The 71,381-nt window shown below is 42.7% G+C and overlaps 3 protein-coding genes and 1 non-coding gene across 6 annotated transcripts in view; 2 read left to right on the top strand and 2 right to left on the bottom strand.

The window, feature by feature from the left end:
• Osbpl1a (oxysterol binding protein like 1A) overlaps positions 1-1,047 on the bottom strand; it is a 165,303-nt gene extending 164,256 nt beyond the window's left edge. For 2 of the 3 annotated variants that reach the window (XM_055625377.1, XM_055625379.1), the window contains exons 1-2: positions 862-1,047; positions 453-722 (exon numbers count right to left, since the gene is read on the bottom strand). The gene's annotated coding sequence lies outside the window, so the exon portion shown is untranslated. The remainder of the gene's footprint in view (positions 1-452; positions 723-861) is intronic. The other variant, XM_055625378.1, reaches the window with a different exon arrangement.
• A 22,006-nt stretch (positions 1,048-23,053) lies between these two features.
• Positions 23,054-55,630, top strand: Impact (impact RWD domain protein). Its single transcript, XM_055625299.1, has 11 exons — positions 23,054-23,622; positions 24,686-24,814; positions 25,932-25,984; positions 26,985-27,047; positions 41,625-41,710; positions 45,475-45,678; positions 46,445-46,542; positions 47,594-47,667; positions 51,111-51,201; positions 52,567-52,701; positions 53,198-55,630. Exons 1-11 carry the CDS (start codon positions 23,410-23,412, stop codon positions 53,261-53,263), a joined length of 1,212 nt encoding a protein of 403 aa, XP_055481274.1. The 5' UTR covers positions 23,054-23,409; the 3' UTR covers positions 53,264-55,630.
• On the bottom strand, positions 40,900-41,001 carry LOC129690231 (U6 spliceosomal RNA). Its single transcript, XR_008722240.1, has one exon. It is a non-coding gene; the product is annotated as a U6 spliceosomal RNA (small nuclear RNA).
• Positions 55,631-68,619: 12,989 nt separating the features above from the next.
• Hrh4 (histamine receptor H4) overlaps positions 68,620-71,381 on the top strand; it is a 17,042-nt gene continuing 14,280 nt past the window's right edge. The window contains exon 1 of the mRNA XM_055625724.1: positions 68,620-68,815. Within this exon, the coding sequence (XP_055481699.1) occupies positions 68,620-68,815 (196 nt within the window). The remainder of the gene's footprint in view (positions 68,816-71,381) is intronic.

Genomic DNA, 71,381 nt, shown 5'->3' with positions numbered 1-71,381 from the left:
GAGAGTTACTATCCCGGAGCGAAATGAAAAGGATAAAGTTTAAAAGTGTCACTGACATCTTCCTCTCTATAGGCTGTACATGGGGCTCTCCTAGCAATTTAGAATTAAGAGTATCAAAAGAAAGTGGACTTTGTAGCTATTTCATAACTGCAGATGCTTACAATTTCATCCGAGGCACTTAAAATTTATATTTAAGGTGCAGGCGAGAAAAAATAAAAAAAAAATCTCAGGGTTAGCATGTAAACACTGACGGCCCTTAACGTAGTCGACAATTTCCGAAATCTAAGAGGTGAGGCTTTGCCAAACTGTATCCACCATGTATCCTTTCCGAGACTGAATGAATAGTTCTGGGAAGTCATCACTGAATGCAAAGCTAGTTCAGTTCCATTACCAAGCAGCCTCACACACCAAATAGCTACTGAGCGGCATTCAATCAGCTTTGTCTAACTTACTAGCAGACGCTGAGCAATTCAATTTCACAGTGCCGCCTGCTTTAGAACACCAGACAGCTGAGAACTCCAAGCAGGAAAACCCGGCTCAATGCCTCCTGCGGACCATGAGGGCCAGGGATTAAGCACATCTTCGCTGGTTCGGTGCAGCTGCAGTCATTCGATTGCTAAATCGCCTTTTCCGTCCTTGGGGTTAGTAGAGCCGGTCAGATAGAACGCCGCACAATGGTCTCACGCACGACCCGTGACTTCCATTGTCAATCAATCCTCTGGCTGGAAGGAAACTCCAAGTTAGGACTCGCGCTCCCAAGTCGCTCGCAGTGGCGCAGCATGTGGCGCCCGCAGCCCAGGCTCCACAGCCGAGACCCCGGGGACTCCGGGGCCCGCCGCGCCCCACCCGGAGCACACTGACCTGCGCGGGCGCGGCCCCGCTCCCGAGGAGGCCCACTGCACGCCCGCCGGGTAGCCGTCACCCACGCGGGCCGCTCTCACGAGGATATCCCGAGGGTCCCGAGAGGGAACCGGGCGGAACCCGAGGAACCGCGGTCCGGAGCCAGGGGGGGCCTGGGAACCAGCGCGCCAGAATTGTTGGCGCCGGGCCGGGCACGTGACCTGCTCTCGAGCCACGCCCCTCGAGGCCACGCCTTCCGCAGGCCAGGACTAACTGTCCGCCTCCGCCAGGGGGCGGAGCCTCGCCTCTGCTCCCTCCTTTCTCCTAAGGTCGCTGAGGACCAGACCTGGGGGATGAGGAGGGGTGTAACCATTGACTCCGAGCAAAAGGACAGTGGGTTAATACTGTGAGGGCTCCTTATTAAACAGATGCACTACCCGGAAGTCCAGGCTATTTTTTAAATCTTTATTTTGGTTGATACTAGACTCATGTAAACTTAATTGGCAATGTAAATTAGCCACACCTACCTCATTTGGTCTCATACTCCAGAGCCTGGCCTTCACACACCAAACTGATGTAACCTCTGTAAGCTAGGGATAAGTGAAGAATACGTAGAAATAAAGTTTTACAGATCTCCCTCCACTGCTTCTCCACGAAATAATCTCTGAAGAAGAACCTACCTTTTCATTCTAGTGTGTCTGACCCGCCTAGCCACAGAAGTTACCACAAAGTCTATAAGAGCAAGTTTCAAACTCATATAATTACATCTTTAGAAAAGATTTACACACAAACTCGAAAGACAGGAAATTACAAGCTTATAAACATTTCAACTTTGGAAAGTTTGCGAAGAGACTTAACAAACATATTTGTTTGTGGTGGAAAATTAACAAGCATAGCCTCTAATTTTTGAAGGGGCTGTGTAGTTCTTGAGGTCCATGGGTGTAGAAACTTGTCCTCAGCACCTATTACAGGCAAGTTGCTCATTAGACTGAGCGTGACACATCGCATAGATCTGCCACATATGACAGGTCTCTATGAATGATATCACTGGAGAACAGAGCAACCCGTTCTGCAGGCTCACATCTTTTCCTAATAAAACAGGCACTTAGCTAACACAACGTCTCACTTGCAAAATCTAGGATAACTACGGCAGTTATATTAGTCTAGAAGAAACCCTGGGGCTTTAAGGAAAAAAAAAAAAATGCTGAGCCATCTTATCATGTAAACATTTAACGGGGAGACTTAACCATACTCAGTGAAGCCAAGACATTAACATCAGACCGAAGCAGAAGCAATGATTCTACCAAAGTCCAGCTTGGTGAAGCAGTGAGTTAGACTTCCAGGGGCGTGGGTTCGTGGTTCCTTACAGGGATAAGAGCAAAGCAGCTATGTCACTAAAAAGCCTCGATCCAGCATAAATAATGTCCCCTATAGTGCAGATATCAGTGGTTCTCGACCCTTTTGGAAATTTTTCTATCTTCAAAAATATTTACATTATGATTCGTAACAGTAGCAAAATCACAGTTATGAAGTGACCAAAAATAATTTTATGGTTGGGGGTCACCACAGCATGAGGGACAGTATTAAAGGGCTGCAGTATCAGGAAGGTTGAGAACCACTGGCATAGACTATCCCACTTGGACAACCATCCACCTTCTACAGTCTCTAGCAAGGTCTGAGAACCCATGAAGCTGGAGCAGAATCATGTACAGCTGGGGGGGGGGGATGTAGGAGGGAGAGGCTGGAGCCTCAGGTGAGCATCCAATGACTGTCCCCAGCTCCTCCTGCTGGGGGTCAGCTTCTAGGTGGTCAAGGCTGCTCTGACTATGATGGCAAAGGCTGTTCTGAAGACACTGTTCCACAACACATCTTCACAGCCAAAATAAAACTGACTGCTGAAATAATTCCTCATGTGAGTATGAGTACTTCATTCTCACTGTGATGATTTGATGTCTTGAATCCACTGAGTGTTCGTTTATAAGTCTCTTGTTCAGTTTGCAAATGAAAAGCAATCTCTAGCCCATAGCAGGGTGAAGCATTCCATTCTTGTTAGGATTACTCATTGTACTGTATTTTACAAGGTTTTTTTTTTGGGGGGGGGGTATTTGTATAAAGAGTAAGAATAGGGGAACTTGCTACTTGTGTGTTATCTTCTGTTGTGGTGATAAGACACCATTGCCAAAGCAATGATTTAATTTGGGCTTCTGGTTCCAGGGGGTTAGAGTCTATGGTGGTAAGGAAGCATGGGAGCAAGCAGCGGGCATGGTGGCTAGAGTACAAGCTGAGAGCTCACTTCCTGAACCACAAGCATGAAGCAGGGAGAGCAGCTGGAAATGGTGGGAGTCTTTTCATTCCTAAAGCCTGCATTCAGTGACAATAATACCATACTTACTATATGTCCCCCAAACAGTGTCACCAATTGGGGGCCAAATATGTGAACCGATCAGGTGACATTCTTATTTAAACCACCACACTCCTCTTCCGGAGGACTCAAGTCATATTTGCACGCCAGTGGACTCACAACCACCTCTAACACCAGCTCCAGGGGGCCTAAGGCTCTCTTCTGACTTTATGGTCTCTTATGCTCACTTGTTCACACACCATACACACATTTAAACATAATCTTGAGAAAATGTTTTAAACCAGCGTGGTGTCACCCGCCTTTAACCTAGCACTCAGGAGGCAGAGGCAGACAGATCTCTGAGTTCAAGGATACCCTGGTCTACAAAACAAGTCCAAGACAGCCATGGATACACAGAGAAACGCTGCCTCAGGAAAAAAACAAAAAACAAAACAAAACAAAATAATTTTAAAAGGCTAGGAAAATATTTTGCCTCATCATTTTCTTATTGGACAGATAAAAGCCCCACAATGATAACAGAATAGAATCCATTATTCTAGAACATTGCTGTTCTCTGACACTTAGAATGGTTCTGTTTTGTCCAGTCAGGAGCCACCAGCCACAAACAACTACAAAACAATTGAAATGCATCTTGGGTAATTTTTACTTTGGCTTGAAACTTAAACAGCCTGTTTAGGGCTGTAAGTTGCCATTTCAGACTGAGAAATTCCATCAGTACATCACTATGTCATCCCCAATTGTAATAACTCAACTCTATTTTGAGGAACATCTGTCAGACATACACCCTCTAGACTCAATGGATAAGTGATTCCCTTAACGTGCCACTCTGAGTATATGAACAGACAGGCACTTGCCTTCCACACGAAGCATATTAAAGCATCATAATCAGAATATATAATGAATAAATTGTGAAAAAAATAAAATTTAAATTAAAAAGCAAGGCATCATAATTCCCACTCGACGATGGATGATAGAACGGGGATGCAGCAGACATGAGAACTGGAAGCTCTGGAGAGATGGGAAAGGGAGCCATGCCGTTGCCCTGCTTACCTGGCTCAGGCTGAAAAGTTAACCAGAGAACTGGAGAGCAGTGTGGATTTCAGCAAAACTGGCATTGCCTGTTTCAGATAGGCCTCCTCTTGGATTCTCTGGTTTGACTCGAGCCTCTTAGGAACCCATGCTTCTCTGCCACTGTCCTTCCTCCCACACCCCTGTGAGTCTTTCCAGATGAGGAGCCTCCTCAGAATCCAGTACCCGAGGTCTGGGTACTTCTGCTTTGCCTTAAACACTGCAGAATGGAACTGGTATGGTGCATGTTTTTAGAATGTGCCCCTGATGCCAAGGTGACTTTGAAGCTCTGCAGGAACATGCTAAAGGTTTCTTAAGTCTTATTAAAAGGAAGGTATTATGGACCGAGGCCTCCGAGTGGGTGTTAGGTAACCAATGCCTGGAATGCTGAAAAGTAGGCCAGAAGTCATCAGGTAAATCCAGATGAATTGTTGACTTGGGGGAAATTAACCATCTCAATGCCTCATATTAAAGACTTTTTAATTAATAGTAACTAAAAAGACCATCAAAACTATGAGGTCTTGGAAAACAGGGAAACTTTTTTTCCTTAAAAAGTGATGATTCATTTGGCTTTTTTTTTTTTTTTTTTTTTTTTTCATTTTTGGACCAGCTGTAATGGTACATGCCTTTAACTCCAGCACTCTGGAAACAGAGGCCAGCAGATCTCTGTAAATTTTAGGCCAGCCTGGTCCATATCATGAGTTCCAAGTCAGCCAGGGCTGCATAGTGAGAGTCTGTTTTTAAAAAGAAATATTAAACGGATACTGAATTATTTGGGCCTGGCTGGATTCTGTACCTGTCTCTTTCCCTGGGGTTCTGACACAGATGTCTCAGCCACTGCTTTCCACAAAGGATCCATGTTGCTGGCTCCCAACACAAAGGGTCTAGAAAGGACCCTAAATCTGTAGGCATTCTTGGTGGCAAGTAAGGAGTTTGGCAAATCAGGAACACAGTCAACACAAAGCTTATCTGAGGAGGCTGCACTATGTAGCTTCTCCAGATCCGAGAAAGAACTACTCCACAAGCTCCAGGGGGGGCCACTCCTGAGGAAGACACATTCCAACTTTTCTTTAACTTTCTTTTCTCCTGAGAGGAGGCAGAGGGTGGACAGGCATCATGCTGTTCACAGGAGACTGAGGCCCCTAGACAATATTTCCAGCCTTGTCTTTAGCCTTCACTCTTATTCATCACAAGCACAGCTGGCTCTTCTGGCCATAACTGTCTGAGGAGCAGTGCGGCTAACCCTCAGAAAGTCTGTTCTCATTCATTCTTTTGATTTCTGATGTAGGATCTCATCTAGTCTGCTCATGATGTATCTGAGAACGCCCTTAATCCTACTGCCAATGCTGGGCTTCCATGTGTACCACCATAGCTAGTTTATGCTGTGCTGGGAATTCAAGCTAGAGCTTCAGAAATGCTGGACATTCTCTACTGACTGGGCTGCGCCCCCAGCTGCACCCCTCCTTTTTGAGGCCTTCCTTAGAGGATCTCTTATTCTTAGTCTAGCAGAAACGGCAGAATCAGGCCCTATCAAAATGTTCCCTTCGTATTAGTGTCAACAAAAGGTGGTAGATGTGCTCTGCCCACCAGAAAGGTTCTCTGTTGAGGAGCGGTGTGTCACCTAGATACCCTGGATATATATGGCTGTAATCTTCAGAGTACCGAGTGTGATCATTAGCCAGGATAAACGGGCAGAGGCACAGAGAGAGAAGTAAGAGCAGAGAAAGCAGAAGCCCGGGGACAGCAGAAAGAAAAGGATCAGGGCAGCGAAAGCGAGAGCAGAGAGAATGAATGAACCCTCGTGGTGTGGAAACACTGGCCGGAGTGCAAAGGGCAATATCCGGTGCCCTTGGAGCTTGGTTGTCATGTGGCAGCTGCAGCTACGTCTCCGTAGCTTCTACAGCAGCTGGCTGGTGCCCATCTTATTTTTCTGTATTTTGGCAAGTAAAGTCTATATGTTATCAGGTATAATCTTGAGTGTTTTTCTACTGTGAGCCAAGAAATAGCTTAATACAACATTACCTTCTTCTTCTCATCCACCCTCTTCTTAATCACTAACAAGCAGACCTGTCAAAACCTCTCTTTTGGAGCAGGGAGCGGTGGCACACTCCTGTAATCCCAGCACTCAGGGAGGCAGAGGCAGGCAGATCTCTGTGAGTTCAAGACTAGTCTGGTCTACAAAGCAGGTCCGGGACAGTCAAGGCTACCCAGAGAAAGCCTGTCTTGAAAAAAAACCAAACCAAAACCAAGCCAACCCTCTCTCTCCAGGAGCCATCTTGTGATGGTTGATCTTGTTAACTTGCTGGGCTCAGAATAACCCAGAAGAAAACCCTCTGGGAGGACGACTGCAGCAGGTTTAGCTGAAGAGACAAGACCCACCCTTGGGTGAGCAGCACGTCCCTTGTGTTGAGGGTGTGGGATGAATAAAGCAGAGAAAGTCAGAGGAGGCCCAGATCCACCTCTCCTCTTCCTGGCTGTGGATGCAGTGTGGCCACCTGCCTCACGTGCCTCCCACTGAGCTTCTCCCACACCAGGACCTGCACCTCAGCATGTAAGCCAGAATAAACCCTTCTCAGGTGTGTTATCACAGAGCCAAGAAAAGTAACAAGGGGCTGAAGTATGACTCAGTGGTCGAAGGCACTGTGCACCTGACTTCCAGCCCCAGAATGCACCTGATGGATGGAGAGGACCAACTTCTGCAAGTTGTCCTCTGACCTCCACACATTAGCAGAGGTGTACGCCTATACATGCATGCGTGCATACGTGCACACTAAGTAAGTGACTTCTTAAAATGCTTTAAAGTTAAATAGTAAGTAGTGCTTTCTCCATCATCTCTGCTGTGCTTTGTTCTCCTGTGGCTTCTGAGATATGTGTGGCTTCTTTTCCATTTCTCAGCCAGTCCCCACTACCTATTCCTGAGTCACCTGTCAGCCCCTGAGATAGCCAGGTCAAAGGGGTCTCTCTGGGTGAGTTACTGTAACATATGCTCTTTCTTAACCTGCTGAAGTCACAAAGACCTAAGAAGGAGTGTTTCCCGGGCCAGTCTTTAAGCCTGAATTGAGAGGCTGAGTCAGCCACAGATTCATGGACCTTCCATCTGGAAGAGTCATTAGAACTCGTCCAGCCCAACCTCAAACCACACTGTCCTCAACCGTACCACAAAAGGTTGCATGCTGGGTGCACATTTCTAATCCGAGTGGCTGGGAAGGCTTAGGCAAGATGCCCTGGAGCTCGCTGGCCAGAAAGCATAGCCAAATCAGAGAATTACAGACACTATCTCAAAAGATAAGATGGGAAACGATTGAGGAAGACACCTGATAGCTGACCCCTGACCTCCACAGGCTTGTCCACACACACGCTCACACACAAAGAAAACATTAAAAAGAGCCGAGCGCTAGCACCACAGGCCTCTCTCCCCATGAGTTTTCGTTGTACAGATGAAAGCAAAATTCCCCATGCACAGGCAAGGCTAACAAAAATTAGCCTGAGCCTTTCTTACTGCGGTGGTGTCTCCTAAAACTTTCCCTCCAAATTTCCCTCAAGGAAGTTTTGGAACCTGGGAAGGTAAACAGATGATCCCGGTGTCTGGGAAAACAAAACCTTGAAAGCTCCCCAAGGGCTTCTCACCAACAGTACACAATGAAGTGAGCAGAGGCTGGGCCTGAGCCTCAGGCCAGCCGGCCTGCAGACAGAGTATTCTCAGCTACCTGTCAGCTGCCTGCTGGCTGTGCAGACAGCTCTAGGCATTCAGCTCTCCTGAGTCGTCACCATGTTGGAGTGGGCTTTCCCAGGACGCCGCTGCTTTTGAGTCGCCCGGGTTCCTTTTAAGCACCCTCCCACCCATATTCCTGTCAGTAACCCCAATAAAAACTCAGTGATTCGTCGAGTTGGATACCGCTGCAGCTGTGCTACTGTGGTCTGTCCTGGGCTCACTCGCTGGGGTGAGTAGGTGTGCAGACTGCATCTCCCCGGATGTGGATGTCGCACAACAGCTATCCGGGTTTTTCTTCTCCAGGCTCGCCGCTCCAAGATGCTCCCAGCCATCTTTGCGTCACAGCTGGTCATTCCATTGTAATATGCGCTTAGTACTTTTCTCTCGTCAGCCAAACTGCCGGCAGGAGAAGACTCGAGCCGTGTCTGTGAAGCTAGAGCGTGAAGAGAAGGCTTAGTAGGCCGGGTTTCATTGACTCGCTTAGCCAGCGGCAGCTCAATTCTTTTACGTGTATAGTCTTTCTGGTCTCTCTGCTGCCCTCTGATGGCAACTGGTTGTATCTCACTTAATAGGGAATGCAAGGATGATTGGGAGGGTGAATGGAGGGATTATCAATAAAAAGATGAGAATAATAGCAAGGGAAGACTTATCTGGGAAGAGAAATTGTCGTTCATCATTATTCATTCTTTTTTCAATTGATTATTTTGTAAGCGGACATATGTGCAAGGTATTCTCTTAAACTTGTTGAAAGATAAAAGATGAATCTGCTAAAAGCTTCAAGGCTTAATCTAATGCATGTAAGGCAAAGACCTTTAACTCAGAGAGGATATTGAAAGATGGTAAATAATTTTTAGGGCTAGAGAGGTGGCTCAGCTACTAAAGCACTTGATGAAGAAGCCTGGCAATGTATACTGTATCCCCAGAACCGATGTAAAGATGGAGAGAAATGACTCCACAAAGATGTCCTCTGACTTCCACACTCGCGTACACCATAGCAATAAATACAATAAAAAAATTAAAAAATAATTTTTAGGTCAGAAAAGATCGGCTTGTATGGAGCTGGAGAGATGACTCAGCAGTTAAGAATGCTTGATTTTCTTAAAAGTGAATCTGAATCTGAACCCCAGTACTCACACTGGGTAACTAGCTCTAGGGGATCTGATGGCCTCACACACACAGACACACACACACACACACACACACAAACACACACACAGTGTACACTGTCTGGAGGTTGTCTTTGTATATTCAAATGCTGATTTCTTTACCAGCAGAGATCTGATTACAGGCTGGAATTTGGTATTGTTTTGCGTCATATTTTGTAAACACTTCCTCCAATACCTTCTGATTGGCTTAATAAATAGCTAAATGGCCCATAGCAAAGGCAGGAAAGAAAGGCAGGACTTCCAGACAAAGACAGGAACTCTGAGAAAGAATCTGAGGCATGGGCTGTCACCCAGATATGAAGGAAGAAACAGGTGCCTGTAGGTGAGGAGTGGAAACAACATTGGCAGAACATAGATTAATATAAATGGGTTAAGTAAAATTAAGAACTAGTTGGGGAGCAAGCCTAAGCTAAGGCCAAGCATTCACAGTTAAAAAAATGTCTCCATTCATTATTTGTGAGCTGGTACTTAAAAGAAAGTCCCGTTATAATTGGCACCCAAACATTTATACACACACAAACACATATGTACATACACACACACACATCCAGACACACATGTCCACATAAATTAAAATATCCATATGTGTATACATATAAAAACTGCATATACATACATATATATGTATGTGTATGATAGTTGTTAGAGACAGGATCTCTCTATGTATCCTAGCTGCCCCTAGAGCTCACTATGTAGACCAGGCTGGCTTCAAACTCACAGAGAACTGTCTACTTCTGCCTCCCAAGTGTTGAGAGTAAAGACGTAAACCACCTTATCTGGCTTAAAATGTATTTTTAATAAAAATATTATTTTATATGTATGGGTGTTTTGCCTGTGTGTACATCTCTGCACCAGGTGCAGAGCCCACAGAGGCCAAACCCTCTTCTGTTCAGGACCACACCTATGAAAGCATTTGTTTATGCCTCTTGATTTATCTTTTATTAACTGAATGTAGACTGTTCACCAGTTTAACCCTTTGCCAAACACAGTACATGGCACATGCTAGGGATCAGCATTTGTTGAATGAAGGAATGAATGAATGAATGAAGTAAGACATTATACTGCAAAAGATGGAAAGGCCTTTGAACAGAGGGGTGCTTGCGGGGTGACCTGCTAGCCGGAAGTGGGACAGGTAAAAGTTAGGAAAACCAGCCAGCAAGTTACTCCTGCAGTTAAGGGTGAGACAGTGGGGTTTGCACTGAGGGGAGCAGCTAGAAGCCTCCAAGGTTACAGGCTAGATGAGCATAGGTGTGCACGTGCCCATGGAAGCCAGAAGGGAGGTCAGATATTTTGGAGCTGGGGTGATGTGGTAACAGCAGGAGGCTATCAACGAGAAAGAGATGGTGGCTAGCACCCCATTCCCTCTGCCCCCCACTCTGGTGTCTTACAACCCATCCCTCAGCCCTGAGAACAATTTGTTAGATATTTCTGCCGCTGGGTTCATTGGTCAGCAGTCACCATTTCTCTTGGGTAGCTCCCATTGCATGGCTTCGGCTGGTATTCAAAACAGTATTCCCTTTAATTCTGGGGGTCTTAACAGACTCCTGAAATTGAAACAGTCCTTGGCTGCTTTTCTGTCCCTTGCAAGGTCCCTTAGTCTTGCCCATCCTTTGGCAAAATCACCCCTTTCTTAATCTCCCCCCTCAGGTGCATCCTTTTAGCATGCCGTGGGTTCCCGATAAAATCCTGACCCACTGTTTGTATTAATGCCATTTCAATTACTAGTGTGCCGGTTTGTAAATGCATCAGTTAATTTGTTCTATCAAATGGGGTGTAAGTAATTGCTGCACGCGAAATTGCAGTTTAACACCACATCTTGAAAGCTCTATGACTTGAAATTTCATTACCTCAATTTCAGAAATGATTATTCACAATCACTAGTGTTTGCCTGTTGCTATAGATACTCCATAAAGTGCTTTGAAGCACTCTAGCCTCTTTATCAGTGGTCCCCCTTTCCTTTTGAAGGCCTTGCCCAGTACTTCACCCAACAATGCATGCACCACTATAAATGTGTTTTCACTGGTTTCTTTTTCTCGAGAAAAATTTTCGGTTTTGTCCAGGCTGATCTCAGACTCCTGGACTCAAGTGGTCATCCCACGCCAACCTCCCGAACAGCTAGACTTCAGGTACATAGCACTGTGCGCAGCACATTTTCTGTCATATTGGTTGGCAGTTTATTTTTCAAAAAAAATACATATATAGATTGTCTTGTAATTGTGTGTCCACGGGAACACATGAGTGCTGCTGTGTGTGAAGTTTGGAAGATGGCGTAGATCCCCTAGGGCTGGAGTTCCCCCTTCAGCTGCAGGGGCTGGTCACTGTGTGAGAGCAACGGGCTTTCTTAACTGCTGAGCCATCTCTCCATCCCCAAGTCATCACTTTCCTGAAAGCTCCTGACAGCCACCAGCTGTGCTAAGACTCCCTTATTTACTTACCATTCTCAAGATGGACATTAACCTCCTTCTTTATCAGATAAGGAAGGAGGAGCCCAGAGGCGTTCAATAGCCTTGCCACAACATTTAGCAATGGTATATGAGGAACTTCATCAGGCACTATACTTCCTACCTAGACTCAATCTCTGTGCCTTACTGTCAAGGACAAATGCCCTGTATGCCCTGTGATGGTCTGATGAGCTTGGAAGTGAGCGTATAGCACCAGCAGAGGCTCACCAATCAGGCCAACTGCCTGATAGTTCTTTGGTCCTTCCTGGGTAGTGACCAAGGCTGAGTGAGAAACTCTTCGCGTACTCTACTGGACTCTAATTCTTGTTTCCCTCAGTGCTTGGCAGTGGCTGGTGGAAGCATGTGGCACCCTCAAGTGTAGTTCTCGTGTAGGCCTGGGGCGTCAGGACAGCTAGTCCTCAGCGGCACTCAATGTACAGCTTTCAACCTATGGCCTCAGGCACTTTGCCCGGCATGACGCCTCTTTGAGACTGTTGTAACCACCAGGACCACCCGGGATCTCTTCTCTAGCTCCTCACAGCCCTTCAGCAGGGTCCTCTGTGTCCCTCTTTCTCCTTCATTCTTCTCTCACTGTCTCTCTTCTCTTTTCCCTCTCTCTCCCACCGCTTCCCTTCTTTCAGCCCTGGCCGTTTTTTCAAATGTTCTGCTGCTTGTACCTCCTCCTGGTGCTTGCATGTCAGCTGCCACTGCCTAGACCACTTGGAGCACAAGTCAGTCAGGGCACTTGCTACTGCTTGGGGCTGAGTGGGACACTCAGGAAACAGGTGGTAGACATGATCAGTATCACTCAGGCTTGGGCACCGGTTGCCAGGCAGGCAGGATGACTGGGCAGTTCCCTGCCAGGTGGGTCCAGGTCCATGATTGCTTCGTAGTTGCCAAGCAACTGTGATGAGGCTTCCTCTGCTGCCAGTGCCACACCATTGCCATGGTCATTGTCAATCTCCTCTAGCTCTGCTGCTCCCATCAGGTTAGCTGCCAGGTCAGCTCACACTACTGAGATTAGGTACAGAAAGACCACTCAAGAGAAATCTTTATTGGGCCCAATACTGCAACACCACTATAAGCAGCCCAGGAGAGCGTTGCTGGGTAGAAAGACTCACTGAGTAAGACCAAGCAGCCTCCTTGTAGTCCCACAAATGGTGTCCAACCAAAGCTGCTTGCTTGGGCCTATCACAGCGTAGCTTCAGCACCAATCACAGCCATCGAGGCTTGTGTTTTGAATCAGTCTATGCCCTTGCTATTAGAATCAGAGAAATCTCTCCCCCAGGGGAAGTGCTCCTTTTCTGGCCAATGAGGAAATAGCTCCAGAGTCATCTAAAGTTCATTGAGGCTTGTTCTAGGAAAAAAAAAAAACAAAAACGGGCACAAACTATTCCAAATAGCCCTACCGGCTGCTGAGCCTTCAGGAGCCAGCGCTGTCAGCTGAATCTTTGGGGAGCTGTATCAGGATGTGTGCAGAGTATTCAAGATGGCTGGTGCTAGGTTATTACTGTTTAAAAGAGTCCAGCAGCTGCAAATTAGGGAGCCAAATTTGCCTCTTTCCTAATGGCCTTGCTTAGTGACAGGAAAATAAACACCAGAAGGAGTCCATATTGGGTGAACTTATAACGTTAACTGGACAGCAACTTTAATGGATTTTTACCAATTTTACTTGTTCATCGTCCAGGTGCTGAGGGTCTATCTCAGTGGGAAGGAGGGGAAGGGTGGAGATGTTGAGAAGTAGGTGAGAGGTAAACTTGTTTGACACCTTACAAAGAGTGAGGCAGGAGGGTAGGAGGAACCAGAGACCGAAAAAAAAAAATCACAGGAAATGAAAAAGAGGATAAACTCATTTCCCATGTACATTTAGAAAAACTGAAAAGAAGTAGAAAGTTTTCTTTCCACCAAAGGGCATCCCACGAGTTCTCACATGGGAGTTTCTAAGTAGTGAGAGCTGTGTCTGACTAATATCCTTATCTCTATCTAGTAACTGTTATGAAACCATTGAGACAAGCAACAGGAGCCAAAATAGCAATTCTGCACATAGGTTATGGTTCTGTGGCTTGTTCTTGGGGGACTCCTAACAGCGGGAGCAGGGGCCATCTCTGACTCTTTTGTCTGCACTTGGGACCCTCTTCCTTCTACTGGGTTGCCTTGTCCAGCCTTAAAGGGAGGGTAGGTGCCTAGTCTTAGGTAACTTGATATGCCATGCTTGGTTGACAGCCCTGGGAGGCCTGCCCTTTCCTGAAGGGAAATAAGGGGCGGGTGGATATAGGGGAGAGGGAAGGTTGGGGAGAAGGACTCTGAGGAGAGGAAAGAGGAGAAACTTTAGTCGGGATATAATGTATGAGAGAACAATAAAGAAAAAAAATAAAAGCACACATAGACATTAACTAAAGAACCATAAAAACATGGTGATTAACTTACACAGCGAACTCCATCTTGTTTTCTGAATGAAATGTGTAGTGAGTGTGGGTTGGTTGGAGACAGGCTCTTACTGTATAGCCTAGGCTCATCATCAGTCAACTGGTTGAGGGTGATTTTTTTTTTCTTTCCGTAGCCCAGCGTGGAAATCACAAACAAAGTACTCTGTTGGTGGTCCCTAGCAGCTTTTCCTTCCTCCGATGTCTGAAGGCACCGAGCAGTGGCTTTCTGTCATTTGACAGTCTCTGCACAGGCTGTGGCTCTTGTGCGAGCAGCCAAGGTTTCTGCGCTCAGGCTGGTGTCTGAGATCTGTGACCTGAGACCTGAGAGGCGGCAACTCTTTGGAACTCTGCGGGTGACCCGGGGGTTCTCTGCTTCCTCACAGCCCTTTTTTTTTTTTTTTTTTTTAAATCAGTGCTCTATAGGCTGTCCTTCCTGTTTCCACTTCCTTCTTGCTGCCCTGGCTGCTCTCAGCTGCGTTGCCACTGTCCAGGGCTAGAACATTCTGGGCTACCCGCCTCTTTTGGAATAACAAAGGAGAGCCTGGGCTAGCCCAGGGCTAGCGGTGATGAGGACCGCTCCGGGTGGTCCGTGTTTCTCGCTGGAGCAGGATGCTCCAGGGTGAATGGGATATCCAGGCGGGAGCAGAACCGCGGGTGTATGGGAGCCGCAAGTGGTGGGCTGCCAGCTATCTGGCTGGCAAGCTGCAGCTGCCAGAACATTGTGCCAGCGGTTAGGAGTACACAATGGGAAGCCTGGTGCAGTCAGCCTCGGGGACAGCCCCAGGTAGCCTCAATTTCAATGTCATAGGAACTCTGACTCTGATGGTACCCACAGCTCTTCAGTTTTCAAGCCATTCTCCCGCGAGACTCAGTTCATGCAGCACCTGTAGGCTCAACCCATCCCCAGGACACATGCCCACGGCTGTGCTTCTTTAGCTGTCACGATGCTCCCAAGGCAGCTAGCTCATCCAGCCTTACTGTGAATAGGCAAGGAAAGGCCAGGGGAGAAGTCCTTCTTGAGCTGATGTTGATACCCAAGGGAAGGTGACATTGAAGAGTGTCTCCCAGTAGAGACACTGAGCAAACCCGAGCAGCCAATAACACACCGGAGGAGGGATATTTGGAGCAATCACAGGCATTTGTCTGGCCAATCAGAGTCAGTAAGGTTTATGCTTCGGATTAACCAGTCATGATAGTCCCTCACGGGACATGTATGTGTTTAGGAAGACAGGTTAAAAACACACCAAAGACATCTATGTTACATGACTGTTGAAGAAAATTACACATGATAAGGGGCTTTGAATAGGGAGGGAGAAATCGCCCTGTTGATTAGCAGAGGTCAAACACACATGGACTGATAGCACAAAACTATCAGTGACCCGAAATAAAGTTAGATCCTCACACCTGAATCCGGTTTGCAGGCAGGACATGAGGCTAACCATGGAAACAATCAAACATCACCCCCCCACACACTTAACATGCAGCAATATTGCTCCTTTACCTGCTGCAGCCTCAGGTCCACTTCAGCCCCTCCTGTCTCCTAGGTAGGGTACATTGAGATACCGAGCAAGGGTTCCATCACCCAATCATACTCTACTTTTCCTGGCGGCCTCCAACATGGAGTATGTCTTCTTCCTTCAGGGTGAGCCTAAGCCTGCTGACATACCCCACGGCAAGCTTTCTTCCGAAGACTTCTCATGTTTTGTAAAAATGCGTTGTTTCACTTGGTGCCTTAGAGTATCAATAAGCCTGACTTTGTCAGATTTCAGAACGCTCCTACAGGTCTTCTATAATGAACATCATTAAAGGGGGTGATAGGAAGTGTCCTTGGCAATTGGCATCTTTGTCCTGAGAACCGAAAGGTAAGCAGACAGCCGTCTGAGACTTGGGGACGAACATTCCACTCTGAGGGAAAAGAAGATAAGTTTATTTCATAACCAGCACTTGATTTCACAGGCATCACCCCTGAGCACTGATTTTGAGATTAAAGGGAAAACTAATCCTGTTCTCTCTCTCTGTCACTCTTTCTCTTAGATAAGAAAGGTTTTTAGAAACAAAATGAAACAAAACACAAAGCTTTGCAGAACATGTGTGTAATGCTGAGAAAGGTTTAACTGTCTCTCAGGCTCATCCATGATGTTGGTTATACCCAATCCTTGTTACATTTCAACAAATAAATAAAGACAGAACCACTAAGTATTCCTTCTAGAAGTACATAGATTAAGAAGAAGTTTTGTACCCAGAACCAGAAGACTCTCGTGGTGTGTACTCACTTATAAGCGATACAGGATAAACATACTAAAATAGACAGACCCAAAGGAGCTAAACAACAAGGAGGACTCTAGGGAAGATGCTTAATTCTCATTCAGAAGACAAACTGGGTAGGCACTGGACGAGGCTGAAGAGAGGAAACAGGACTAGAGCCTATTACAGAGGTCCTCTCCACCCAGCAGGGGATTAAAAGAGATGCAAAGATTTATAGCCAAACTTTGGGCAGAGCACAGAGAGTCTTATGGAAGAAGAGGGGGATATAAGGACCTGGAGGGGACAGGAACTCCACAAGGAGGCCAACAGAGCCAAAATGTCTGGGCCCAGGGGGACCTACAGAGACTGATCCACGAACCAAGGACCATGCATGGAGAGGACCTAGACTTCCTGCTCAGATGTAGCCCATGGCAGCTCAGTCTACATGTGGGTTCCCTAGTAAGGGGAGCAGGAGCTGTCTCTGACATGAACTGCCTGCTCTTTGATCACTTCCCCCTGGTAGGGCAAACTTGCCAGCCCACAGAGGAAGAGGATGCAGGCAGTCCTGGTGAGACATGATAGGGCCAGATAGTAGGGGAGGAGGACTCCCCCTTTCAGTGGAATAGGAAAGGGGAATAAGGGGGGAAGGAGAGAGGGAGGGTTGGTCCAGAAGGAGGTGGGGGTGGGGGCTACAGCCAGGATACAAAGTGAATAAATTCTTTAAAAAAAGTTTTGTAGACCTGGCAGTGGTGGTGGCGGCGGTGGCACAGACTTTTAATCTCAGCACTTGGGAGGCAGAAGCAGGTGGATCTTTGTGAGTTCGAGGCCAGGATCATCTACAGAGTGAGTTCCAAAGCTGTCTAAAAAAAACAAAACAAAAACAAAAAACAATCCCCCAAACAAACAAAACCCACAAGGAGACAAAACAACAACAACAACAACAACAACAAAAAACAACAACCAAAAAACAAAAAACAACCAATCAAAAAAAGAATAGTTTTTATCAAATATTTTAAAGTTTGGAAAAGTTTATTATTATTATATTATGTGTGCAGGAATGTGCATATGAGTGCAGTACACACGGAGGACAGGAGAGGGCACTGGATCCCCTGGAGCTGGAGTTACAGGTGTTTGTAAGCTGCCTGACGTGGGTGCTGGGGACAGAACTCAGGTTCTTTATGAGAACAGCAAACACATGTCTCAGTGATAGGAGGCAAACTGTTGGCTTAGCATAAACTGAAACAGCAGTGTCCTCATTTGTTGATTGTGGTCCGCTACACTGGCTTTCACACAGAGAATAGGGATGGATCATCACTGCTAGTGTATTAAGCAGGTATGTTTATTAAATGTAGTGAGATGGTTTGTTCATGTTTTGTTCCAAAAAGTACTTACTTTATGTGTGTGATTATTCTTACGTTCCAACATAGGGCTTCACACATGTTAAACGAAGCTGTATAGCTGAACCAAACCCTCAGCTCCTTTTTTTTCTCTTTTTATATTTATTCTCATATATTCCATCCTGACTGCAGTTTCCCTTCCCCCTCCCTTCACTCTCTCCTCCATAGTTCCCCTTTCCCCCGGATCTACTGTCCCTTTCACCTCCCTTCAGAAAAGAGCAGGTTTTCTGGGACATCAACCAAATACGGCATAACAAGCTACACTGAGACCAGCCACATATTCTCACACCATGTCAGCTCATGGTTTTAAAAAAACATGTTAAGAACATTGTTCCCTTAAGAAAATATTTTAGCAGGGTTGGGGGATGAAAAACAAAGAAAATATTTTAGCAATAGATAATATTACTACAAGTTAATGTTGCTAAAGATAAATGTGGACACATGAAGATTTGGGTTTATTTAAGTGAAAAGATTGGTCCGCACCAAATAGTTATTGACAACTATGCTAATTATGCCAATTAAAAGTTTTAACTCCTTCTTGCTGGCCAGACTGAAAATGGGCTTGTGCCTCTGAAAAGTCTGTTGGTGGCCAGGCTCTGAGGTACAGAGTTTTAAAGGTAATAAATTACAAAGACCATAATTTACATCCAAGTCAGGTGACAGTCACTGTAACCTTAAATGTTCATTCCTGGCAGAGCATAGTAATTATTTTAGACATAACATGCCAACTTCTGACATGTCTTTTTAGTTATTTTAGCTTACTTTTATTATTTTGGTTAATACACCAGGACCACCATGGTAAGGGCATGGGAATCTCAAATGTATTGTCAAAGCAGAGGTAAATATGGGTGGAAGAAGAGTAGAGGGCTGAGACCTGTCTAAGTGAACCCAAATGACGCTACCATAGTTGTTTCATTCTGCTCTTCATGCCCTGGACAGAACCAGACCTCAGATAATTCTGTATGCCACAAAGAGGAAACATATGTTATTGGTTACAGTGGAAAGTCCCTAGTTGGAGCTGAGTTAGTGGCATCTAACTGGCCAAGTCTCTCAGCTGGTAGTTTCTGGTTGGTTAAGGTTTTGGTGTTGTTGTTTTTCTGTGTAGCCTTGGCTGTCTTAGACTCTCTTTGTAGATCTGACTGATCTCAGGATCACAGATCCACCTGCTTCTGTCTCGGCCTTCCCAAGTGCTGGGATTAAACGAGTGAGCCACCACACCTGGGGGTCCTGGGGTTTTAAGAAAACAGGCTGAGGAAGCACATGAGGAGCAAGCCATAAGCAGCACCCCTCCATGGTGGACTCTGCATCAGCTCTTGCCTCTAGGACCCTGCCTTGTTTGAGCTCCTGTCCTGACTTCCTTCAAAGATGGACAGTGATTGGAAGTGTAAGCCAAATAACCCTTCCCGCCACCCCAAGCTACTTTGGTCATGGTGTTTCATTGTAGCAATAGTAACCCCAAGCAACAGTAGCAAAGTTGGTACCAGGATAATGACAGCATTGCTGTGACAGACCTGATCATGTTTTGGGGACAATTATGGGAGGGCTTTGGAACTTTGGGCTAGAAGAACCATTGAGTATTGAGAGCTCAGAGAGCTGTTCTGAAGGAGCTTGGAAGAAACTGTTGAGAGCCTTGTAGACAATGGAGGCCTGGCTGCTAAAGTGTCAGAGGGAAGCAAAAACTCTACTGGGTTATTTTGTGAAGAATCTGTGGTATGAGGTCAGCTGTGGCTGAGGAGTCAGCCATGGTTAACAGGAGACCAGCACCACTGAAGCGAGACCTTTGAGTTACTGGGACGTTTGATGCTGGTTAGTTGGAGCTGAGAAATTAGCAGTAAGAAGAGACCAGATCATTGTAGCGAAGGCTTCTGGGAAGTGTCTCCTGTTTTCTCAGGGTCAGCACACAGAAGCTGTTCCAGAGGTGGCTAAGGCTGTGGCTTGTGTTGGCAGCTGAACTTGGTAGTGTAAGAGTCTCCAGGTGGTACTGCTTTTGAAGGCATGAGGGCCATGGAGAGCAGCTGAGGCTCGGGCACTGTTGGAGTCCCTGAGGAGCGCCCAGGGGAGGCTATTGGTGAAAGTGCAACCCAGTTGCGGCAAGGAACCCCAGTATTTTGGAGATGACAGTTCCATGGATTAACCACCAAGAACAGATCAGCAGTGCAGTGGAGCCAGCCAGAGCCTAGAAGAAAAATTGTGTGTGCTGCCAAGGGTAGAGGCAGAGAATGACCCAAGCACCTTGGAAGATTCCAGGGGATTTCGAGTGGATCCCAGATAATTGGACATTGAGGTATTTATACTGTTGGAGTAACGTGCATAGGCGTTGAAGAAATTATATTTTTATTGTGAGATCTTGGAGATGAATGAAAAAGGAAAGGTTTTGTCTTATCAGTGATATGCTTGTGTGTCAAGTTGACAAGGGGTCAATTGTGCTGAATAGTTTTATGAATTTATGAAGATGTCTGTAAGGCCTTTTCTTAATTAGTGATCAATGGGGGGGAGGGCCCTGTCTTTTGTGGGTGGTGCCATCGCTGGGCTCTATAAGAAGTCCTGTGTTCTATAAGAAAGCAGACTGAGCAAGCCATGAAGAGCAAGCCGGTAGGTTCTGCCTGGCCTCTGCATCAGCTTCTGTCTCCGGGTTCCTGCTCTGTTTGAGTTCCTGTCTTGACTTCCTTTGATGATGAACAGTGCTGTGGAAGTTTAAGCCAGATAAACCCTTTCCTCTCCAAGCTGCTTTGGTCATGCTGTTTCATCACAGCAATAGAAACCTTAGCTAAGACAAGAACAATCTAATATTTTTATTAGAATATTTTTAGAATATTCTAATATTAGAATATATTAGAAATATTAGAATATCTAATATAGAATATATCTAATATTAGAATATATTAGAAATAGAATATTTCTAATAACATATTAGAATATATCTAATATCTAATATTAGAATATATTAGAATATCTAATATTAGAATATCTAATATTAACAATATTAGAATATCTAATATTTTTATTATAAGAATGATTATAAGAATTTTTACTTATAGAATTTTATTTATAGAATTTTCTGAAGTCATTAGGTTCTTCAAATAGCTTAAATAAAGTACATGAAGCTGTTGTAGCTGAAACTATGGGAGATGAAATTAGAGAGGTGGCTAGAAACGGATCTTGTGAGTCAAGGTGTTTAAGCATGATTGTGAAAGCTAGGGGAGCAAAGGGCTTCAGGGAGAGAAAGACACAATCAGATGACTACATTTTGGATGAGCCCAGTGGCGTCAGACAGCAGAACAGTGGGTGATGAGTCAACATGAGCCACGTTAGCGAATAACAGTCATCAGAACGTGTCACCTGGTTCTAGAGAGGGGAGAAAAAACGAATGTGGTATTTCTCGCATTTCAAGCTTCGGCAATGCTTAAGGTTTTCAAGGTGGCCAAGTATTGACTTGGAAAGGTTAGCAGGAGGAATGAGATTTTTAAAAAGCTGTTCAGGTTGGCTTTATATGTCTTAAAGGGAGACTTTATCATCATTAGAATAAATGCGCACAAAAATCAGCAGACATAGGCCTGCAGATCCTTTCTGGGTCTCAGATTGCTTTGAGAACCTCGCAAGCCTCTGTTTAGGCATTTGCTTAAAGTTCACGTTAAGCAGTTTTTCCAACTGCTTATTTTTCAAATGATTATTTACCAACTTTTCCCATACATTCTCCAAAATGTAGATTGTCTGCCACCTTTATTATTATTAGTAATTATTTCCTTTTCTTCCCAAAGCGCTTTGTACTTGAGTTTGGTGCCTTATTTAGGATTCTTTGTGTTGGTTGCACGCTTTAACAGGTCTGAAAAATGAGGAAGGCTTTACTTGAATGTTTTATATTTTCCCATTCCCCTTGGCACTAAAGGTCATTTCTATTTACCATCAGAGCTCAAGAAAAGCCTTAAAAATTACATCAGGAATCGGGAATTGATAGGGAGCCTGGCACAACCCGCAGATGGACTGGGTCGCTGCTAAGATATTATGAATGATACGCTGTATTTTATTTAGAAGGTTAAGACTATTTTCCGTATAGGTGTGGGCACTGAGGACTTAACTCAAGCGCCCTTTGCGTACAAGGCAAGTGCTCTACCGTTGAATTAAATCCTGGTTTTCAAGTAATTGAGAACCCACTAGCGGAAGAGTGTCCCTGGGTAGTCAGGACTTTAGTCAGGCTCATCACTATTTGAACTAGAGCATCCCCGACAGGATAAAAATGCGATGGGGTACACCGTTGGCCGGCCATGACAAGGCAGATCTGGTGAGAGAGGTTTATAGGGGAAGAAGAGAAAGGAGTCTTGGAATGCGGAGAGTGACAAGTAAGCAGGGAGCCAGAGAAACATAGAGGTGGAGGAAGAGAGGGAGAAAGCAGGCTACCCTGGGTCGCCCACAGGCCACTGGAAAGACATGCATGAAGGCCAGGGCAACGCTTCCAGAAAGCTCCGTAGCCGGGGGGTGGGGTGGGGGTGGCCCACGGGAGTCGGGTGGCCCACTGGCGACACCCGAAGATGACCGGAAGAAGATGGTGGTGGTGGGTGGTGCTGGGCCTTCAGTTCCGGAGAGGGAGGGATCTCTAGGCTGACTGCCCCCCCCCACGATGACGTAAGCGGCTGCCAGGTCTCTGAGAGGCCAGTGGGATTGCCTGCGTACTAACAATTCTAATTTTTATTACGCAACGTTTTCTGAAATGGTTCCATGGCTTCTCGAATTTTCCAAACCACAGCTCTCGTTCTCTTTGTGACTGAAACTGATCGCCAAGACCTATCCAGACATCTCAAATATATATATATATATATATATATATATATATATATATATATATATATATATATATATATATATACACACACACACAAAACAAAACAATATAGACAACCGAAAGCTCTGCCCTGCAAGACGCGCATGAGAGCTCCGGCTCGGTAAGACGGCTCCGATGGCGCCATGTCCTCTGTGATGGGTGCCCAAGACCCCAGCCCCGCGACTTTGCAGAAGGCAGAACCCGTAGGAGGCCTAGCAACAGCTCGGTCAAGCAGGTTCCCCCTGAGTCACCCAGAGCCCCCTGCGCGAACGAGGCCCCTGGCAACGCTTCTGGACAGTCAGGTGGTCTGGGACCCCTGATGGCAACGGCTGATGGTGACTCAGAAGCAGATGATGGTGGTGGTGGGTGGTGTCGGGACTGCGGTTCCAGAAGAGGCCCGGGGTGGCTGCCCCCTCCCCCCGCGGTGACGTAAGCCGCTAAGTCCAGGAGCGTCCAGGGGGGGAGGGCCTGTGGGCGCGTGACCCCAGCTCGCCGAAGAAATGGCTTCCACGGCTTGTGTCGCATTTTTCAAATCATCGGCCCTCCCCGGCCCTCGCTCCTTTTGTAAACGAAACTGTCCGTCGAAGCCTACCCGAACACGGCCAAAAATATTTCAAAGCTAAGACAAACGGCCAATAAACAAAAAAACGAGGCAACGCAATCAGGCGAAAGCTCTGCCCTGCAGTACGGGCGCGCGAGCTCCGGCTCGGCAAGCCCCGATGGCGCCGAGGCTTCGGCGGAGGGTGCCCAGGACCCCAGCCCCGCGACTTTGCCGAAGGCAGAGCCCGAAGGACGCCTAGCAACAGCCTGGACGAATAGACTTCCTCCGGGTCGCCCACGCCCTACTGCAAAGGCGCGAACGAGGCCCCTGGCAACCCTTCTGGGAAGCCCCGTAGCCTGGGACCCCTGGTGACACTGGCCGGTGATCCGGAAGCAGATGTTGGTGGTGGGTGGTGTTGGCCGTTCAGTTCCGGAACACCCCAGTTTCTTGCGTTCATTTCACTGTTCTGCGTCATTTTTTCTGACTCTGGGCAGTCGGAGGTTTCGTCGCAGTTCCCGGGGCACCATGGCTGAGGGGAACGTAGGGGACGACCAGAAGCCAGTGAAGACCCCGGAGGAGGAGGAGGACGCAGGGATCGACCAGAGGCAGGTGAGACCCCTGGAGACCCTCCAGGTTCATCTTTTGCCCTGTTGCCCCAGGCGTCCCTCGTAGGTCCAGCTATGCTGGCCGTCCTTTCCATTCCAGGACCTAGTCAAGAGGTAGCATGACCGAGTTGTCGGGAGAGCTGTAGGTTCAGATCTGTACTGTCGCCGTAGGGTCACCCAGGACAGCTGTCCTTCACCCCCCCCCCCTTCGGTCTGCAAAATGTATTATTGTGGGTAATAACGTATTTTCCTAGACCTCGCAGAGTTCAACCAGGCTGGTGTCCATCCCAGCCTTGAGCTGTTTCCTACGTGTTTTTCATGATGGCGTCATAAGGCTTTTCTTAGAGGGCCACGAAGACACAATACGTTCCAATGTTGAATGCATACCCAGCCATCCGTTTTCCATCTTTAAGTCACTCAATTCTTTTGTCGTTGATTTTGAGACAGTGTCCCTCTTCAAAGCCCTCATTATCCTGGAGCTCACTCTGTTGAGCAGGCTGGTCTGGAACTCACACAGATCTGCCCGCTGCCTCCAGTATACCGGGGTTAAGGGCATTGCGTTACCACATCTGGCCACCATTACTTTTTAACCCTAAACTAAAATAAATTCTTAAGTGCTTTGAGGTGATTACCAAAAAGGAACAAAAAAAGCCACTGAGTCCTGTTGCCAAATGAACAACAGCAGCACAAACAAATCTAAAACAAACGTCCAGGGATCCCCAGCAGGAACATGGTGATGTGATGTGGTGTGGAGAAGACTGTGTAAGGTGTGTTTGCCTCTCTGTCGTTAGAGCTCATTCTAGGAGATGTTAGGTAAGTGGGTGTGGGGGTGTGGGTCTGCGCATGGGCGCGCAGTCGAGGCCCTGTAGCACAGGGAGAAGGCTGGTTGTAGTCATGGCAATAGTGTCAGGAAACCAGACAGCAGAACGCGCTAAGAATATTTGGCCTCCCAAGGCTCATTTTTGTCCAGGCTAGCTATGTTAATTGTTAATGCCATTAGAGATACTGAGAATAGCTTTTTTTTTCCACGTATATTTATTTGTTGACTTTTTAAAATCAACTTTCAGAATGAGGAAATTGAAGCAATGGCAGCCATTTATGGCGAGGAATGGTGTGTCATTGATGAATGTGCCAAAATATTTTGTATTAGAATCACCGACGACTTAGATGAGCCCAAATGGACAATTTGCTTGCAGGTATTTCCTCTTTTCTGCTCCTCTCCAGCTGTTTTCCAGTCAGCATATTTAATATATAACCGTTGCCATTTGTCTGTTTATGATTATTCTAGAATGAATTGCTTTCTGTATTGCTTTTGTTGATTACTGTCATCACTATGCAGACATAGGTATTTCAATCTCAGGTTACTCTCAAGTCATGCTTTTGTTGAGACAGGTAATTCTAGTCATAATTCTAATTATTAAATGTGTTAATGTTCTATATATAGAATTGAGTTACTCTTTTTTATTACTGGAACCAAAAAAGAAGGTTTAGGCCTGGAAAGGTGGCTGACATTTAAGAGGAAGAGGAGGTTATGAATGAAAATTCATAGAGTAGATAATTGTTTATTTATTGAGATTCAGTTGTATTTAGAATAAAATAACTGAAAAGATTAGTTGTGGCTTTCTGTCTTAATATTTATGCCACGATTACTATAATTTCATATAAAGGATCCTAAGCTGTGGATTTTGCACCATATTTCATAATATTGATTTATTTCAAAACTTTCTTTTTCCTTATTCATTTGTTTGTTTGGTTTTGGTTTTCAAGACAGGGTTTCTCTGAGTAGTCTCGGAACTCTGTAGACTAGACTAGCCTTGAACTCAGACTTCTGCCTGCCTCTGCCTCAGGGCTGGGACTAAAGGTGTGTGCCAACACTTCCTGGCTCATAATATTGATTCTACAAGATGTGTTTTTTTCGGACTATGGTATTTAATGGTATTTCATGGGATATTTTAAATATTAAGAAAAATATTTGGAAAATGAAAAATAGCATCAACATTCATTGGAGTCAGGGAATAGTGCTCCTGTATCTCTTTATTTTTTTACTTCTGTTCTTCTCAACCTTATATTCAAATTTCATGCTTTTGTAGTTTCTCTGCCAAGAATTAACTTCAAAAAACAGTCTGTCTAACAGCATATTTTTTGTAGAACTATAAATATGAAGGAGGGGATTTTTCATGTGGTAGTAAATAAAACAATGGTTTATCTTTTGTCTAGACAAAATAGAAACTTGTTCGTTGGCTGGCTTTATAAATGTAGTTGATTTTTAGCTGTGATCAGTGTAAGGACGTTTGTTTTAAAACTTCTTTGTAGGTGATGTTACCAAGTGAATATCCGGGCACAGCGCCACCTATCTATCAGTTGAAGTAAGCTTTATTTTTACCTTTATGTTTTTATAAAAATATTTTACGGTCAAAATACTCATGCAGTCATTGTGTTTATACAAAATACTTTGTTTAAAAATGAATATAGAAATTAAAAGCATGTTTTGTTGGTAGAGAGCATTTTATAGAATGATATAAAGTGCATTGATACATGATACTGGAATAAGAGAGTCTGACCCCACAGAGGTCAGAAAGCTGTTGGGCTGTGTTTAAACATGGGGAAGAAAGCCTGCCTCGCACTCTGTCTTACCAGTCTTCTAGAAATTACCCAGGGTGCTTCAGGTTGTGCCGCGTTCTGCCTCTTTTGCTACTGAGGAACCATCTTTTTAGTAGTGCAAGCTTCATCTGTATGAGTCCTGACCTTTTGGTGCAAGTGGCTTACCTCACCTTTGAGTTCACAGGTTAGAAAAGCCACAGGAACAGAGTTGCATGAATTGGTTATGAAAGTTTGTATCTACAAGTGTTACTTTTGTGTGTATTTCCAGAATATGACAATACCATTAATAAAATGTTTCTATTTTTTTTTATCTATTGGAAATGATAAATACAGAATGCTTTTTAAGTATCTTTTAAGAAAAAAATGCTCTTTTTACAGTCACCTGGAAACTTGCTTACTTGTTGGACTCGTTTTTGAGAGACTAACCTTGTAGACTTCTTTTACAGCTAGGAAGAAATAGGAATACCTGGTATTGTGGCAAACATTAGAGTCTGCAGCATTAAGTTCTTGAACACGTACTGGCACTGATAGACACTTGGGCAGGTTGCTGGTACCTTATCAACTCCACTTTTGTACTGTAAGTTGTTAAAAACCAGTAAGATTAGCATTGATTCTGCTCTGCTCTCTAGAGCACATTAAATGAGTTAAAGCCAATGAGAACATTTCATTTGTGTATAGATTAAAAAAAAAAACGCGTTGATGAATATTTGAAGTATGTGCCTAATTCGTGGATAATTTTCTTCACTGTGTTTTATTCAATCTTAGTGCTCCTTGGCTGAAAGGGCAAGAACGTGCCGACTTGTCAAACAGCCTTGAGGAGATATATATGTAAGTGAGGGGAACCCTTTCACAGACGCTCTCCTAGTGATCCTGCTCTGGGCTTTTCCTGACAGATATGCTTTTCCTGAAACTTTTGTTAGGCCCTTTCATTAACAAAAACATTCACCCTAAGTAGACTTACAAGGTTAGCTTCATGACTGCATATGTGCAAATAATAGAAAAATATGGTATTATTGAAAGACGACAAAACACTACTTCCTTGACTTCTGAAGACAAATTCAGAGATACTGTTCTTGTGTATGCTCTTAGGATGTGTAGAGTGAAAATGATGATGGACAAATTCAAACCATATATATTTGTTAAACTTCTGAATACTTGGATAGTTCTCTTATATTAATCAAAAAGACAAAGATCCTACAGAGGCACTGTTTTTCATTCATCCATCCGTCCGTCCATCCATCCAACCATCCAACCATCCAACACTACATGGCAGACAGTCCGTTAGAGCCTACATATGCATGTATATTTTAGCACAACTAGTTTTCCCTCTCCGTGGTATGTAGGATTTTCCTGTGTGTTAGGGAAGACATTCCCTGCAGGATTGGAAAAGGGGAGGCACCTCTGCAGCTGGGAGAACTTTTGTCAGAACAGAGCTGGGCAGTGTGCTGATAGTGGAGTTTGAAAGCTTCATTCTAGTCTGGCTTGTTTGACTAAGAGCTGAATTATTTAGCTCACACTAACTTCAGTGAGAGGACAGAGTATAGTAATGGTGACATGAAGTAGGATGGCAAGAGACAAACTGACATGGTGGGGAAAGACCTGGGAAGGTGGACAGGAACATCTGAGTTCTGTAGGCGCTGTTAGGGATTTTTTTAAACCATAAGAGCTATTGGAAGCTGAGTTCTGAATAGCGGGGTGCCAGCAATAAGACTTCAGTTTGGAAAGGCAAGCCTGTTTCTCTGGAAAGGAACAAGAATTGATGTAGGAAGTTTGCTGGGAAGCTGATATTTTGTTGGTCAAGAGAAGATAATGATTGCCTTGGTAGTGTTCTGGATGATCAGGTTTTCCCTGACTCCAGGAGCTGGTAGGTATTTTGTTGTATGTTCTGGGTATCCGCCCTTCTGGTACAGTGACAGTGCCCCCTTTATGCCCCAGGGGTCAAGGCCAGGTTTTTTTTCTTCCAAAATGTTTAATTAGAAAATGATAAGTCATCATGGGATCTATATTACTAGTCCTTCCTAAAAGTTCTTTCTTGGGTCCCTACTGAATGATTCTGTTATCTTCAGTATACAGTTTTTGTTCAATTAAGCATTTTTGATACCTGTTTTAACATTACTAGCTATTCCAACCTTTCTATTTCCATTTTTTTTTTTTTTTTTGCGTATGTTTTCTGGTTTTTTCAAGATAAGGTTTTTCTGTGGAGAGCACTGGCTGCCTTGGCTCTCATTTGTACAAGCTGGCCTTGAACTCACAGTGACCCACCTGCCTCTGCCTTCCAAGTGCTGGGATGAAAGGTGTGTACCACCACAGCCAGCTACTATGTTTCTATTTCCAACTTGTTTCTTTGTGTAAAATGTTACTTTTATTTACCAACCTGTGTTCACCACTTAATGCAGAGTAAGATAAATGCATTGCAGGTTTGTTATACAGCTGGTGGCCACTTCACAGTTCAGAGCTTACCTGACCACTTTTTTATTTCTTGAGAATTCCTCCACCCTTGACTGCATCATGCTATCACACTTTTCTCATGCCCGTGCAGTGGCTTCCCACGTACCTGCACATGATTCCTAGAGTCCTGTGCACTCAGAGAAGCATTTTGGAGGACAAAGCTTGTAAACAGTTTACCCTAAAGATGAGCGAAAAGTCACCATGTTTTGATTAGCTTGAACCATAATTGCAGTCTAGCTGGGTGCAGTGGAGCATACCTGTAACGCCAGCATTTGGGAGGCAGAGCATGCAGATCTCTACAAGTTTGAGGCCAGCCTGGTCTACAGAGCAATACAGGACAGCTAAGACTACACAGAGAAACCCTGTCTTAAGAAAAACAAAAAAATTGCACTCTAATGATAGATTTTCACACGTGATAATTAGCAATATGAATTGTATTTAAATTTTTATGCCACAGCTTTTTATTATTTTATATATCTTAGTCATGGGCAATAAGTGAAAAGCATTACTAAATTAAAAAAATCAAATACAAATATCAACATAACTTTTACTATTTATATTTTCAAAATATAGTACTATTGAATATAGCTGGCAACATTTTGAATGCTAATTTTAATATTTGGCTCTTATAGAAGAAGATAAACTATGGTCACTAGGCACTTAGTGGACAGGTAAGAAATCTTTTGGCAAATATTTTTTTTTTAATTTTCTATATACTGGTTCTCTGCTAGGAATTTGGGATTTAAAAATAAAGATGAATAGCTAGGGATGATGCTCTCTACCTTTGACCAGCACTTAGGAGGCGGGGGCATATAAAGCTTTGTGTGCCCATGGTCAGCCAAGTCTACATGGTGAATTTGGGGGTGAGGGCTGCCTAACAAGACTGCCTCAAAACACAACAAAGCCAACAAACAAAACAAATTAAGATGAAGAGGTCTAGGATATAGTTTGATGCTAGTGCTCTTGCCTTGCTAGCGGGGTTTAATTACCAGCTGCACACACAAACATGAAAATCAAGGTGAAGGAGATACTAGGTTTGATCACCAGCAACACACACACACATACACACACACGTATGCACATAACCACACATACACATGTACACAAGATGAATGTATACCTGCATAATAATAGCGGCATGTCTAAATCTTAGTTAGGCTGTATTAAGGCTGTTTTGGTCAGGCTTCTGGAATCAACTTTTGAGTAGTGTGGTTTTCCTGGGTTTCTTTTAATCTAAAATCATTGTAAGGATTTAAGTGGCACCATGTAATATACATTATTTAGCGTGCAGTTGTAGTTTTTTAGCTTTGAGTCATTTAAACAAAACTCTAGAAGTATCTTGCAGAGAAAAGGTTTATTTCAGGTCAGTTTTGGAGACTCCCATCTATCATTGATCAGCCCTGTTGGTCTGGCCCTGTGGTGAGTCAGCTAGTCATGATGTAAGTGTTTGGGAAAGGACAGTTGTTCCTCCTGTGAGCCAGAGAGCACAAACCAAGAGGAAGATGCAGGGCCTCAGTAGATTCTCCGCTTCTGCTTCTATAAAGGCTTTCATTACAGCAAAGAATGGCAAAAGTTTGAAGACCAGATTTTTTTAAAATAAGAGTTACACTAAATCCTAGTGGATACTTAAAAGACAGAAATGAATTCTTATTGCAAGAGAAAATAAATTTAGTATAATCTACTAATAAAAGCGTTTTTATACTTTAGTAGTAGACTTGGGTTCTGGTGGAGTGATTTCTACTTTATTCAGAAAGCCTCATACCCACTGTGCCTCTTTGTACTGGATTCTCAAACAGCAGTCTTGCTAAGTGCTAGTGAAGACAGAAGCAACAATGCATGAAGCTCAGTAGAAGTGCTCTCGCCTGTTCCGTCTCGGGAAGCCATGGTGAGGAGAAGACATTTGAAGTGAAGGTTGACTTTCCTCTATTGCTGTGGAAAATTACTAATTGTAGAAATTCTTCCAAGGTATTATTGTCAAATGCTGAATGTGGAATCAGGTATGGTGTCCCCATTCTCTAAGCCCAGAACTAACCCTGAGGTAGAAAGAGCCCAATGGAATCAAGGTAGCCTCGGCTACATAGTACCTTACAGACTAGTATGGGCTACATACAGTAAAACTGTCTCAAAGAACAAATCTGAACAAATATTTACAAATGGTTGGTTTTCGGGTTTCAAAGAGAGATAGTGCATGCAGATGGGTTAATATTATCTTGGTATTTCTTGTATTTAGTAGGTGTTTAATATGAGTTAGTATTAATATCACTAAGGTGATAGTAAGGTGAAGAATTCAGGAGAATGAGAGTGGGAGCTGGAATTCCATGTAGAGCTTCGACCAACACTAGAAGAAAGGGCTGATTACTCCCCTGCGTTCCACCACAGCCCCAGAGCCTCAGGACAGCACGCAGTGTGACCTCACACAGTCTGTTACATACACTAGAGGCTCTCAGAAAGGGAGGGCTCCCATGGACCCAAGCCATGGTTTATCCTAGGCTGCCTAGATTTGAAGAGTCATCCAAGACAGACAACCCTTTAGCAGTATGGATTCCATACAAATCAGTATCATGGACCATTAACATGCCTTTTCCATTAGCTGTTTGGTAGGGGAGCAAAATGCACTTGACCTGAGTTTCAAACCTCAGTCCTCAGTTCTTATTTCAGTTTGGGCCTTCTCAATTTCTGACAAAACTAACTGGTCTCTGCAAATTTGTTTTTTCATCTCTACAGTGGGCAAATGATAATGACATATCTACCATGGCAATACCATATTTACCATCTGAGGATCAGCTATGCTGGTATATATGATGTCCTTGAGACTCTGTCTATTTAATACATTGGATCTTGCACTGTCCAAAGAAGAGAGGAGTGGATATTGGCTTAAGACAAATTCTCTGTCTTTAAAACCCTTTCCTGTTGACTCTGTGCTTTAAAATAAAGCTTGCAAAGGAACACAGCAAAGACTGCTTTAGTGCCAGGAATTAGACAGTGATGAGGAGGGTGGGTTTGATGGTCTGGAATCCTTTGAGAAGTGCTGATTTGGAAAGTTTGCTTTAGTGGGTACTGATGAGGGTATAAAGGATAATGATTTTGAAGGGAGGTTTCAAAAGAAAGCACTGAGGTGCTGCTATGACATAGTTTGGGTATTTCTTTGAACACATACCAAAGCTAATATAAACTCCCTAAAAATTAGACACTTGGTCTTTATTTTATTGATGTGTTATCATTTAACTTCATAACTCTTTATTTGTTGTTTATTTATTTATGTATTTATTTTATATCCTGGTCATAGCCCTTCCTTCCTCTCCTCCCCATCTCACCCCCTCCCTGTTTTCCCTACTCCCCTTTCCCTACTCCTCAGAGAAGGTGAGCCCCCTACCCCAGCATATTGAGTTGTATCAGGGCTGAGCATATCCTCTTCCCCTGTGGCCTGGTGAGGCAGCCCCACCAGGTGAAAGTGATCTAAAAGCAGGCAACAGAGTCCATGTCAGAGTCAGCCCCATTCACCTTACTAGGGAACCTGTATGTGGACCGAGCCGCCCATCGGCTCCATCTCTGCAGGGGGTGTAGATCCATTCCACGCATGTTCCTTGTTGGTGCTTCAGTCTCCGCAGGCCCACCCCACCCGCCTAGGTCCCCCGGTTAGTTGGCTCTGTTGGTCTTCTTGTGGAGCTCCCGTCTCCTCCAGGTCCTTTTATTTCCCCCCCTTCTTCCACAAGACTCCCTGCATTCCACCCAGTGTTTATGGGTTGTGGGTCTCTGCATCTGTTTCCATCAGGTGCTGTGTGGAGCCACTCTGAGGACAGCTATGCTAGGCTCCCATCTGCAAGCATAACAGACTATCATTAATCGTGTCAGGGCTTGGCTGTCTTCCATGGGGTGAGTCTCAGGGCCAGTCATTGGTTGAACATTCCCTCAGTCTCTGCTTTATTTTCGTCCCTGCACATCTTGTAGGCAGGGTAAATTTTGGGTTGAAGTTTTTGAGGGTGGGTTGGTGTTCCCTTCTCTCCAATAGGAGTGTGTCAAGTTAGAGAGTGGCCTCTTGAGTCTTAATGACCCTTGCTACTAGGAGTCGCAGCTAGAGTCACCCTCATATCCTCCCAGGAGCCTACCTTGTCATAGGTCTCCAGCTTATCACAGAGAAGTCCATGCCCAAGGTTTCTCTTCCCTCTGCAGGCCCTCTGTCCTCCCGTCCCCTTTTCCCCAGGTCTGATCTCCACCATCATTTTTCTCCATGCTCTTACCCTGTTCCTTCTCTTCAACCACTTCCACTGTCTGTTCTATTTCCACTTTTGATTGGGAGTTAAGCATCCTCCCTTGGGTCCTCCTTGTTACTTAGCTTCTTTGGGTCTGTGAGCTGTATGGTTATCTTGTACTATGGCTAAAATCTACTTATAAGTGAGTACATATCGTGTGTGTCTTTCTGGGTCTAGGCTACTTCACTCAGGATGGTCTTTCCTAGTTCTATACATCTGCATGAAAACTTCATGATATCCTTGTTTTTAATAAATTAGCAGTAGTCCATTGTGTAAATGTACTTCAATTTCTTTATTCTATAGTTGAGAGCCATCTAGGTTGTTTCCAGATTCTGTCTATTATGAATAAAGCTGCTAGAAATATAGCTGAGCAAATGTCCTTGTTGTATGTTAGAGCATCTTTTGGGTATATACCCAGGAATGGTATACTAGGTCTTGAGGTAGAGCTAGTCTCAAATTTCCAAGATAGTGCCAGATTGATTTCCAGAGAGACTGGACAAGTTCACACTTCCACCAGCAATGGAGGAGTGTTCTACTTCCTCTACGTCCTCACCAGCATGTGCTGTCACTTGTGATATTTTTATCTTAACCGTTCTGATGGGTGTAAGATAGAATTTCAGAGTTGTTTTGATTTTCGTTTCCCTGATGACTAAAGACATTGACCATTTCTTCAAGTGCTTCTAGGCCATTAGAGATTCCTCTTGAGAACTCTTGGTTTAGCTCTGTACCCCATTTTTAAGGGATTTAAATCCCCATTTAGTTGGATTAAATCCCCATTTAATTTGATTATTTGGTTTGCTGGTGTTTAGTTTCTTGAATTCTTTATATATTTTAGATATTAGCCCTTTGCGAGATACAGGGTTGATGAAAATCTTTTCTCAGTTTGTAGGCTGCCATTTTGTTCTATTGACAGTGCCCTTTGTCTTATGGAAGCTTTTTAATTCCATGAGGTGCCATTTATTAATTGTTGATCTTGGCGCCTGAGCTGTTGCTCTTCTGTTCAAGAAGTTCAAGACTAATTCCCACTTTCTTTTCTAATAGCTTTAGTGTTTCTGGTTTTATGTTGAGGTCTTTGATCCACTTGGATTTGAGTTTTGTGCAGGGTGATAGATGTTGATCAATTTGCAGTTTTCTACATGTAGACCTGCAGTTAGACCAACACCATTTGTTGAAGATGCTGTCTTTTTTCCATTGTGTTAAAGTTATTTTTACAATGGCGTTTTTTTCTCTTAGTTTCTCTCTTAACTCAGCTATCACATAAATAATTGACTCTATTATATTATTTTAACAAGCTTCACAGCACAGTCCTGAGAAATTATTAATTCTGTTCTTAATCCTCTAAACTGCTTTCCTCCCAAGTACAGCCCAGAGAGACTTGCACTTTGTAGCTGTTTGCTCCAGCTCCTTCTTCTGATGCCTCCCAGCTATCTGCCCATGGCTCAGCCCCTACTTCCTTTTTTAACTCCTCCTCCCGTGGCTGGCAGGAAGTCCAGCCCTATTTTCTTCCCTGCTCAGTGATTGGCTTTAAGCTGCTTTATTGGCATGCCAGGGGACAACTGAAGAGCAGTGTTTATACAACACTGAGAAAGCAGCTTAACAGAACAGTGATTTTAACCAGATAAGGGGTTGGGGGGGTGGGGGGAGGAAAGAAATCAGCATTTGAATTACACAATAGCCTTATGCCTATCCCATTGTATGGTTTTGGCTTCTTTGTCAAAGATCAAGTGTCCGTAGGTGTGTGGGTTTATTTCTGGGTCTTTAGTTTGATTCCATTGATCAACTAGTCTGTTTCTATGCCAGTATCATGCAGTTTTTATTACTATTGCTCTGTAGTACAGCTTGAAATCAGGGATGGAGATACTTCCTGAAGACCTTTTATTCTATAGGATTGTTTTAGCTATTCTGGGTTTTTCTCTTTTCATATGAAGTTGAGAATGGTTCTTTGAAGGTCTGTAAAGAATTGTGTTGGCATTTTGATGGGTATTGCATTGAATCTGTAGATTAGTTTTGGTAAGATGGCCATTTTTACTAAGTTAATCCTACTGGCCCATGAGCCAGGGAGATCTTTCCATCTTCTGATATCTTCTTCAATTTCTTTCTTCAGAGACTTTAAGTTCTTGTCATACAGGTCTTTGACTTACTTTATTAGAGTTACACCAAAATATATTATTTGTGGCTATTGTGAAGGGTGTTGTTTCCCTAATTTCTTTTTCAGCCCATTTGTTGTTTGTATACAAAAGAGGGGTACTGATTTTTTTTTTTTTTGAGTTAATTGTATTCAGCCACTATGAAGGTGTTTATTAGCTGTAGGTGTTCTTTGGTAGACTATTGGTGTATACTATTATATTATCTGCAAATAGCAATGCTTTGTCTTCTTCCTTTCTGATTTGTATCCCCTTGATCAACTTTAGTTGTCTTATTGCTCTGGCTAGGACTTCAAGGACTATGTTGAAGAGCTATGGAAAGAGTGGGAAGTGTCTTGTCCCTGATTTCACTGGAATTGCCTTAAGTTTCTCTGCATTTAATATGATGTTGGCAATAGGCTTACTGTATATTAGCTTTATTATGTTTAGGTATGTGCCTTGTATCCCTGATATTTCCAATACTTTTACCATGAAGGGGAGTTGGATTTTGTCAAATGAAATTTTAGCATCTAAGGAGATGATCATGTGTATTTTCTTTCAGTTTGTTTATGGATTTTCATATTTTGAACCATCCCTTCATCCCTGGGTGAAGCCTACTTGATCATGGGTGGATGATATTTTTGATATGTTCTTGGATTTGTTTTGCAAGTATTTTATTGAATAGTTTTGCTTCAATGTTCATAAAGAAAATTGGTCTGAAATTCTCTTTGTTGGGTCTTGTGTGATTGAGGTATCAGGGTGACTATGGCCTCATAGAATGAGTTTGGCAATGCTTCTTCTGTTTCTATTTTGTGGAATAGTTTGAAGAGTATTGGCATTGGCTCTTCTGTGAAAGTCTGGTAGAATTCTGTATTGAAACCATCTGGCCCTGGGATTTTTTTTGAATGGGAGACTTTTAATGACTGCTTCTATTTCCTTAGGGCTTGTAGTACTATTTAACTTTTTTATCCGATCTTGATTTAACTTTGTTAAATGGAATCTATCAAGAAAATTGTCCATTTAATTTATATTATCCAAAGTTGTATAGTACAGGCTTTGGAAGTAAGACCTAATGATTGTTTGGATTTCTTCAGTGTCTGTTGTTAATGTCTCCCTTTTTATTTCTGAGTTTGTTAATTTGGATACTGTCTCTCGGCCTTTTAGTTAGTTTGGCTAAGGGTTTCTCTCTCTTGATTTTCTCAAGGAACCAGCTCCTGGTTTTGTTGATTCTGTCTATTCTTTTTGTTTCTAATTTATTGATTTTAGCCCTGAGTTTATTTTCTGCCATCTACTCCTTTTGGGTTTGTTTGCTTCCTTATTTTATAGAGTTTTCAGGGTAGCTTTTAAGTTGCTAGTATGAGTTCTCTCTAATTTCTTTATGAAGGCTCTTAGTGCTTTCCTTTTAGCAATGTTTTCATCATGTCCCATAAGTTTGGATATGTTGTTTTCATTTTCATTGAATTTTAGGAGGTTTTTAATTTCTTTCTTAATTTCACCCCTGACCCAGTGGTCATTAAGTAGGGAGTTGTTCAGTTTCCATGAGTGTGTAGGCTTTTTTTGTTATTTCTATTGTTGAAAGCCAGCTTTAATCCATGGTGATCTGATAAGATATAATAGGTTAATTCAAATTTCTTGTGTGAGTTGAGGCTTGCTTTGTGACCAACTATATGGTCAATTTCGGAAAAGGTTCCGTGGGTTGCTGAGAAGAAGATACATTTTTTTGTGTTTGGGTGAAAAGTTCTATAGATCTTTTAGTTTTATTATTTCTCTATTTAGTTTCTTTCTCAGTGATTTGCCATTGGTGAGATAGGGTTATTGGTGTCTCCCACTATTAATGTGTGGGGATTGAAGTGTGTTTTAAAGCTTTAATAATTTTTAAACAAATATGGGTGCCCTTGTATTTGGGGCATAGATGTTCAGAATTGAGATGTCCTCTTGGTGGATTTTTTTCCTTTGATCAGAATGAAGTGACTTTCCCCATCTCTTTTGATTAATTTTGGTTGAAAGTCTATTTTTTTAGCTATTATGATGGCTACTCTGCCTTGTTTCTTGGGTCGACTGGTTTGGAAAACCTTTTTCCTGCCCTTTACTCTGAGGAAAACTCTTATCTTTGTTGCTGAGGTATGTTTCTTGTATGCAGTAGAATGTTGGGTTCTGTTTATGTATTCATTCTGTTAGTCTGTGTCTGGTTTTTGGAGAGTTGAATGCATTGATGTTGAGAGGTATTAATGACCAATGATTGTTAGTTCTTTTATTTTAATGGTGTTTGTGGTTGTGTTTGTGCGCTTGTCTTCTCTTGGTTTCGTTGCGGTGAAGTTATTTATATCCTGTGTTTTTTAGGTGTAGTTAACCTCCTTGGGTTGGAGTTTTCCTTCTAGTGACTCTTCTGAAGGGCTAGCTTTGTGCATAGATATTCTTTAAATTTAGTTTTGTCATGTTACATATTTTTTTCTCTATGGTGATTGAAAGATTTGCCTGGTGTAATAGTCTGATATGTAATAGCCTGACATCTCTGTTCTCTTAGGGTCTACATGACATCTGTCCAGGCCCTTCTGGCTTTCATTGTCTCTGTTGAGAAGTCTGGAGTGATTCTGATCAGTCTGCCTATATGTTACTTGACATTTTTCTCTTGTGGCTTTTAATATTTTTTCTTTGCTCTGTACATTTAGTGTTTTGATTGTTATATGGTGAGAGGAATTTTTTTTTTTTTTTTTTTGTCTAATCTGTTTGGTGTTCTAAGCCTCTTGTATGTTTAAAGCATTTCTTTCTTTAGGTTGGGGAAATTTTCTTCTATGATTTTGTTGAAAACATGCCTGGTCCGTGGAGCCTGGCCTCTTCTTTTTCTTCTATTCCTAATACTCTTAGGTTTTTGTCTTTTCATCGTGTCCTTTATTTCTTAGATGTTTTGTGTGAGGATTTTTTTTTTTTTCATTTAACATTTTTTTCCACAGATGTATTGATTTCTTCAATTGTATCTTCTGCACTCGAGATCCTTTCCTCCACCTCTTGTATTCTGTTGGTGGCTTGCCCCTCAGTAGCTTCTGTTCTCTTTCCTAAGTTTTCCATTTCCAGGATTTTCTCAGTTTGTGTTTTGTTTATTGACTCTATTTCCATGTTCAGGTCTTGAACCATTTTATTTATTTCCCTCACCTGTTTGATTGTGTTTCCTCTCTGTCTTTGAAGGCCTTTATCTGTTTGACTGTATTTTCCTGTATTTCTTTGAGGGAGTTATTTATCTCCTCTTTAAAGTCCCCTGATATCTTCATAAGCATAGATTTAAGGTCTCCTGTGTTTCACCTGCGTTAGATACCCAGTGTTTGTTGTGGGTCCCAGTTTTTGGTGATTGTGTTCTAAAGCTGGCCTTTAGCCATCTGGTTGTCACTGGCATTGGCTGGTTGTTCCTGGAGCCAGCCTGGATTTTCAGGCATGTGGGAGAAGCCTTTTCTGGGTTGTGTGCTAGGGGCTGGATTCTTTGACATGCCTGCAGCTTTTCTCTTGTGGTTTTGTCCCAGTTGGATCTATAGGCAGGGGGATTAGGGTGTGGCAGTGTGTGTGAACCTGAGGTCCGCTGTGTCTGCTCAGGGCAGCTGATAGGGCTGTGAACCGTATACTGGATCTGCCTGTCTCTGGAATCTGGAGTCATCCTTGATTGGGTGGGTTAGCTTGGAGGTCTGAGCAGAGATCCCTGTGTTTCTGGCTGCCAGGATCTCCTCTTCAGGGAAACACTAACAGATGTTGGTGTTTCAGAGTCAGCAGTACTGACAGATGCTTGCTAACAGTTCTTGCTCTCTGGGTAGCTACTCAGTTTCTTTAGGTGCTGGGCTCTGCCATCTTGGAACCAGATTTTGTATGCCCCTGTTGTCTATGTGGTCCATACAGGAAGACAGGTAGAACCATGGGCCCAAGGCTGGAGATTGTGTCCCTGGTGTCTGGAGGCTTCACTGTCCTGGGAAGCAAGAGGTGACTGGTGTATGGAGTCATGTGTCCCTGGTATTCTGGAGTTGTGTTTGGGTAGGCAGAAGGTGCTGGCTGGGTGACTGTGTATGCCTTGGGCCGGGCAGTTGTCCGTGGGGGTTTGGGACTTTTTGTCCAGGAAGCACAGATGGTGGTGATTTGGTGTCTGCAGCAGGACTCCATGATTGGTCTGTATTCTCTGTTCACCTTCTTCACCATCTTGGAATCTGTAACTCTTTTTAAATTCTACTTCAGTTTATTATAAAGTGAATATAATTTGCTTTTAAGTATTATTTTATAATATAATACATATTTAAACTGATTTATTTAGGGACACTGCTACAAATCATTGGACTTTTCATGAACTAGTTTTTAAATAAACTGTACATGCTAGTAATGTTAAAAGTTAATTTTAGCTCTCATGTAGATTGCCAAGGTAACTATATATTAAATGATAACATATTACACTTTACAACTAATATATAGTTCTGTTAACATCAGCAACTTAAAACACAATGTTTGGTATTGGCCATTTTATCATTATACACAATTACTACTATTTAAATTCACAATTGTAAAATTAGTACTTACACAGCACATTAGCAATAAAATGCTATAAAATTAAGCATAAATAATGAGGAACTAATGCTGTTACTACTAAGTGAGTAACCAGTTCATTTTTATATTTTATGTTGATCCTAAACCAATCTGAAAATAGTTTTCAAACCAGGAATTTAAGGGTAGTTCTTTTTTAGCTTTCTCTGTTTTAAATATACTTGCAAACAGTGATTCTTGATGATAATAAATCATACTACCTAATTATTCTTTCTATTATATTTCTATCCTATTATCTTTCTATTATAAATGAATATTAAGAGACTAGTTTTTTGGGTTCATGAGTGAAATATCCCTGTTATATCCATAGGCAGAAGTGCTGGTGGATAAATACATGTATAAATTCCTAAAGAATTCTGTTAAAAGACTTCTAAAAACCTTTCTTAAAGTGACCTCTATATTGTATATGTAACAAAATATAACAAGATTCAGTTGGTACTTTGAAATATTTATCTCTCAAGAGCCTCCACACTTACCTTAGCTAACAACTAATTAATAAGTTCATATGTACAGGACATAGCCATTTCTGCTATTTAAAGCAAGTGGCTTTGACAAAATTGAAAGAATCAAATAAGAAAAATTAGTTCCCAGACATAGTTTTAGAAATCAGTGGTATATTTATGTACAATACAAAGTTAATGGCTAATGAAAATTTTATTTGAACTGTGCACAGTCTAAATACACATAACAAACTTTAGCATTCATTGACATGTGTATGTACTATGTATGCATGTATATGTGTACATGTTGTGTATCATTTAAAATTTTTAAACTTTATTTATTCATTTCATATCCTGAACTCACCCCCTGCCTCCTCTCCCAGTTTCACCCTCTCATCCTCTTTGCCCTTTCCTCTCTCCTTTCTTTCTCCTCAGAAAAGGGGAGTCCTCTCCCCCTTTACCAGCCCTCCTTGGCACATATAATTTCATCAGGACTAAGTGCATAATACTTCACTGAGATCAGAGAAGGCAGCACAGATAGGGGCAAGTGATGTAAAAGCAGGCAGCCGAGTCCATGTCAGGTCAGCCCCGGCACTACTTGCTAGGGCACCCACAAGAAGACCAAGCTGCTCATCAGTTACATATGTGATGGGACCTAGGTTTTGTCCATGCCTGCTCTTTGGTTGGTGCTTCAGTCTCTGAGCCCCCAAAGGCCTAGCTTAGTCGACTCTGTTGGTCTTCTGGTGGGGTTTTTGCCTCCCCTCCCTCCCATCCTTCTATTCTTCCCTGCACTCTTTGACAAGACTCCCCGAGCTTGGCCTAATGTTTAGCTGTGGGTCTCAGCATCTTTAACTATATAAAATGCTTCATGAATTTGCATGTCATCCTTGTGCAGGGGCCATGATAATCTTCTCTGTATTCCCATTTTTATAGGTGCCTCAGAAGCGAGCACAACTTTGTGACTCTTAACACATTATTTTACTCAGTGATTTGAGATGAGTTTATTATCTGAGGCAGCCATACATTATTTGAAGCCAAAATGAATCAATTATACAGTAGAATATTTGTTTAAAAATGTGTTATGGATATAAAACTGTTGAGTTCCATGCCTTTTAGATTTTAGACTAAATTCCTGAGTCCCGATGTATTCTTTACATGCCTTGTTGAGAGATTTGTGTGCCAAACAAGTAAATTGAATTGTTCAAAAAATCCAGAAAAAAGTGGTGATTAGACACAAATCCTGAAACCACCCATGGATAGAAACAAATCATTTCTACACTTATATCATTTGTGTAGCTCAGACTTATACATTTTCTTTCCCTTCATGGGATGTACTTGTTCTCCTTAATTTAAATTTTAAGTAAGATGTATTAATTAAGGAGCCATTTGGAAGCTTTAATGTTGGTATACACAATATATATTATTCAGACATAAGTACTGATAAATTTTATCTATTATATGTTTGGAAAAGGTTGGATTTTATTCTAATGTCTTGGGTTAGAAATATAAATAAATGTCTTGAATTTGAGTTCATAAATTTTTGAAATAATGAGTTTTCTCCCTGGTTTTATTTAGACAGAATATCGGTGAATGTATTCTTTACCTGTGGGTGGAGAAAATAAGAGATGCTCTGATACAGAAGTCTGAGGTAACGGAGCCAGGTAAGGCTGAGTGACACTCTTTGTGTTCCTCTGATTTGGAGTACTTAAATTTTCATACGATAATATAATTGAGATTACACATGAAAATCTATATTCTAGTTTCTTCTTTTTTAGGTGGTTTGTCTGTTTGTTTTTGAGACAGGGTTTCTCTGTGTAGCCATAGCTATTCTCACACTTGCTGTGTAGACCCGCCTGCCTCTGCCTCATGAGTACTGATATTAAAGGTGTGTAACTACCATGCATGGCGAGGTTTATGGATTCTGTATCATAGAATAAATTTCTCTTGGAAGTTCACTTATTCATGGAGTTCCAGCAATTTCTTTTCTACAAGGTTTCTCTGTGGATTATACTCTTGGAATGTAGAATGATGGGGAGAAAGAACCTGAATCTAAAATATGTTCCATTTGTATGTTGTTAAGGTATCATGAGCTCCCCATGAATTGGATATATAAATTAGATAATAGTCGTAAACAAATCTAGGGCTCATCAGAAAAGAACTCAGAAGTATTTTGACTAATATTAGAATATAGAATTTAACTTTGAAATATACTTTTAAATTGAAATATAATTCACACACCATAATTATTCACCCATCTAAGTGAAGGAATAACTTTTTACCTAGAAATTTAAACATTTAGAGCTTTAGCAGTGTTACTGAACTGCTGGGTCTGTGATGGCACAAGGCCTCCCATCCCCTTCACTTGCTTTGCTGTGCTTGCCCCTCGCCACAAAGGCCTTTTTAGAAAAAGAACTCCACTTACCATTTAGCCTGCTGTGTTTAAGTTACTTTTTGTCACTACTGGTAATTATTTTCAGTTTGGAGGAGAAAGAATTATAAGCATCCTGTAGCTTACAGAATTTTTTAAAAGAGGGTTATTTATAGAAAAGTAGTTATTTTGGACATAGAAGTTGATAGTGGTGTGTGTGTTTTCAGATCACTTCTACTATTTTTTAATAGAAGCAAGTATTTTAATTGTTAAAAATCAAAGTGAATGGCATAAGACACTAATAATCTGTACATTTTAAAGTGTTTTCTTTGATCCGTATTCTGACTTACAGCATTCAGTGCATATATGAGAAAGGCTCTAAAAATTCCCTTAACAAAGTAAGTATTGCCCACCTATCTTATACAGTTAGAGTAGCTGTAAGAATTGACTATGTTACCAGTAGAAATTTAGAAATCCAAAACATCTGAAGTCATTCAACTCTCAGGAAAATTAAATTCTTATCAGCAGTGGAATACTCCCTCCCCTTTATAACATTGACTCTTCAGATTTTCAAGTTACTGTTTTGTGTTGAAAATTGCTTTAATGCTTGGTTTTAGAAATTTTGCTTGGGTCTTCTCTTTAAAATGTCTTTTGGACTGGAGGTGTAGCTTAGTGGTAGACTATGTACCTGGTATTACAAGGCCCTGGGTCTGATCCCCAGCACCTACCAGAACAAACAGCCCACAAAAACAAAAGATGAGTCAATCAGTCAATCATCAATCAGTCTGTCTGTCTGTCTGTCTAGCTATCTGTCTGTCTGTCTGTCTTATCTATGAAAATCCTGTGCCCATTATGTTATATTCTAAGTTTTTTAAAAAGTCAAAGACAATAGCCAAACACCTTGTTGAAGAACTGTATTAGTGTAAGAGTTAGTGATCAAGATACAGCATGAGAATTTTCTTCTCCAGAGCATCTACTTGTCAAGTAACCAATTTTATTTCAACCTAATTATGTTTTTTATTTTGCTAGAATAAAATCTTTAAATTTTTTAAGTATGTACACACATAGTTTTTAATTTTTAGAAGAAATCAGAGCATATTTTAAACTTACAGAAAATTTATGGAAATGGTACAAAAAGCTCTTTATACACTTAGCTGATTTTTTTATCATCTTGTATAATGATGGTATAATTACCAAGAATAGGAAACTAACCATAGTATAATACTGTTAAGTCAATTAAAGAGCTTGCTCAGGTTTCACAAGTTTTACCACTGTGTCCATTTTTTTTTATTTGCTGTCAGACCTTGTCCAGGATTCTACTGTCCATTTATTTCTTGATTTGATCTCTTCTGTTCTGTAATCAGTTTCTCAGTCTTTCCTTAACATTTTAAATAAATGCTTGAGCATGTGTACATACACATTTGTGTCTGTTCATGTGTGTGCAGGTGCATGTGTGTGTTCGCACAGAGCCAGAGGACAACCTTGATCCTCAGAAATGCTAGTCTCCCTCCTTTGAGATAGAGATCTCTTTGGCCTGAAGCACATCAATCATGTCTTGCCTCCTCAGTGGGAAGGATGCTAGGGATAGAACTCAGGTGCGCAGCAAGTATTTAGATATCTGAGCTACCTTTCCTCAGCAAGTTAACAAGTAAAATTAATCAGACAGTTGCTGTCTTCCTTTGAGCGTGGGAGACTTTGGTTGTAAAAGTTAACTTACCCAGGGTTGATGGTGCACACATGTAATCCCAGCACTCAGGGAGGCAGAGGCAGGCGGATCTCTGTGAGTTTGGGGCCAGCCTGGTCTGTGAATCAAGTCCAGGATAGCCAGGGCTACACAAAGAAATCCTGTCTCAAAAAAAACAAAAATAAAAAAATAAACCTGACATTTTTGAAAAATTGCTGATTATTTTGTGGAATGCTACTGGTTTGGTCTTGTCCAATGCTTTGGTGTGATTGGAGTGAACAATTTTTGTTAAGAATACAAGAAATGATATGGTACACCAAGCAGTTCATGACTTCAGTTTTCTTCCTAGTTGCTCTCTAGTGTATGACACCACGCCAAGAAGTTCGTGAGGTCAGTTTGCCTCGGTCCCTTGGTTAGAGTGGTATGCACAGGCGCCTGCACACGAAGTTAGTATGGTGGGCTTCTCCACAAAGCCAAAAGCAAAAGTGAGTGTGTAAATGCCTGTATGTGTAAAGACATTTATGTCGAGGAGTTGACTTGGCGAGGTGTGAAGATGACAAGCTCAGAATTCGCAAGGGTAGATGGGCCAACAGGGCGTAATTTAAAGTTTCGTGTCCAGAGATAGACTGCTGGGAAAACCTTTTCAAGGAGGCCAGTCTTTTCCCGTTAGCCTGGGTGGTGCTCCTCAGTGTGACGGAGCACAGAGCCGGTGTCTGGAGCTGCTGATTACGCCTAAAACATGCTTCCTAGGAACACCTACAACAGGGTCTCTTCAGAGACCTCAGCGTTGGGGCCTTGCGGAGTTAACATGTAGTGTTAGTCATGACAGTGGTTTTCCTTTTGTGTGGGGAGATTTTAAGTTTTTTTTTTTTCATTTTTCCCTCTTTTTTTAATATAATTTTATAAATTTTCTTGCAGTGTTGTACAATACCCAGGTTGGTGTCAAACCTCTAAACTCACATGATGTGCTTGCTCCAGGGACCTGGGACTGCTGGCTTGGGGGAATATTTTTAAGTGTACTAACGCTCTTCCCTTTCAGTACTGGGGTTTGAACCAGGGACTCGCCCATGTTAGGAGTGCCTTGCCACTGAGTATTTCTCCATCTCTTCCTGTTTCTTCTTTACACCCTTACCCACAATTTTAGAACCCATCAGTAGTTCTTATCAAGATCTTTATCAATTTTGTTTTGAAACAGGCTCTCACTGTTGATGGTCTCCTGGATGGTCTGGAACTTGCAATGTAGACTAGGCTTGGGGACTCACCAAGATCTGCCTGCCTCTCTCTGCCTCCCAAGTGCTAGGATTCTAATGATTTTTGTAGGTGTAATTTCTTATTTGCTTCATGGATAATCATAATGTCTCATATTCACATAGATCCAGATGTGAAGAAAAAACCTGAAGGGAAAACTGTTGAATGTGAAAACAACCACGCTTTAAAACGTCAGCCGGCCAAGCCAGCCAAGCCAGCCAAGCCAGCAAAGCCAGAAAAGTCAGGAAAGTCAGGAAAGTCAGGAAAGTCAGAAAGGGCAGAAAATCCCGCTAAGAGACTGGACATCAAGATGAGTGCAAATGTACCAGGTACAGTGTTACTGACCATTTCTCTTGACACAGCAAGGTGCTGAAGTGGCTCTTTGGGAGGCTGAGAGACTCAGGCAACACTCATGCCCAAGGAAGTGGGGCAGTGTTAATTGTTTGTTCGTTTTTTGAGACAAGGTTTCTCTGGGTGGTCCTGGCTGTTCTGTAGACTGGGCTGGCCTTGAACCCAGAGATTTCCTACCTCTGCCTCCCAAGTGCTCGGATTAAAGGTGTGTGCCATCACTGCCTCGGTTAGTGATTTTTAAACTTGTTGAAAAGGTGGAATAACTGGAAATCATTGCACTTTTGGGGGAATACTGACTAGATATAGTATTATTGTGTTTAATTCCGTTATGTAAAGTAGTTTTATTTGAAGACATATTATAACCTCACAATATGAAGCCAGAGATTTCTCACTCCAGACGTTGGCCTTTGTGGAGAAACAAGTTGTAGTGTAAGCATCTACCAGGCACGGGCCTGAGTAGCCCTTTACTCTTCAAAAAGTAGCTACTGTGTCAATTTAGCAGTCCAAGATTTGAGTCCTGGCTTTCTAGCACATTTACTGAGTGCTAGTAGCAGGAGGACATCATTTATTTTTCTCTTACGTGCAATACCTATATCAATATTTTACTTAAAGTTTAATTTTGGTAGCCAATTATTTATGCTGTTTTGCTTAGATTTGCCTTATAATTTTATTTGGATCCCAACTCTTTTCCCTTATTCTTGAAGTTCTTTTTAAACAAGGTAAATTCATTCTTTAACTTTCTAGAACTACAAGAAATGCCTCCAGTTGATCATGGCGTTCCTATTACAGACCGAAGGAGCACTTTTCAGGCACACGTGGCCCCTGTAGTCTGTCCCGAGCAGGTGCGTGACCATGTCTTACCTTGACCCTGTTCCACAGTGCAGTCCTGGTAGATGGTTCTGCAGAGATACCTTCCATCTCACCATTAAGGTTTAACATGAGATAAGCATCATTTATTTGTTTCCTGACTCCCAAATTCCTTTGAGCATGAGAGATTTGCTTGTTTCTATTTCCAAAATTGTGTGTAAACTTGGCTTTTTTGCTGAGGATTAAACTAGGTCATGTGCATACTAGACTAGTATCCTATCACTGAGCTACCCCACCAGGGTTGGAGCTTATTCTTCAGTGAGTCTTTAAGAATTATTTGTTCTACTGAATGTGTGAAACTAAATCCATTCTACTGTTGCATGAAGGGGGTGGGGATTGCTGTGGACAGATATGCCGAGTCCAGTGTTCTGCATGGATTATTTCTCCCTCTGTTTCTTAGTTAGTTGACCTTATTACTACCAAAGGATGTAAATGGCAACTCATTCTTCAAAACCTCTGTTCGTAGGTCCTTGTCACTCTTAAGTCTTTCCAGCAGGATCTGTCTTCATTTCTATGATCTAGCAGAAATTAATCTGTATTGATATACAAAGTGGTTCCAATTCTACATATACAGTTAAGTAACAAGTGCTATTGTTCACTAATTCAAGGGTAAATCTCCTTCCTTTGGGCTCTGTTTCTACTCTAACCTCCACCCCCTTTTTCTTTGGAGTGCTGGGAATCAGACCCAGAACCTCACATATCTAGGCAAGTGCTCTACACTGCCCTGTTAGGTTTGTTTTTTGTTTTTTAGTTTTTCAAGACAGGGTTTCTCTGTGTAGCCTTGGCTGCCCTGGACTCCCTTTGTAGACCAGGCTGACCTTGAACTCACAGAGATATCTGCCTGCCTCTTCTTCCCTGAGTGCTGGGATTACAGGCATGCACCACCATACCTGGCTGCTTGGTAGATTCTTTAAGTGACTTTTTTGCTATAAAATTTCTATCAAATCACTTTAACTCTACTTCTTTAGCATTTACAGAGAAAATGAAAGGCATATTTGTTTATTTGTATTATTGCTGTTTTTAAAGGTGAAAATGGTTCTTGGCAAGTTGTATGAAAATAAGAAAATAGCCAGTGCCACCCACAATATCTATGCCTATAGGTGAGTGACTGTCAGTTTCTAGAATATGTAATTTACAAACAGTGTTTGGGAAATTATTCATGATTTTTAAAAATAGCTGCTTTTTACTGTTGTACTAGACTTGACTATTTGAAAATGTGAGAAAAGCACAGCTAGAAGATATTCTCTTCTGCTAGTATCCTGCCCTATGTTGTCTTTTCTGTGAGAAGTTGACTCTTTGCACATACTTTAACTTGTGTTCCATTTTTAACTTGATAAAAATATTTTCCTATATTTACTTGATAAAAACAGTTTCAGTGTTTTATAACATTTGCTTGAGGTCCTACACCACAATTTATTTAGCCACTTTTTCATTTTAGTTTTTAAAAAAATTCCCTGCTGCATCTTTTGAACCTGAACGAGATGATTTCTTCTGGGTAGATTCAGTTGCTCTACCTTTGTGTGTGCATGTGTGTATGTGTGTGTGCTTTCTATGTGGAGGTCAGAGGTCAGTGTTGGGGGCTGTGCTGTGCTGCTCTCTACCTTGAGGCATGGTCTCTTGCTGAACCTGGAGCTCACTACTTTGGCTAAGCTGTTTGCCCTCATCATCTCCTGATCCTGGTCCTCAGTACTGGGCTACAGGCATACATTGCCATACCCGACTTTTTACATGGGGTCAAGGGGTTCAGACGCACATGCAGAAAACATTTGCTACTGAACTGTCTTCTCGGATATGTGCCTTTTTTTTTTAAATGAAATGAGATAGAATTAAAGGGAAGAAAAATTTATAGTTGAATTATCAAAGAATTAACTTGATATATACTTGAAATTTTCCCAATGAGTCTTTTTAATTCTTTTTATACTGTATATACTAATTTATACTTCTATAAGTAACGAGTTAAGAGTGCTTTTGCAGCATACCTTGGGGTTTTGAGTACAGATGTTTGCTGATTTGCAAATGAAGACATAAAGAACATTTACAAACATATAAAATAGTAAGAATTAAAAATGTAGTTTAGAGCCAAGCTAAAACAGAATATAGATATTGGAACTTGGTGGAAATTTAAAATTCACTTGAATGCTTATAAAAATCTAGATTAGCCAAACTTCAAATTCAAAATACTTCGTTTTCATAAGGAAATTTTCCCTATTAATAGGTTCACATCTTTAAAAAATTATTCAGGTTTGTGACTGTGTACCCTGGATAGAAATTTAACTGTTCCTTTTTGTTTGTTTGTTTATGGATAGGGTCTCACGTAGCCTAAGCCTGCCTCAGACTTGCTTTCTTGGGTGTTACACTGACAGAACGTCTACTTTACAAGTGTTGGGGTCACAGTCACATACCACTATGTCCAGCAATATGTTGAAAACTTGGTAGCTGCGTTCAATGAGAGGAAGAATAGAAAACATACACATATGTTCGCCTTCCTCTCCTTGAGTGCGCTGAGTTTATTTTGCTCTATCTTAGGCTCTTTGGAGACTTTAGTGTGCTACTTCTTTCTTTTTTTTTTAAATTTTTTAATTCAATTTACATCTCAGTCATAAGCTCCTCCTTCTCCCAGTCCCACCCTTTCTCCTGCATCCCTTCTACCCTATTCCTCAGAATATGGGAGCCCCACTACCCAGACACCCCAGCTCATCTATTCACATGAGGACTGAGTTTGTTTTCCTCCCCTGGGGCCTTGTAGGGAAGTCCTATCAGGGGAAGTGATCAAAAAGTAGGCAGCATAGTCCATGGCAGAGATATCTCCTAACTAGTGGGCCAACATGAAGCCTAAGATGCCCATCAGACTTACCTTCTTGGGCTCTGGGCATTGTAGTGTGTCTATTCTGTACTATATGACTAAAAACTCTTGTAAGTGAGTTATATACCATGCTTGTCTTTCTGGGTCTCTGTTACCTCACTCAGGATTATCTTCTAATGTCCACAAATTACATAATTTCCTTGTTTTTAATGGCTGAGTAGTATTCCATTATGCAAATATACCACTTTTTTTTTTTTTTTAATCCATTCTTCAGTTGAGGGGCATCTAGGTTGTTTCCAGTCACTGGCTCTTACAAATAAAGCTGCTAAAAACATGGTTGAGCAAATGTCCTTGCTGTATGGTGTAACATCTTTCAGGTGTGTGCCCAAGAGTCAGGTATAGTTAGGTCTTGAGGTATGGCTATTTCTAGTTTTCTGAGAAAGTGCCAGATTGATTTCCAAAGTGGTTATACAAGTTTGAACTCTCACCAGCAATGGAAGAAAGTTCCCCTTTCTCCACATCCTCTCCAGCATGTGCTGTCACTTAAGTCTTTGATCTTAGCCATTCTGATAGTTGTTTAAGATGGAATCTCAGGGTCATTTTGATTGGCATTTCCCTGATGACTAAGGACATTGAACATTTCTTTAATTGTTTCTCCACAATCAAGATTCCTCTGTTGGGAATTCTCTGTTTAGGTCTCTATCCCATTTTTTAGTTGGTTTATTTGGTTTGTTGGTATTTAATTTCTTGAGTTCTTTATATATTTTGGATATTAGCCTTTTGTTGGATGTAGTATTGGTGAAGACCTTTTCCCAATCTGTAGATTGCTGTTTTCGTTCTATTGATAGTGTCTTTTGCTTTACAGAAACTTTTCAGTTTCAGGAAGCCTCCTAATAAAAAAAAGCCCAGGGCTAGATGGTTTTAGCATGGAAATCTACCAGACTTTCAAAGAAGAGCTAATACCAATATTCCCCAAACTATTCTACAAAATAGAAATAGAAGGAACATTACCATACTCATCCTGTGAAGCCAGTCACTGATAACTAAACTACACAAAGACTCAACAAAGAACATTTCAGACTAGTGTCCCTTCTGAACATTGATGCAGAAATACTCAATAAGATACTTGCAAACTGAATTCAAGTGCCACTCATTTCTTACATTTCACTTTACAGTCTCTACAGTTTGAGGCCATGATGCAGTACATTTACAGTGCATGGCTTTTGGTGGCTATGCCCATTACCTCACAGCTTTCAGGGTAACTGAAGGGCATGTGTAATTCCTCTTCTCACAGAAGCAGCACTTCTAGTAATAAGGAGAAACCTCTGGGTCCTAGTGTCCCCCTCGTGAAGATAAGCATACTGTGGCCAGCCAGCCACAAGAATGCCTTAGACAGAGTTCAAGAAGGATTTTAAGACAAGTATGCTAATTTGGGAGGTGATCATTTTTGTGACATTATGTATTGATGACTAGCATACACTTATTATGTGTGTGAATGTATGTTTGTATGTATGTATGTATGTTTTTTTGAGATAGGGTTTCTCTTTGTAGCCCTGGCTGTCCTGGAACTTTCTCTGTAGACCAGGCTGGCCTTGAATGTAGAGATCCACCTGCCTTTGCCACCAGAATGCTGGGATTAAAGGCTGTGCCACCATCCCCCAGGGAGGACTAACATGTGTTATATAACATTTTTGTTATATTTTGATGCTTCAAGGTATAACCCTCTGTATGTATTTCTAGGATATTCTGTGAGGATAAACAGACCTTTTTGCAGGACTTTGAGGATGACGGAGAAACAGCTGCTGGGGGCCGTCTTCTTCATCTCATGGAAGTAAGTGTAGATTAAACTGTGGATTTATACTTAGGAGCTCTAAAATCTCTCAACAAACCAGAGCTTCACTTAGGAAGAAAAAATTCGAATGATGTAAGACACTGCTCACAACCATTGATTGAGGAGAAGTCTTCACCAGTGAATCTAGGTCAGACTGCAAACAGTTAATACCAAATGCTCTGCTTTTCAGGGATGCTCTTCTTTGTTTTCTGCCAATGGCTTCCCCTGTTTTTTGTTTTGTTTTGTTTTTTGTTTTCTCTTCTATCTTTGTGAAATTCCCTGTTAGCTGGATGGTGAAAAATGGGCCAGCGTCATGAGGTTTCCTTGTTAAAAATTATCTGAGACATTTTCTTGACTGTTTTCCAAGTTTATATACTTTTAACAGCCTTGCATTTACTTTTTCTTAGGTACTCTTCTCTTCCTTTTTAGAAATAATTTCCCTGTTTTAAAAAATCATTTATTTTATGTATATGGATGTTTTGTCTGCTGTTTGCCTGTGCACCATGCGCATACAGTGCTGACGAGGCCAGAGGAGGACATGGATCCCCTGGAACTGGAGTTGGAGCTGGTTGAGCTGCTCCTCTGTAGAGCAGCCATCTCTCCAGCTCTGTATTTAATTCTCAAGGTTGTTTTTCCTGTTTTCTATTTATGCTTTTCTTAGGAATCTTTTTCAGTTTTTACATCTGTAAAAACAGTAGTTACTGTGGTTTCTTCTACTCCTGTGTGTGAAGTTTCCTTTTTAGTTTTTTTTTTTTTTGAGACAGGGTTTCTCTGTGTAGCCTTGGCTGTCCTGGACTCACTTTGTAGACCAGGCTGGCCTCAAACTCGCAGAGCTCCACCTGCCTCTGCTTCCTGAGTGCTGGGATTACAGGCATGTGTCACCGTGCTCGGCTTGTAGTTTCTAACTAGGCCTTTCTCTTAAGTAGGAACTTTGTCTTGTGGGCATCAGGCCTGAACCATGGCAGGGTTCAGTGTAAAGGCAGACGCTTGACAAATACCGTAGATGTAACTTCCGAAGGCCATTTTCTCTTCAGTAGTTTGTTCAGAAGCAGGTTCTTGTTTGTTTGCTTTGTTTTTTTGGTCTTTTTGTTGTTGTTGTTGTTGTTTTCCCCTGAACTTAGCATTCTGGTAAGAGTCAGTAAGAATGGGAATCCTACCTGCATGGTTTCCCTTTGCTAGTAGGCTTAAAGTTCAGAGTTTGGGGATGCTAGAACATTGTACTGATTTGCCAAGCTCCCGTTTGTCCTAATATTTCATCTGAGTTGTTAGCAACCTTACCCAGTGCATACACTTTTATACATTAGTTATTTCATCCTTGTTAAAACTGTCTATTTGTATGTCTAATTATGTTTCTAAAAATAACAGATTTTGAACGTGAGGAATGTCTTGGTGGTGGTATCCCGCTGGTATGGAGGGATCCTGTTGGGACCTGACCGTTTCAAACACATCAACAACTGTGCCAGGAACATCCTGGTGGAGAAGAACTTCACACCTCCCCCTGTGAGTAGCACTGAAACTGTAGTCAGAGCCATCGTTGTGAAACCACAAAGAGAAAATTAAGAATGGGTGAAATGTGGGTACTGGAGTAGTGATGTTGTTGAACCAGGCAGCCGGAGACCCAGGCCTTAGTCAGGATGATGGGATAATCTGGCTTTATAGGTCTGTAGAGTTTACATTAGAGAAGGCAAGCTGAGGCCCAGAGAGGTGAGCTGGCACACAGCACTTATATTATGTTCATAGATATTTACTTAGGCTTTATTGCATTACTTGGGAGAGTGGAGATAGATGAAATAATACTGAGATTTTTCAAGCATAAATATACTAAGTAAAATGTTTTTCTTGAATAGCCTGGGCTATCATGAAATATTATAATAGACCAGATGTCAAAGTGTGTTCATGCACTGATGCCTCTGACAGTACAGAGCAGTTGTGTGGTGCTTGGAAGGCCTGTCTGTACATGGCTGTGGAGGTGCTGCATCGACTGTTTCTCTTCCAGGAGGAGTCATCTAAGAGTTTGGGAAAGAAGAAAGTGAAAAAGGACAAGAAGAGGAATGATCACTAATACTTGAAGCTGTGTAAAGGTTAATTCTCCGTCATCTGTACACATTCCACAGTGGTCAAGGGTACGTGAAGATAGTACACTTGACAGCTTGAGTCAGCCAGTCCAATACGGACACCAGCATTGTTTCCTTCTTTGGTTCTATCATTTGCCAAAAATAGAGAATTTAGGATCTATTCACACGTGTCAGGTTTATTTGGGAGAACTGGTTTGAGCGTAACCGTCATTTAATATAACACTAGGAAGGTGACACATGCAGAGCCTTGTACCTGAAATGTCCATTTCAGTATGTGTCGTGTGCCTTTGTTAGGTGGGGAAGACTGTCTCCAGAGGAAGTCAAAGCCTGATTCCCTGTGATAGATATGCTCATGCTCTTAAACGCACATCGCTTTTATTGCTCCCTGTAGCTTGTTAGAGTGGGAGCTCATTGAAGACCAAGATCTTGGAGTGTCTTTTCCTCGTGATTCCACGTTAGTCACTTTCATTTTATAGTGTTCATCGTGGAGTAATAGAGTACGTGAAAATCCACGACTTTCCATCTGTGATTATGTGCCAAAGTGGTAATTTAGCATACTTGCTAGCCCAAGTGTTACTCCTCAGTTTTGTTGCAAATTGGTGATTGTGAAACTTCCAAAAGTGATTTTAGTTTAGTGTCTGTCTTTCGTTGTTTACTTCCTGTAATGAAGCACAGTGAGCACTGAGTCTCAGTAGTCCTTCTCTCCCTTGAGTGTGTTAATACAACATTACGGTGTCTCTGATCAACCTGGAAGCACTTCCTTGCGTTCTCCCTGTGCTGTGGTCAACAACACTTCCAGAAGGAGATAGAGGTGAGAGAACTCCATGGACACAGGCTGAGGACTGGACCAGTCTGATGCACATTTGCCAGCTGAATTCTGGCCAGGTTTTTATAGTTCTGTGATTTTTTTTTTTTCCTTGAGAAATAGATGGACGAATTGATTAGGTAAAAAAATTCTTTCTCTACAAATTCTTGGCAAATCTCCCTTTTTAACAGTGTTTTATTTATTTATTTAACCTGCATGTTACTTGTGAGGAATAAGGAGAAAAATTCCTTTTGAGATGTACGTAAATTGTACACTGTTATTTTTCAGAAATAATGCCAAAAAATTACTAAATTGATCAAGTGATCACAGACTTGTTTGGTTCCCCTCCCAAGGAAGGGGTCAGAAGTTAGGAAGCAGCTTTGGGAGGGTGTTGGAGCGTGGAAAGCATCTCAGGTTGGGCGAATGCTTTTGTCTGATTTTTAACCTTGAAAGACCCACATCTGCACTTGGAATTTGAAGTAGGAATCCAGTAGACAGCTTTACAGAAGTGGGTTCTGAGACAGAAGTCTTATTTTCAACATTATTTAATGTTGTAAATTATCAAGAATTATAGGATGACCTATAGGTGTGTATTTGGAGCACTTACCTCTGTTTCCATGAAATGCTAAGTATATCCTATGTATTAATTGTTACAGAACTTAGACAGTATTTGCTAGAGAATTTCACAATCTTGACATTTCAGAGCTGTGAAAGTGATAAAAACACTAAGAATTTTATGCTGCAGGAAAAAGGAGTTAATTTTCCTAGCACACTGGATTTGAACTTCTTTTCTGGTGTTTTGTCTAAAATGTATTAATGTTTACAGAAGAAAAAAACATTTTTTATATATCTCTGACCTCATTTTCCTTCACTTAAAAAATGTTATGTTTTCTTTGTTTTACAAGATTACTAACCACATTTTATGGTTGAGATCCTTAACCTTCTTCACTGCAGGTAGGAGGAAAGATCCCAAATGCTTTAGTTCTAACTCTGAAATTATATATTTGACTCTCTACCATCAATGCAAAATAATGATAACATATTTTTTCTCTATTAGATTAGAGAAAAATTATATGTAGAGAATTTTCTAGTTCTCCAAATAATAACTTTCTATAGCCAGCCATCTGCTGTGGCATTCTCTCTATTATCTTAGTTGAAATGTTCTCCACATGCCGGTACATGAGAGCAAGTAGCATCTACTTTGACGGGCATCGCAGTAGCCGCATGAAGGAGGTGTCTGTGTACCACAAGGCAGGCTGTTGGAAGGACATTAGTTTAGACTAATCGTAGAACAGATGAAGCAGATACTGTTTGCAGGGCAGGTGAGTGATACTGGGAAACCTGTAATCACATCCAGTCAGCTAAAGAGATAACCATAAACGGTGTATACAGTTCTTATTTTTTCTTATGCATGATTTTGTATATATGGCTATTTTTCTTTCCATAAAGTGGTATTAATCTATATATACTGTTTTGTATCCTACATATTTCATATAGAAGTATATTGTTAACATTTTCCCATATCAATAAATATTCTTCTATGTCTTAATTTCTTATGGCTGATTCGTATTTTGTCTTCTGGGTACATTGTAACATACAAACCCATACCCCCATTATTTTCACCAAGATTTTTTTTTCAGATTTTTAACTTTTTATGTTTGTTTTTGTTTTGTTTTGCTTTTTTTTTTTTTTTTCCGACACAGGGTTTCTCTGTGTAGCCCTGGCTGTCCTGGAACTCACTCTGTAGACCAGGCTGGCCCAAAACTCAAGAGATCCATTTGCCTCCTGAGTGCTGGGATTAAAAGTGGGATTTTAACTTTTAGAAGCAAATGTGAAGTATTTTTAACATGAAGGTTTTTATATGTATCTTTGACTATTAGGAAAATACAGGAATGGAATTCATCAAGGGTTTATATATTCTCATAGCTCTTTATAGAGTAGCCAGATTGTTCTTGCGATAAGGTTCAGCTTTACTTATCACTTAGAACATATTTAGAATCTCAGTTTTAAAAATTGGGAAAATAAACAGTGTGTTTGATAAGATTCCTAATGTTCATAAAAAGATGTAAATATAGGATCCGTCTGTACCTGTAACTCAGTGTGTCCTAGTGAGGAAATGTCTTCTAGAGACAATCCTTGCGAGGATACCCGGTTTCCAGTTCCCCTTGCATATGTAGCCACCTTTTGTTCTCTTGGCAGTGCCCATTGGAAGAGTAAATTTGTCCATTTTACAAGAGCTGAATCTTCCCCCACGATTTTGGCAGTTCTGGGGACAGAAGCCAGGGCCTTGTATATACTGGGCCAGCACTCCACCACTGCACCATGGCCTCAGACGTTTCCTTCTTGTGTACAACCTTTTTTCTTTTTTATGTCATGTCTAAACACTGCCTAACCTCCAGGCCATACATACTTCCTTTAGAAAGGTTTTGATTTGTGCATATGCCGGAAGTCGGTGTCTGAGACAGTGTCTCAGTAGGCCTGGTGCTGGTCAGTGACGATAGCTTCCTGGCCAGTGAGCACTAGTCATCATTCTGTTTCTGACCTCCCACTCCCAACACAGGTTACAGATGTTCGCTGCCACGCCTGGCTGTCATGGGTGCCGGGATCCAGACTCAGTCTTTATGCTTGTGTGCCAAGTACTTTATGGCCAAGCCATATGCCCAGACCCTAAAGATTTTCTTACGCTCTCTTTTTCAAGTTACATAGTTCCATGATTTTTGTTTAGTCTTTTTTTCTCATTCCTAGTTGTAGTTGAAAGTGGGAAGTCAAAGCTCTTTTTTTTTTCCCTTTCATTTTTTTTTTTTGTTGTTGTTGTTGTTTTGGGTGAATTTTCATTAAGCAAACACTGTCCTACAACCAGCTCTTGGGTGGAAATGAGGGGTCTTACTTCCTGTGCACCGCCTGCTCCTGTATGTGACCACTTACTTCTCACACCGGAGACTCGCTGGTCTGTTTGACCTGGATGTGCACACAGGGGCACAGAGCCTTGCTTTGCCTCTGCATTCCAGGTTTGGGTTGGGGCCTCATCCAGGTAGCTGTGCGAGCAATGCTGCTCTCCTTACTGCACACTGGCTTAGTGAATGAACGTGACAGTTTATTGTGCTTACAAATAGTTGAGCTTCTGAGTTGAAGCTATTACAGGCAGTGCTGATACTAACATTTCTTACATGTGGATGTGTGTAGACAGTTCTAAATACTTTTATTACATTTTATTGTGTGCCTCTGTGTGTGTGTACACGCTTGTGCATGTGTGTACATGTGTGCATGCCGTGTGTGTGTGCAGAGGACAGCTCTCAGGAGTTGTTACCATGTGAGTCCTGGGCTCAGCAGGCTCAGCAAAGGTGCCTTTGCCCAGCAGCCTTCCCCCCAGCCTCGAGTCTAGGCATTTCTCTTGGACATACGCTAGGCGTGGATTTGCTCGGTGGTAGACATGCGCTGGCTCTGAGATCAGTGCTGATTTGGGATTTCTGCCAGTTGCTTTCAATCCGTTCCAGTTTCAAACCATTGTTCCAAATCAATTTCACCTGATCTTAAAACTATGATTCTTAAAACCTGATTCTTAAAACTATGAGCCGGCACCAGCAGTTGGCTTGGGCAGCAAGCAGGTTTCTTAATGGTTACAGCATTTCCTGCTGCTGTCAGCAGGACAGGGTTCCAGTCTCACATCTCCAAGTGCTGTAACTTCATCTTCATTTCAGAGTGTGGTGGCATCACTGTGGTTTTAGCTTGTATTTCCATTGCTGACAAATAGGTACACAGCTTTGGTGACCACATTTTGTAACTGAAGAGACTGAGTCATCTTGAAATGGTTTACTTGGGAGTGAAAGATGGCTTGTTACCAAGGTTGAATCAGATAATGGAGAAATAAGGTTAGTTTTGCATCTGTGGGGAGATAATCTACAAATTCCCACACTCTGCCATTATTGTTTACCTCCCTGCATGGTGTAGTAAATCTGTGAAGTTCCTAGTACCTAACTTTTCTTCAGTTTTATAATTTATAAAGATATAGAATAATATTCTTCTTTGTCTAAATTATTATGAAGATTAAATAAGCTGTGTTCAGTGATGCTTAGAATGTTAAAAACAATTTTATTAAATCTTACTTTGTATTTAAAGTAGGCTTTTTCTGAGGATTCCAAGAGTACCTAGAATCCTCGATGTTGAATTACCGTGTTCTTCCGCTCCCTAGGAGGGCATTCTGACAGTGAACAAGAATTAGACCCTGGAGGGCTGTGCAGAACTGGCCCTGCCCCTCAGTGGCTGTAGCACTCAGGAGAGCTGGCCCCACCTCTCACCAGTGGCAGCACTCCAGCCAGCACAATGGAGCTGGCTCTGGTAGTGGGGACATGGATGAGCTAGCACTGAGGGTATGAGTGTGGGAGAGTGGACCCTGCCACTCATCTGCTGTAGGGTGACATGAACCCAGCAAGCACAGAGGCGATGCCACTCTTACCCCACCCCCACCTCTTGCCACCTCAGGTAGTCAGGAAAGCTGCCGTAGGGTCATGAGCATGGAAGAGCTAGCTTTGTCCCTCAACATCTGCAGCATTCAGGAGAGCCAGCCCCTCCTCTCCTGTGAGGTGTTGCCACCTGAGGCAGTCAGGAGAGCTGGTGAACTGGCCCTGCCCCTCACTGGCTACAGCACTTGGGAGTGCAGTAGTGCTGGCTGGAGACCACAGGTGATCTCCCTTGCTCAAGGGCCCCACCACTCACCATGAGGTGGCATGGGTATGGGGAGGGAGGCACCCACCCTCCACACCACGTGTGGCCGTGCAGAGAGCTGGCCCTGTCACTTGCTGGCTGCAGCACGCAGAAGAGTGGGCCTGCGCTTGGCTTGAGCCGTGCAGTAAAGCTAGCCCTGGTGGCAGGCGGTGGGTGATTTGGCCACCAGGGCATAACTTGGGGGAGCTGGCCCTGCCACTTATGTGCTGTGAGGTGACCTGGGGAGGAAATGCTCTCTTCCCTCTTGCCTCAACACCTGAGGCAATCTGGAGAGTTGACTGGGGTCATGAGAGCCGGAGAAGCCCTGCCCCTTCACTGGCAGCAGCACTCAGAAGAGCAAGCCCTGCAACTCACCTGGGCAACACAGTGTAAATGACCCCTGAGAAGCTGAGAGAGCAGGAGCACCGGGCCAGCCCCTCAAAGGCTGCAGGGCGAAATGCTTGGGAGAGTGCCCTACCCCAAACACACACTTAGGGAGGGTTACCTTCCTTGCTGATGGCAGCCAGGGCAGTGCTGGAGAGCTCACCCTGGTGGTGTGGATAAGGGAGAGCCGGCAATGTTGGGGCAGTGGCTCAGTCGGTCAAATACTTGGCATGTAAGCACGAGTACCTGAATTCAATCCTTATCACCTGAGTAAAAAGCCCAGCCTGAGACATGCCTGTAATTCCAGTGCTGAGGAGGTAGAGATGGGAGGAACCCTGGGTTGCTAGGCAACCAGTCCAGCCAAGCTGTGACCTCCAGGTTCAGCGATATGACATGCTTCAAAAATATAGTGGGGAGTGATTGAAAAAGACACTCTACATTAACTGCTCGCCTCCACACAAACATACATGTACCTACATAATCTAAAGTTTAACATAAATACCTAGTTCCATGATTTCATATATAAGCAGCCATGATCAAATTTGCCGCCCAGGGACATTTAAAAAATCATCTTGGTAATTATTTTTAAAACCAAAGACAAGTATGTACATATGTATTTTTAGTATGGTAAGTAGACACTAGTTCAGAACAGTGATGTTCCTCTTGGTCCAGGGTCAGGCATCACAGGTAATCCGTTTATGTTTCATTAAAGTGTTAACATTGTGTCGTCTGGATATTAACGATCATAATCCAGTCTGCAAAGGTCAATGGGAAAAATTTAATAAGTCAACTGGTATACTACGTAGATCACAGTTTTGACATTGTGAGGAAGCTGTTAACGAATGCAATTAGATAATATGTGGCAATAGACGGTTTCCACTAACTTGATTTTTTTAGATTTCAACAACTTGTTCTTAAATCCTGGCGGATACACAGATGCTATATTTCTAGCAGTCACACTCAGGGTCAGGAGATGGTTGAGACAGTCATGTGCTAGCTGTATAAGCAGGAGGGGCTGGACTCACAACTCACGTGAAATCAGGCACAAATGGACTAACAAAAACCTCAACACGGCATGAGAAGGTCCCTTACAGTTGTTGGTCAAGGGGCTCTGAGAGACTCCCAGACCAATACAACTGTTTTCCCGAGGTTGAAGGTAAGTCGCTACTGCTGAAGACACCATGCACTTCAGACACAAGACCTGGTGGACTGGAGCTGGACCTGACTTGCAAACCGCCCTCCTGTCCACTAGCTTTGATAGTACCAGAGGGTGCTATGTAAAGTTAACAAGGGAGGGAGGCACCTAATGGTCCTGCTCAGCTGTGACGCCTACGAACCACAGTGATGGGTAGCATGGCATGATAACCCAAAAGGTGCAATACTGGCATTCATACACTGATGGCAACCAACAGTTCTCCAACTGGATTTAAGACCTGGTCAAGGTGAGCAAGCGTTTTCATTCACCACCGAGCTAATGATAAGTGATGTGGATGGAATCTGTGTGCTGATTTGCTCAGCTTCTTCGTTTCACCTTTTAGTATTTATGCATACCAGGATGCATTTACCTCCTTCCACAGCCACAATGTCCCTCTCAGAAACCAGCTGGTGTTCATGGTCAGTCTACTTTCATGGCCTTGTTATTTAAGAAACAGTATAGCAGTGGTCCCATATCACTGACTAATTCCCGTCTCTAAAGAGGCCTTTAGTGTGAAGGGGAAAGAAAAGGATGGCTGGTGTGCAGTAAGCTTTGGGCTTTGGAGATAGTTCATTAAAGTGTTTTCCACACTTGCGTGAGTAACTGAGTGCCATTGCTTAGAGCACATTAAACAAGAGGATCCTGGAGGTCGCTAGCCAGCCAGTCTAGCTGAATGGGTGACCTCCAGATTCAGGGAGAGACTGTCTCAAAAATTAGGTTGAGAGAAACCGAGGAAGATGCCCAACATTGACCTATGGCCTATACACCCTCCCTGTACATATGTGCACATTCCAACAGGTACCCTGGGCCTCCAGGCTTGTGTGAGTGTCCCTGGTTGGTGGTACTAACGCCATTGTCATCGCTGGTTGAATTAAGGCCTGTGCACATGCCCTCTCCAGAACAGAACAATTGAAAACCTGTGCCTGGCCTCTGTTGTAGGAGCCTTCTGCTTTTACTGATCTGATTCTGTATTCCATCGACATGTAACACAGCCGCCAATTCAAAGATAAGCTAGTTCACTCGTGAGCCAAACGTGAGTGACTGTGGCCCTTTAAAGCCAACAATAACTCTCGGTTTGCCAGCGGTTGCTTACCTTACAGCGCTGTGTACCCACAGGAAGTCCAACATGTACCTAGCCTGACGTCTGCAGGACCTGAAGCAGGCTGGTATTTGTTCAGATATGTTAAACATCCCAATTTCCCCAGTATAGACTAGCACAAAGCAGTTCTACATTTGGGGTTAGCTGGTGACCCCTTCGCCTGTGGGGGTCGTGGCTCCCTGGCCTGTTGAGTGGTTGACTGCACTAAGTATTATTCAGCAGTAATTCTTCTTGAAGAGACTTCTCTCCCTCGGGGAGGAGGTGCTCAAGGGGATTCACGTCAGTCAGAGCATGCAGCTGAGCAGACAATCCCCTGAGTGTGTGTGCTTTATCAGTTTCCATAGCGTTCTGCTCGCCCGTGACTTCTGTGCTACGTGAGCAGCGTCATCTAGCACTTTAATGTGTAATAGATAATCAGATGTAGGACTGCAGAGATGGCTCAGTGGTTAAGAGCATTGGCTGCTCTTGCTGATGATCTGGCTTTGGTTCCCAATACCCGCATGGTGGCTCACAACCGTCTGCAACTCTGGTTCCTGGGGATCTGATGCCCTCTTCTGGTATCTGTAGAGACCAGGAATACACACAGCGCACATACACACGTGCAGGCAACACACACACAGACATAAACAGGAAAAAAATCAGATAAAATTACACGTAACCCTTTTGTACATACAAGTAAACTTTTCTTTCAAAATGGTTTTATTTATTGTTACACGCATGTACACATGCACACACACATATGAACACACACATATGCACACATGCATATGGGTACTCACAGAGGCCAGAAAAAGGCATTGGATCTCCTGGAGTTGGGATTACAGTGTGGTGGTCCATTAGACAAGTACTCTAACTGAACTCAGGACCTCTGCAAGAGCAACAAAAGCTTTTAACTGGTGCTGTCTCCCCAGTCTCCCAAAAGTTCTTTTTCTTATAAAAGCATGGGTGCTACAAGATTCAGGGGCCTCATCTCTGTTGCTTCAGGATTTGATGTTTCTTATAATCAAATTGACAGAGAACCTGTGGAACATAGTTTGTTAGTGCCTTTCTCATGAGACATGTCCCGTGAAGCCTTTTCCATGTTGGATGACTTCTCATCCTGTTGAGATTGTGTGCTGGCTAATCTTGTGGTAACTTGACACACAGACTACAGTTACCTGAGAGGAGGGGAGATGGCACAGCCCATTTCATGGCCCAGTCCTGGACTGGTGAGTAGACCCAGCCAGTCAGCAGCTGATGGCCTTTGCATCAGCTTCTGCTTTCAGATTCCTGCCCTGTTTGAGCTCCTGTGCTGACTTCAATGATAAACAATAGTGGAAGTGGAAGCCAAATAAACCCTTTCCTTTTCGATTTCCTTTTTGGTCATGTTTTGTCACAGCGGGGGGAACCTCAACTAAGACAAGTTATACAGGATAGTGACAGACTGAGCCATGTTTTTGTTTGGAGGAGTGTGGACTTTGGGACCTTGGATTAGAAAAACAGCTGAATGCTCTAAGCAGAATTTAATGGGCCATAATCATAGGAGCATAGAAGACAGTGGTGATGGGAGTGATTTAAACTGTGGGAGCCTGGTTCACGAGTTTTCACAGGAGAAGAATATTAGTTTGTGACCAAGAGACAATTCTTGTAAAAATTTGATAAAGAACATAGTTGCTTTCTGCCCTTGTCCAAAAACATCTCTCTGATGTTAAACTGAAGAATGACGTATGAACAGCTTTAGCAGAGGATGTTTTGGAAAAACCCAGCATTGACTGTATTGCATGGCTGTTAGTGGACAGTTTTATGCAGATCTATAATGAAAATGAGCAAGCTGAACAAGGAAACAGACCTTTCTGTTGGATACTGGTTCAGAACTGACACTGATTCTGGGAGATCTCAAGAGACACTGGCCCTCCAGTATGGGTTTAGGTTGGCCAGGTGACTAATGGAGTTTTGGTTGAAGTCTGAGTCATAATGGGTCCAGGTCCCTGAACTCATCCTATGGCTATTTCCCCAGTTTTAGAGTGGATAATCTGGATAGATAAATGTAGAAGTGGGCAGGATTCCCACACTGGTTCCCTGATCTGTAAGGTGAGGGCAGTCGTGGTTGGAAAAGCCAAATGGAAGCCTTTAGAATTGTGTCTGACAAAGAAAATAGTGACTCAAAATCACTATCACGTTTCTGGAATGCGATTTTCTGGAGTCACAGAAATTGCTGTCACCACGGGCTTGAATATTCAGGGTTGTCAGATCCCACCACATTCCCTTTTAACTCTTCTATCTGGGCAGCACAGAAGACAGATGGAGCCTGGAGAATGACAGCTCAGTCAGGTAGTGACTCCAGTTGCAGCTGCTGAACCAGATGTAGTGTCTTGACTTGAGCAAATGAACACATTTCCTGGGACATGATCTGCAGCTATCGATACAGCAAATGCCTTTTCCTCAGTACCTGTCGGCAGGGACCGCCTGAAGCAATTTGCTTTCAGTTGGTGAGGCCGGCAGTATGTCTTTACAGTTTTACCTCAAAGGTACACTAGTTCTCCTGCCATGTGTCATAACTGAGAAGGGATCTTAATCCTCTCTCTCTTCCACAGAATATCACATTGGTGCACTATATTGATGACATTATGCCGATTGGACTGAGAAGGAGGTAACAACCACTTAGAACTCATTGGAACACTTGCCTATCTGAGAACAGGAAATAAATCCAACCAAAATTCAAGGACCTTCTACCTCAGCGAAACTCTTAGTTCAGTGGTGTGGGTCATGCAGAGATATTCCTTCTCTGGTGAAAGACAAGTTACTGCATCTGACCCCTTAGACCAGCAAGCAAGAAGCACAACCTTTAGTGGGTCTATTTGGATTCTGGAGTCAGCACATTCCTCGCTTGGGTGTGTTACTCTGGCCCACACCAAGTGACTTGGTAAGCTTTGTGCAGGGCCTGGAGTAGGGGAAGGATCTTCAGCAGGTCCAGGCTGCTGTGTGCAGGCTGCTCTACCACTTTTACTGTATGATCCAGCTGACCCAATGGTACTTGGAGTGTCAGTGGCAGAGAGGGAAGCTGTCTGGAGCCTTTGGCAGCCCCCTGTAGGTGAATCACAGAAGAGACCCTTAGGATTTTGCAGCAAGGCTCTACCATTATCCACAGTTAAGTATCCTCCCTTTGAAAGACAGCTCTTTGCCTGCTACTGCGCATTAGTGGAAACCGAACATGTGACAGTGGGCCACCAAATTACCGTGTGATCTGAGCTGCCTATCGTGAACTGGGCATTACTGAGTCCAGCAAGTCAGAAAGCCAGATGTGCACAGCAACAATCTGTTATCAAATGGAAGCGGTGTATACACGATTGGGCCCAAGCAGGTATTGAAGGTATAAGCAAAAATTCCATGAAGAGGTTGCCAAGTGCCTGTGGTTTCTCCTCCTGTTACGATTATGTCTGCTGCCAACCATGTACCTGTGGCCTTGGGGGATGTCCCTTAGATCAGCTGACTGAGCAATGAGAGGACTAGGGCCTGGTTTACTGATGGTTTTGCAAGTTCTGCAGGCAGCACCCAAAAGTGGACAGCTGCAGCATTACAATCCCTTTTTGGGACAACCTTGAAAGACATTGGCAAAGGGAAATCTTTATAGCGGGCACAATTTTGGACAGTACACACGGTAGTACAGTTTGTTTGGAAGGAGAAATGGTCAGATGTGTGATTGTTCACTGATTTATGGGCTGTAGCCAATGAATTGGCTAGTTGATCAGGGCCGTGAGAAGAGCATGACTGGAAAATTGGTGAGAAAGACATCTGGGGAAGAAGTGTGTGGAGAGGCATCTCCAAATGGGCAAAGGATGTGAACAATACTTATGTTCCATGTAAGTGCTCATTAAAAGATGACTTCAGCTGAGGAGCTCAGTAATCAAGTAGATAGGATGATCCTTTCTGTGGATAGTCCCTTTCCCCAGCATTCCCCCCCCCCCACACACACACAGAGCGAGAGAGAGAGAGAGAGCGAGAGAGATTGAGAATGGACTTTTTTTTTCCACGTTGGCCAACTTTTCCCGGACCTGGAGCCTGCCCTGGATGGTGGTTAATGTCCTCAGTGACACGCCACTCCAGAAAACCGATTTTCCTTTTTCCAGCAGGTCATTTACAAACAGTTTTCTGGTTACAGATGGAGTTTTGTTTCTACTTCTCTGCCTAAGCGCTGGGATTTTTGTCTGGTTTCAACTTGTTCAGGTCTTGTAAATGCTGTTACTGTCTCTATGAGCTCACATGGGTATCAGTTCCGCTGTGTCTGAGAGACACTGTTTCTTAGGTTTATCTATAACCTGTGGCTCTTACAATCTTTTTGCCTCCTCTTCCGCATGAATTCCTGAATCTGGAGGCGAGAGCGTTGATAAAAATATCACGTTTTGAACCAAGTGCTCCAAAGTCTCTCACTCTCTACACAATGTCCTGTGTGGGGTCTCTGTGTTAATTCCTATCTACTTCAAGGAGGAGCTTTTCTGGTTGAGTGAGGGGCTGATCTAGAAGGTACAACAGTATGTCACGAGGAGTCATTTTATGGCTATGTTCCTTTGCCAAAATAATAGTTAGCTCTTCCTTAGGCCCATGATCTATCTGGTCAGAGTTTTTTCTTTTCTTTTTTTTTTTTTTGCCGTTTCAGCAGTGTAATAAATATATGGGTTTCCTCTTATGGGGTGGGCGTTAACAACTAAAAAGTGTTGGTTACCCCCAGGACATTTGTGCCACTATTGCCTCCATATATCTGGCAGGCAGGTCATCGTTGTAGGCCACAGAACTTGAAGCTGAGAGATCCTGATGATTACTCTTCCCCTCTGGCAGCATGCAGAGTGCCTTCCAGTATCCTAAATGTTGGTCAGGAGGGTCTGATGACATATGTGTCATCTTTGGCCATCGGGTTGTGGAGAATAAACAATAGTCTTGGCAGTAGCCTGTGGTGTCTGGGACTCCATGAGACCCCTCTGGCCACTGCTCAGTAAAATGTGATCCATTCCTGGCAATGGAGGTTTTAATGGTGGCAAAAGATGCCTAGTTGGTATACTTCTCCCATTATATGATGACTCCATTTTGAATCCTTTTATTTGTGTGTGTATATTTTAGGAAGCTCCTGCAGTAGTAGGCTTCCATGTTGTTTTACAAAAGGCCTTTACTGTCAGTTGTCCCTCCCCGTATTTCCCTTTACCCCGACCTTCATCTCACTCCTTATTTAATGCTCCTATTCCAGTTTTCCTTTATCTCTCCAAAATATTATGTTCTATTTCTTCTTCCTTGAGAGGTGCTTTCTTTACTCCTGATCCCTTACTAGGCGCCTAACATATGTGCTTATTTTTATTTCAGCACACTAATCTAAAGCTAAGATTTACGTTTAAGGAAAAACATGCAGTATTTATCTTTTTGGATCTGTGTTACCTTCCACCTGGAGGAAGATTCCATGGACTATTCCCACCTGCACCAGAAATCCTTGAGTACTTTCTCCCCTACAAACAACCTTTTCCTTTAGAAAGTGAGTTCCCAGCCTAGCTCCAGATTCTCTCTAGGCTCCCTTATCTCAAATAGAACACTAAAATTTATTGGACTAGCCCACTGTTGATGTTGTGTACTAGTTTCTTTTTTATTTCATTCTTTTATGTGATTGACAGTCCTTCTTGCTTAATGGACAGGGTTTGACTGTATAGAAGACATACACATACATGCCTTTTATGACATGATACAGAACTTATGGGGGGACCGTGAAAGGAGAAAGGGTCAACTTTATTGGTGGAGGCCAGGGAAAAGAATGCCTGTGTGTGGAAAAGTTAAAATTGCATGATCTAAAATGAGCGAATGCATTTCATGACGTCCATCATTCCACAAAGAGATGGATATATCTGGTGAGATATGGGTGGCTTATGGTGAGCTTCTGTCTCTAGTTGGTGCTACTAGTTTTCTCTTCTCTTGGTTTTGAGCCTTTAAAATTATTTTTATGGTTTTACATAGTTTCTTTAAGCATAGCACACAGCTATAGTAAGTATTTTGGTGTCCTTGTCTCTTTAGTCTAATAACTGTGCAATGTTAGGTTTGTTTTGGTGGACAGATTTGTTTCTTCATTAAGCAGTTTTTAGCTTGTTTCTTGAAATGCCTGATATTACTTGTGAGTTTTACCTCTTTGGTTTGGATTATTTTATGGTCTATAAATACTTGTTTCTCCTATTTTTTAGATACCTTGTTACTTGTGGTACCAGTTAGCCTGGAACTCAGCATGTAGCCTAATCTGGCCTTACGGTCTTCTCCCATCAACCCTCCTGCCTCAGCCCCCTTAGTACTGAGATAGCATGCATGAACCACCTCCATACAATCTGTAACTGCATTCAGCATTGCACTAAACTGATCTGAAAACAATTTAATTCTCATAGGTTTTGATCTTAGGAGTTGTTGGTCAGAAACCAAGAAACACTTAGTTAGGGCTAATTAGACCTTTCTGAGTGTTCTACACAGTGCCTCAGCCATGATGAACATTTTCATCTGGCCAAGGAGAGCAGATACAATAACTGCCTTACGAAAGCACTGGGTGCCACGCCCTGCCATCAGATACTTGTTTTTGCTGCCTATGAAAGTTTCCTCTATGCCCTCCTGATCAATACTCAGGTGAATACTTGAGAAGGAGGATCCTCTGCACATCCTTGGGGTTCTTCTGTAGGGCTTTTCTTGAGTCTACATGCAGCTCTGGTCTTGCCAACTCTCAACTCTATCCCTTCTGCCCCTAGGGTTTGTTACGTTTTTGCCTTTATTTCCCTTCTTTCACTCCTGCAAGCATCTCCTTAGTGCCTATTTCTCAGGAAGAACTGTCTCTTAAGGGTTGTTTTAGAGACAGCATGAAATTTAACCCCAGTATGTTTTCATGGCCAGAAGAGAAGTTTTAGCTGGATCTCTTATTTCAATGCAATGGATGAATCCATTGCATTGCTTAAGACAAACTATTTCTTTGTTTTGTGGAAACACAATTTCAGTGTCAGTTGAAGGGAAATTGCTACCACAAGTTGATGGTTATCAATAACAAGGAAGTGGTGTGAAATCACCAGGAGATTTGAAGATGTTGGTTTGAGTAGGAGACTGTGTCTATGGAGGCTTGCATGCAGACTTCTTAGAACTGCCTGGCCAGGTGGGGCTTCTGTACTGGCCGCCATTTGACATGACGCTGGATGCTAACAGTACGGGCAGCCTGACGCTGGCTGCTCAGGTGCCCTTGGCATTTTTAATGTCCCTCTTTGCCTTTGCTATAATGCTAGGCAATGCTGTGGTCATTTTAGCCTTCATGGTGGACAGAAATCTTAGACATCGAAGTAATTATTTTTTTCTTAATTTGGCTATTTCTGACTTCTTCGTGGGTAAGTTATATGTATTTATTTCAAACTATCATTTATTTCTAAAACCTCAAATCTTTACAACTTGAGGGACTATATGAATTGGAGGGGCTATGAAGGAAAAGTTAAAGTGTTAGAATTCTGGGAGAAGTGCCTATGCCACTTTAAAGGAAATTCTATGCAAATACAGGAATTGAAATCTGAAAATAGGTTTTTTTTTTTTTTAGACTAAATGAGTACAGAATAGTTCTAAAATTATTTTAATGTCAATTGGACTGTTTTCAGAGCCATTTCTAATTTGTTTAGATTTACAAGTTTTTTTTTTTTTCTTTAGTAAGTATGGTTTCCTTTGTATCCAGTATTGAAGCAATAGAAATCATGTGTCTGCTGGAAGCCAGCGTGACCAGGAAGTGGTATGGGCAATGGAGCAGCGTGGTCAGTGTACTGTACAGCTCAGAATCGTATACAGCCAGCACCATGCGATTGCAGGAGTTCACAGAAATCAGATTCCTCTTTCTCCAAAAACTTAAAAAAAATCATTTTCGCTTGCTTATTGTTAGCCGTTTCTGTGAGCCCTGTGCTCTGCCTGCTGGGCTGACGAGGCCTTCTGCTCTCCCTTCTTCCTGGTGCTCAGCATAGGGTAACTACAGCTTTCCAGAGGACTGCTGCATCTCCCAGGAGCTCTGAGGAGACCTCCTCTTTGTAGAGCCACACTGCTTTTCTTCATAGCTACATAAAGCTCGTGTTTATGTTCAAATACAACGAAACTTAGAGCACATGTTGTTTATTGCCCAAAGCGCAGTGATTGCTCAACAAATGTTAGTCCCTTTCGCTTTTCATTTCTTGACAGATGTTTTGACTCAAACTGAGTGCACCAGTGTTCATGTCATGCACAGAGTTGGGCTTGATACCCACAGGGTTGTGTAATCATAGAGTCCTCCTTCAGTGGCATAGACTGAAAGATAAGGTAACAGAACTGTTGCAGTGTGGCCTACCGGGAGGCCCCGTGGCGATGCACTGTGTGCTGTGGACAGATGAGTCACTCATGGTTCCCGAGTGCAGGGGACAGATAGGATTTCTAGAGATAGAGAGGCAGGGAGAGAACGCAAGACGGCAATGGCACAGGTAACAACCTGCTGTGCGTATTTCCCCGAGTGTGCGCTGTGGGCTGGGTGCCGTACAGGTGGTTCGGTGGAGGAAGTGAGGGCTGAAGCTCACTCCATACAGTGAAGACCATTAGATAGTACGGAGCGGAGTTCACCAAGCGGAGAAGCAGACAGGCCACAGAGAAGGGGAAAGAATCAATTTGGCATTTTCTTTTAATTGACGGTAGAAGAAATTGAACTCAGGAGCCTCATGGTTAGTAGGAATTACGTTGGCCCTGTGTGTGTGTGTGTGTACGCTTTAAATCAACCATCTTCCCACCTCTCTCTTCAATGTCATTGCTCCAGCTAACTTTTGCCTAGAAGCACAGATGCTTTCACATGTTCTGTATGCTCACACTACATGTGTAAATTTACAAGTGTGTTTAAGCACAGAAGGTGGTCTGCTATGAAACCACAGATCTCTCTCTTCTTCCTTCACGGAATTTTACAGCCTTTGGATAACACTTACCACCTAAAAGAGAGGGTGCACTTTGGCCCAGTGAGAGTTTGGCCCGAGGTGCTGGAGAGATGGCTCAGAGGTTAAAAGCACTGACTGCTCTTCCTGAAGGTCCTGAGTTCAACTCCCAGCAACTACATGGGGGCTCACAAGCATCTATAGTGAGATCTGGTGCCCTCCTGCAGAGGTACATGCAGGCAGAACACTATACATAATAAATAAACAAATCTTAAAAAATCAAAAACAAAAACAAAACCGAGAATTTGGCCCTGATGACCCTGGCAGCAGGGAGGGGTGAAGTAAGAAGCTGAGAGAGCCTTGGACTGGAAACTTTCGAACCAAGACAGTTTCAGATATGACTGTCTTTTTCTTTTCTTTTCTTTTTTAAATTTTTATTTTTTTAGTATTAGTTACAGTTTATTAATGCTGTATCCTGCTCTCTCATTCCCTTCCATTCCCACCTCCCTCCCTCATCTTCTCTCTACCCCTTTCCAAGTCCACTGATAGGGAAGGACCTCCTCCCCTTTCATCTGATCCTAGCTTATCAGGTACCTTCTGGCCTGGCTGCAAAGTCCTCCTCTGTGGTCTAGCAGGGCTGCTCCTCCCTCGGGTGGGGGTGGGGAGATCAAAGAGCCAGCCATTGAGTTCATGTCAGAAATAGTCCCTGTTCCCCTTACTAGGGTACTCACTTGGATACTGAGCTACCATGGACTACATGGGGTTCTAGGTTATATCCATACATGGTCCTTGATTGGGATATAGTCTCACAAAAGACCCCTGTGTCCAGATATATTTGGTCCTTGTGGTACTCAGCAATTAAAAACAAGGAAATCATGAAATTTACAGGCAAATGGTGGGATCATTCTGAGTGAGGTACTCCAGAAGGAGAAAGACACACACGGCATATACTCACTTATAAGTGCGTACTTAGACCTATAAGATAGGATAAACATACTGAAATCTGTACACCTAAAGAAGATAAACAAGA

Source organism: Psammomys obesus, unplaced genomic scaffold, assembly GCF_907164565.1.
Source record: "Psammomys obesus unplaced genomic scaffold, mPsaObe1.curated_primary_1811, whole genome shotgun sequence".
In the NCBI taxonomy this organism is placed as follows: Eukaryota; Metazoa; Chordata; class Mammalia; order Rodentia; family Muridae; genus Psammomys; species Psammomys obesus.
This window is presented reverse-complemented; position numbering and strand designations above follow the sequence as displayed.

Excerpts from the sequence above, each read along its gene's own strand:
- Impact (XM_055625299.1), top strand. The coding sequence starts at position 23,410 with ATGTTGGTGGTGGGTGGTGTTGGCCGTTCAGTTCCGGAACACCCCAGT. Across the intron at positions 41,711-45,474 it reads GTCTGAGGTAACGGAGCCAG|ATCCAGATGTGAAGAAAAAA; the intron begins GTAAGGCTGAGT and ends ATATTCACATAG. Across the intron at positions 46,543-47,593 it reads CTGTAGTCTGTCCCGAGCAG|GTGAAAATGGTTCTTGGCAA; the intron begins GTGCGTGACCAT and ends CTGTTTTTAAAG.